General features: G+C 41.5%; 1 protein-coding gene across 1 annotated transcript; it reads right to left on the bottom strand.

The window, feature by feature from the left end:
- Nucleotides 1-12,917: 12,917 nt before the first annotated feature.
- Nucleotides 12,918-63,706, bottom strand: SLC9A6 (solute carrier family 9 member A6; the record flags this gene model as incomplete). The annotated part of the gene is made up of 16 exons (XM_082864457.1): nucleotides 12,918-13,941; nucleotides 17,572-17,677; nucleotides 23,327-23,406; nucleotides 25,685-25,715; nucleotides 31,629-31,782; nucleotides 32,704-32,815; nucleotides 38,677-38,790; nucleotides 41,027-41,115; nucleotides 41,412-41,517; nucleotides 43,362-43,503; nucleotides 49,633-49,738; nucleotides 51,972-52,084; nucleotides 52,388-52,464; nucleotides 52,753-52,830; nucleotides 54,442-54,641; nucleotides 63,379-63,706. The coding sequence occupies 16 exons, from the start codon at nucleotides 63,704-63,706 to the stop codon at nucleotides 13,669-13,671; spliced, it is 2,109 nt and encodes a 702-aa protein (XP_082720583.1). The 3' UTR covers nucleotides 12,918-13,668.
- Nucleotides 63,707-72,089: the final 8,383 nt, after the last annotated feature.

Raw genomic sequence — 72,089 nt, 5'->3', positions numbered from 1 at the left:
ATGGTGATTCTGCTGCTATTTCTTGTCCATTCCTGAGCCTGCTGATTGGGCTCTTGCCTCCAACCCTCAAGAAAGAGTTAATCCTTAAGAAAATGCTCACAATATTGTTTTAATTGAAGTATAGTTGATGTACGATGTTTTAGGTATACAGCAAAGTGATTCAGTTATACATATATATTCTTTTTCGGATTCCTTTCCATTATAGGTTATTACAGGATATTGAATATAGTTCCCTGTGCTATACAGTAGGACCCTGTTTATCTATTTTATATATAGTGGTGTGTATCTGTTAATCCCCAATTCTTAGTTTATCCCTCCCCCACCCCCTTTCCCCTTTGGTAACCATAAGTTTGTTTTCTATGTCTGTGAGTCTATTTCTGTTTTGTAAATAAGTTCATTTGTATCACTTTAAAAAATTCTACATATAACTGGTATCATATGATATTTGTCCTTCTCTGATTTACTTCACTTAGGATGATAATCTCTAGGTCCATCCATGTTGCTGCAAATGGCATTATTTCATTCTTTTTTATGGCTGAGTAATATTCCAGTGTGTGTGTGTGTGTGTGTGTGTGTGTGTGTGTGTGTGTGTGTATGTGTGTATATATATATACACATACATACATACCACATCTTTTTTTTTTTTTAACATCTTTATTGGGGTATAATTGCTTTACAATGGTGTGTAGTTGCTGCTTTATAACAAAGTGAATCAGCTATACATATACATATATCCCCATATCTCCTCCCTCTTGAGTCTCCCTCCTACCCTCCCTATCCCACCCCTCTAGGTGGTCACAAAGCACCCAGCTGATCTCCCTGTGCTATGCGGCTGCTTCCCACTAGCTGTCTATTTTACGTTTGGTAGTGTATATAAGTCCATGCCACTCTCTCACTTTGTCCCAGCTTACCCTTCCCCCTCCCCGTGTCCTCAAGTCCATTCTCTAAGTCTGCGTCTTTATTCCTGTCCTGCCCCTAGGTTCTTCAGAACCTTTTTTTTTTTTTTTAGATTACATATATATGTGTAGCATACGGTATTTGTATTTCCCTTTCTGACTTACTTCACTCTGTATGACAGACTCTAGGTCCATCCACCTCACTACCAATAACTCAATTTCATTTCTTTTTATGGCTGAGTCATAGTCCATTGTATGTATGTGCCACATCTTCTTTATCCATTCATCTGTGGATGGACACTTAGGTCGCTTCCATGTCCTGGCTATTGTAAATAGTGCTGCAATGAACATTGTATACCACATCTTCTTTATCCATTTATCTGTTGATGGACATTTAGGTTGCTTCCATGTCTTGGCTACTTTGAATAGTGCTGCTATGAACATTGGGGTGTGTATACCTTTTCGAATTACAGTTTTCATTTTTTCTGGATATATGCCTAGGATATATTTATTTTAAACATATTTATTTTAAACATCCAAAATAAAAATCCCAAATCCTGTATACAGTAGGATTCCAATCTTGTACTTGTTTGTTTCTGTATGTGGGAGTTCATAATGCACATACAGAAAAAAGACTGGAAGGAAACACATACAAACATTTACAATAGTTCTCTTTGGGAAGCATTTTTATATCTCCTTGTTTCTTAAATATTTTCATTTTTCTACGATGAACATGTATTAATCTTTGTTACCTGAAAAACAATGTTAATTTTAAAAGCGAAGAGTCTGTCTGCAAAAGGCTGCGTTGCTATGTGATTCTGTTTATATGACATTCTGGAAAAGGCAAAACTATATAAACAGAAAACAGGTTTGTGGTTGCCAGGAGCCTGAGGTGGGGAAGGGACTACCTACAAAGGGACACATAGGGCTTCCCTGGTGGCGCAGTGGTTGAGAGTCCACCTGCTGATGAAGGGGACACGGATTCGAGCCCCGGTCCAGGAAGATCCCACATGCCGCGGAGTGGCTAGGCCCGTGAGCCATGGCCGCTGAGCCTGCGCGTCCGGATCCTGTGCTCTGCAATGGGAGAGGCCACAACGGTGAGAGGCTCGCGTACTGCAAAAAAAAAAAAAAAAAAAGGGACACAGGAGGATTTTTTGGAGTGATTAAAATGTTCTGTATCTTGATTGTGGTGATAGTTACATGATCGTATGTGTTTTTCAAAACTCACAGAACTGCACACTTAAAAGGATAAATTTTATCGTATATAAATTGTTCCTCAATAAATCAGATTTTTTTTTTTGTTAGAGTCTGGATCATTTCTCCAGTTCTATTATTTTTTGAAGAATCTAATGGACCTAGGAAGATAATGACAAATCTGGAGGATATGATCTCAAAAGGAAGATTAAAGAAAGAGATAAAAAAATTTTCATATTCCTCTCAGTCTCTTCAAGTTCAGCCAGAAATGGCTGGGGCTTGAGTTTGGTGTTTTGGTTTTACTCCTTTTTTAAAGTGACTTGAGACCAGGATATATGAAAGACATAGTTTTTCTTGGTATTTAATGAGGTGACTTGAGTATGAATTCAAGTATATGATTTACAACTGGAGTGATAACTTTATGAAACATTTACATCTGTGACAACATCTAATAAAACTTTTTATTATTATTAGAAACATTGCTTGTATGGTTAGAACAGACTGTCAAAATAATCCCCCTTGGACCAGACACATCACAAATTGATCATTTACCTTGTTGCTCTTGCCAGTATCATATCTAAATTCAGGGGACTTCCCTGGCCGTCCAGTGGTTAAGACTTCGCCTTCCAACGCAGGGGGTGCGGGTTCGATCCCTGGTCGGGGAGCTAAGACCCCACATACCTCGTGGCCAAAAAACCAAAACATAAAACAGAAGCAGTATTGTAACAAATTCAATAAAGACTTTAAAGATGGTCCACATCAAAAAAAATCTTAAAATTAAATACATAAATAAATAAATTCAGTCTGATGGAGAATCGAGAAAAGGGCCAGCCACTGACACAATTTTCTTTACGAAGATTGGGGTTTTCATTTACTACAAGGGACACAACGTAAAGACTACCTTTGAGTAGGAAACTACATGACCAGAAACTGGCAAGAACATAAGATTATCTGTAGAAGGAGAGAGAGATGCCTAGACACAGACCCTCCTTCACACAAAAGGACTTGAGGACCCCCTGTGTGTATGGCATAGGGTTGGGTGCTACAATTCCTGTCCTGAGTGACCAGGGTAGACACTGCTGTTCAAATTCAGTTATATCATTTAAATATTTGAGGCTGCTTTGCCCTTTATTTCATATCGAATCAGATCATTGTCTATAAACACTGACATTAGATGCTGTTATAATTGAGGTAGCATCGAAGCTACTTCCACTTCTTCCTTAGGTAAACAATAACAAGAGGAGATTCTAGAATAAATTAGTGTTATGGAAAGGAGATGGGCAACAGGCTCAATACAGACAGAAGAGCTGTTCCAGTTACTTTTTATTAACCTGTAAATTCTTCTGTTTCTCCTCAGAAGTGGCTTCAGATGTGTGGTACAGAAACTGCATGTACACATGCTCCTGGTTCAGATAAAATCAGTTGAGAAATCACAGAGAAATACCGAAAATTAGAAAATATCTAAGCGATGGGTCCTGGTTAAGGGCAAAATGAAAAGATGGCATGGAGTTTTCTACAGAAAAACAATTGGCCATGTTAGTCTATTTTATTTACAAACTAGGAAATTCGAGCTCTAGACCCATAAAGCCAGAGGCCCACTGGACATCTCCACTTGGGTATCCCATAGGTACATCATGCTCAGTGTGTCCAAACCTGAATTCCTTCCCTTTCCCTGTCTCCCTGCTCTGCTCCTCCTGGGTTCCACATCTTGGTGAATGGAACCACCACTCACCAGTCACTCAGTCCAGAAACTTGACAGTCATCCCTAACCTCCCACTCTTCCTCACCTCCCATATGCAAGCAGTCAAAAGGTCTCCCCTAAACCTGCTTTGTCATTCCCTTACTGTTACCACTGGTCTCCATATTCCTGGATCCAACGGATGCTCTCCTGTCTTTGTATGACTTGATCTCTTTACAGAATTTGACACTATTGGCCATCCTTTCCTAATGAAAACTCTTTCTCCTTTAATATCTGTAACACTGCTTTCGTTTTCTACCAACCTCTCTAGTCTCTTTAAACATCACTGGTTTTGCTTGCTTGTTTGTTGTTGTTTTGTATTTTTTTTCTAGGACTCTTCCTATTATATACTTTCTCTTGGGGATCTCATCTGCTCCCAAAGTCCAGATTTTTCTCCTGTGCTCCAGGCTTATATACCTAACTTATCCTTTAAGGCTCAATTCAACATGAACTTCCTCAGGAATCACAGAATAGTAATTCATCTAATTACAAGTCTGTCTCTACTACTAGACTGTGAGCTCCCTGAGGGCAGGAACCATGTCTTATTCACCTCTGAATTCCCAATACCTTGCGTAGGCACTCAGATAAAGTTTGTTGAATGAATGAATGGTTAGTAGAATCAAGTCATTGGTCTCCTATGAAAGGTAGAGGTTTGAATCCCCCTACTGACATCCCTACCATTGGGTCAAAAAGAGTAGAGTTCAGCTGGATAGAGTATACTGTAATGAGAGCAAAGTTGCTGGCTACATTATTACCCAGACCAGCCAAATTTGTCCTGGACGGTAACTCTAGGCCAACTGTGAACTCTGACCAGCTGTCTTGAAAACGTAATGTTAGTCATCAAGAGAAGTGGGTAAGAATGCAGCATCACTAACCCAGATGGTGGTAGGGTCTCACCCCAGTAAGTAATCTTCTCCTCTCATTGGTGTCTCCATCTGAGCCCCCTTTTGGGGTGGGATTGGTGTCGGCTGAAGAAAACCTTGGGGAGAGGGAGAGGACACTTTTTCTTCCTAGTGTCTCCAGGGGCTACACATCTAACCCCGCCGTCTACAGGGAAAGACTGAGGTAAGCCAATGAAGTTTTCTGTCTAGGTTAAGGGCATACTTTGTGAGGTTCTGAGTTTAATATACATTTTTAGATCAGCACATCAGTCCTACAATCTCTGGATGGGGGAATAAAATCCTGCTGAGGAAGGAATGTAATCATGAGTTAACATAAAAGCAATTTTAGTAACTACCTATCGGGATCAACGTTACTTTTTTTTTTTTTTTTTTAATGACAGCTCTCTGTGGATCATCTTTCTCTCAAGGTAGTTCTGAACTGACTTTTCCCAACAACTCCGGAGGCAACGAAGACTTCGTTTTGGAAACATTGGCTGGGTGAGCTGATGACTCACACCTCGATGAATTAATAAAAGTTAAGAAAACAAAAACCAGATGTTTCCTTCATCTTAATATAGGCCTCTATGCTCTCTTTTGTCAGTTATACTGTCAATTGCTGGTTTCCTTCTCTTGGGGCAAAAATCAATTTTTAAAAAGTTTGAATCTCTCTGCATTTTTTGATGAACTCTGTCCCCACAGTTGCTATTTGGCTCAAATGTCCACAAAGACTGCAGCTCCGGCACCGACGGTTTCAGCAAGCGAATGGCACACAGTGCTTGAGGACAGCATACCAGAGGGCTTTGCACGCTACACTGGATTTGCTAGAGAACTCCTGCAACAGTCTCTGGGGAAAAGCACAAAGTGAAGCAGTCTCCTTGCTCACACGTAAACCTCCCCAGAACCAGAAATGGTCTGGCCAACTAGCCGAGGCTTCCTTTCCAGATCCAGGATTCATTCTTTGGCCCTTGATCCTCCCAGAAAATGCTAAGAACTGTATTTTAGAGTGCCCACAACATATATTTTCATTCTCCTGGCCAGACCAGTGGAGGATACACCGAAATCCAGAGTGACGCACTCTTTAAAGTTTCCTAGTAATACCACCCATCATTCCCGGAGAACGTCGGAAGCATTCTGTTTTTTGTGAGGGAAAATCATTTATTTTTTCCTCCATCTATTGTACTTTGCTTAAGGCAATTATTTTCCCCAGACGCCACCCCAAGCAGAAAGCTCCAGATGTTGTTCGGTCATAATGGGAGAAGGGACTGCAAGTCCTAGTGTTTTCCAAGCTTGCATCCTCTCATGCCCTCCCAACTTTCTCATTCGGAGCCCTGAGCTGCTTTCTCTCACTCCTCTTTTCCTGCTTGGGTTCCATCTCCCCTCACCTTCCAGAGGCAAATTTAGATTTGCACCTTTCCTGCCTACATTTCTGAACGTCTTTGTCAAAAAAGGGATTCTCTAAAACTGCAGTACTATCAGTCCACACACCCATTTGCCCAAGCCAGATCGCTGGGAATCATCGTAACCCACTTCACCCCTCACTCATTCACCGCATTTAGTTTCCAAGTCCTGTTGATTCTATTGACGACATGTCTCCTGTGTTTGCTCCCTCCGCTCCATTCCTCCTGACGTTTCTATAGTCCAGACCACACCCTCTTTCACGTGAACCACCATCCCTGTGTTCGCTCCTCCTCTGTCCAGAAAAGCCATCCTTCCCACTGCAGCCACAATGAGAGTGATCCTTCTAGAACCCAAATATGGTCATGTCTTCCACACACTGCCACTCCCTGGTCAGATAGTGGGCGTGGAGGCCTGGGAAAATCCCTTACACCAGTGAGTAACATGGAAGTGTCCGTTAAAGCTAGGCTAAAGCCACAGAAATGGCAGGGCATTCCCCAGCCTCCTGACCCCTCTCCCAGCTGGGCATTTATCATCCGGACTTTCCTCCATCCCAGTGCCATGTTGCCTGCGTACTTGCTAGTCTCCCTCACTGGACGGTGGACTCTGGATCTTGTTCAGTTCTGAACCCGCAGCACCATACACAGTGCCTGACACAGAGCAGACCCTCAAAACTAAATAAGAGACAAAATCCCCTCTCCCTCCAAGGCAATGTGTTAGTTACCTACTGCTGCTATAGCAAATTACCACAAACATAGTGCCTTAAAACGACCTGCACTTGTCCTCTTCCGGTTCTGTAGGTCAGAAGTCCGACACAACTTCACTGGGCTAAAATCAAGGTGTCGGCCGGGCTGCTTTCCTTCCAGGGGTTCTGGGGGAAGACTTTGCTTCCTTGCCTTTTCCAGCTTCTAGAGACCGCCTTCCTCTCTCTTCAAAGCCAGGAATGCAGCATCTGTCTGCCCCTGCTTCTGTTAGCCATCTCTTTTTCTGAACACAGCCAGGAAATGTTCTCCAATGTTGCGGGCCCGTGTGATTGGACGGGCCCGCCTGGATAATCCAGGACACTCTCCCCATCTCCAGGTCAGCTGACCAGCAACCGTAATTCCATCTACACCTGCCTCTTTGCCATGTCACTATTCACAGGTTCCAGGCATTAGGGTGTGGACATCTTTAGGGTTCATTATTCTGCCCACCATAAGCAGTAATGGGTAAGGGCCCTGAATCCCATATATAGCGGTCCCTTTCTAATGCTTTTTACATGATTGCAATGCTTTTACCTAATTGGCTGCGGCTGCCTTTATATCAAAACCATGATTTAAGTCACCTCTGTGTTCCTAGTGCCTGGTCCAGGGCTCAGACCCTGTGAGGTGCTCAGTGTTTGCTGACTGGAAGTTAGGAAGTAAAATATTGGTTGGCTGGAATGTTTAAATAGCAGCTTCTTGGTTCCCCTTAGAAAAGGGAGCTTTGATTGTTGGTCCCAAGAAAGTGTTAAAAAAACAATTTCATAGCACAATCAGGGGGTCCTATCGCCATTATCTTGCTTTCTCACACTAAACCAGCTCTCAGATTGGAAAAACAGTCAGCTTCCATTATCTGACAAAAGTCTTCCAGATTTTTCAGATGAAAAAACAGCTCACATGCTTTCTGCCTAGTCCACATGGGAACACAGCTGTATAGGAAATTCAAGCGAACAAAAGAAAAAAAATCATGCAATAAAGCCTTGTGACTCCCCAGGCAACCAAGAACTGAATACTTCTCAAGCAATTTTGGTAGGATTAGTATTTAAACACACAGTGAACAACCTCAGTTCCAACAAATCTGGAGAAATTAAGCCTTGTTTCCAAGAAGCGCTCACAGAACTTTCAATGCGTTTTTCCATCACGGCGAAAAGAAAGAACTTGCACAGCTAAGCTGCATCTCTCGAGTGGGATCCCACGCCCACTGGACAGCAGCAAGTTTAAAACGAGCAGGACACCGGGGGCAGGGCTCCCAGGCTGCAATGGTGGTACGGGTGCCTGGTAAAGGAGAGGGGCTCTTTCACTCAGCAGACAGAATTGTCCAGAAACTATCAGGTCTCATGGAGTTCAGGCTCCAGCAATGACAGCCCCGGCTAAGCCGGTTCTCAGAGTTCAGCCTTCACCATGGCAACCGCTTGGGAAACCTCCAACTTGCTGAACTGGAGATTCTGAAGGAAAGTCACCCACAGCAGAAGCACGGTCTTCAGAGAGTTTTCCGTAGTTTATTCATATAGCACCTCATCAGCAAAACCTGACAGAATACTCAAGCTCAATGTCAAGAGCCTTCTGAATCCCGGTCAAAACGCTTCAAGGTACATCACTTCACCTGGTCCCCCAAACAGGCCTGGCAGCTACTTGCGGCTGGAATCATACTCCAGTACCTACCACAGGGCTGGCACATGACAGCAGCTCAATAAATGTTTGCAGGATCCGTGACCTGTCATCATTTTATAAAGGAAGAAACAGCCTCAGAGAGGCTTAAGCAGCCTCCTCAGCATGCCGAGCAGCAGGCAGGGCTGGCCTCTGGCCTCTGTCTTTCCCACTCCACCATGCTGGCCTTCTAAATCCAACTCAGTAAAGGGCAGGAGGACGTTTCGCTCCTTTTCGACAAACGTTCATTGAGCGTCTACCCTAAAGCAGACCTTCCCACCACTCCTCGCTGTCCTCTGCCTGGGCAGTTCCTTCAAGCCTTGGTTTTAGTGTCACCTCCTGAGCAAGGCCTCCTCGATGAGCCCTTCCACAGCCACCGGGCCACCACCGCCTCGCACCCAGTACCCTCTATGCCGTTTCCTGTTTGGTACTCATCCCTGTCTCTAATTACTTGATGTGCGTATTTGTCTATTTATGGTTGGCCTTCCCCGACTGGAAGCTCCATGATGGCAGGGTGCCGGCTCAGGCTTTCTGGTGACGCCATAAGATGGGGGAGACGAGGCCACTGAAACAAACAGCCAATGTGCTCTCAGGTGCATTCATAAAGATGTCCAGAACAGTGGACTTCTGGCGCGTGTCTGAAAGACAGGGAGGCGATGGGGTTGTCAGCACGGGGCGGAAAGACTCAAGGAAGACACACCGGCTCTTCTTCTCCAACGTCTGAAGGCTGCGACCCAGAAGAGGGCCGTGGACTTGCCTCAGAGGAGCGGTGGGAGAGGGCTGGAGGGACAAAGTTGCAGGGGCAGGCTTGGGTTCAAGGTGCTCCTTGTTAGGATTGTTGGGTACTTCCTATCTTGCACACTAATGTGTGAGTACTAAGAGGGTGGCCGGCATCCATTTTATTCCTCCCGCTATGTAAATAGCGCAGTACCTGGTATGTTTGTCACTCCATAACTATTTGATTGAATGACTGTTGTGTCGAAGATCAGTTACAGGCGGAGGCTGTCACTGCTCACTCTGCCTGGAATGTTCCTCATCCCCCCCGCCCCCGCCGCCTGTCATCTGCTTGACCCTCTGGTTACTCTGTGGTCTAACCTTAAATATCCCGTCGTCAGGAAAAGCTTCCCTATCCCCCTATCACCGAATTACAGGGCCCTCTCACAGCCTCCTGTATTTTTCCATCGTGTGATGATTGTATTTGACGTTATTTGCTGGTTATTCGAGGTAGATATTCCCCTACCCGAAGGCACTCAGTCTCTCTTGCCTGAATGATCCCCAGCAATGCCGTGAGACAGCTGTTGGCATCCCCTGTAGAGTATGCTCTGTGAGAGCAGGAACTGCTGTTATTTGCTGCTATAGCCATCGCGTGGGGCACAAAGCAAGTACGCAAATATTTCTTGAATGAATTAACTTTACAACTAAGAAATTGCTGAAGGCTCAGCAACATGTAAGTGGTCGACGTTACACAATAAGCCAGCAGTAGAGTCGAGATTTGAACCCAGGTCTGTGTAACTCCAAACCCTGGTTTTTTTCTACTACACCAAACTCTGCGGGTGCAGAGCCATTGTTCAGGACCTCACGGTCTGCCATAAAAGGTGGGCCCCTTGGTGGAAATGTTGGAAGGCAGAGTGTGAAGGCATGGCACCAGCCAGGTTGCCTCACCCATGGGCTCAAAGAGATACAGGAGGGCACTTCACTAAGAATTCGAGAAACTTCCCAACCAGGGGAACTTGTGTCTGGCAGCCAACAGTGCAGCAGACGGAAGGACAGAGCTGAGACTTCATGCCCTACCCTGGCCTGATGGCAAGCAGGTGGTGGATGGGCAGCAGGATGGACGTCTGCAACTCCTTTCATCATCCTTCTAGTTATACTCAAGATGGACTAGCCCATCGCGTGCTATTGGAGCTGGGAGAGTAGCAGGTAACAAATCTAGACTTTGGATTTGAATCCTGGATCTGTCACTTACTAGCACTGTGACAACTTCCCTCCACCTGAGTTCCCTCATCTGTGAAAGGAGAGTAACACAAAGCATGATTAAGATTAGATTAAAATGTGGATGAAAAGAACACCTCCTATATACACTGCCTGGATCTAAGGGGGCTCATACCCCAATGCTGCATCATCTGTGTGCAGTGCTTCCTGGCAAGGACTTTCTGATTAAGTCAAGACATCTACATTTTCATCTCCTTACACCTGTGCACTGAGTCAGGTAGACAAATAGACTTGCTCAAATCTAATGCAGGGTTTTATTTGTGAATTAGGAAACATGCGTTTGTTCAAGAAACGAGCATCAAAGCTGCTGTCACCAAACCCCAAACTACAAAACTTCTTACGTACAAAGAGAAAGACCTGTCTTTAACTTGGAAAAAGGACTATTTGTGTGATCGTGCTCTCAACCCAACTTGCAACTGCCTTTCTACCTAACTGGATACAGAATTTACTCCCCCCATATAATGGAACTAACATTTTCATGACAGTATCCACCACTGAGCTAACAGGCTACAAATCAATGTAACAGATTCGACTGCTCTGAGTCGTATTTCTTAAATGGTCCCATAAGCAAATACATCCAGCCTCACACATAAGCACCAGAAATTTGCCACCCCGTAAGTTACGTTCCGTTAGGTTTCTGTTTGTTGCTTTTCAAAACATCAATCTTCCCCCCTTCCCAGTAGGTATATAGGTAGAAAAATAAATGAAGTCAGCACTCTTCACTTCTCACTAGAATAAACTGTGACTCAAACACTGTGAGTGGTTATTTGCAAGGCTATAATTTTTTTAATGACAGATTTTCCTAAAAGAAACCACTATAACATCTGTCCAAGAACTCCAAGGGAAAACAAAAAATACATAAAAGATTAAAAGTCTATTACTTTAACAGCACATTGCCAAACACGGACAACTAGGATAAAATGCCAAGGAACCTTAAAAAATAACTTGAAAAGATGCAACGTTCAAGTCATTCAAACGTGTAGGGTCCACAAAGAACAGAAAAACAAGTCCGAGAACAGTTCTACTTGTGCATGATGGGAACTCAGACTGTACCTCATCCAAGTTCATTCAGGTGTCTCAAACCAATAGATGTATGAGCAGAGTTTGTTTTTTCTTCTTTGCTTGGAGATGCGCACGCAGATTAGAGAGGAGAATCTTCCAGATGCTGATGTAAGTGCAGCAGACTTGGTTCCCCTCTGATAAAGTACGAAGGCAGATTTAGTTGACTCAAACTTTATCAGTTTCCCTAAGAAAAGGTCTTATGCATGCTGAAACAGACGAGTTACTGAATTTGTCATGCTAAGTATTTACAGCAATTTTCATAAAGTGAGCTCAGTAACTTGACAGGATAAAAAAGGTAGTTGTGAATTTCTTATATAACCTTTTACAACGTGAATGACCTCGTGGGTAAATGACGCTGAAGTTCAAAGCCCCTCAAACACACATTAACAAGAAATTATTGACTGCATGAAGAGGCACACATTGTAGAAAATGCACACTTCACGGGGTTCCTGCATAGCAGGAAAGTCACTACCACTACATAACAAATGGCTATGCCAACAGTTAGAGCTGCCACTCAAGGGTCCAACAGTAGAATTCCCTCAAAATCGCAAGGAGTGTTTGCATCACAGCAAGGAAACCTTTGGGAAGACAAGTACATATTTTGTTTGCAAAGATATTTTGTGTTGGACAATTTGAACATCGCATAAACAAATCCGTTTTTGAATTGGGTACGATTTAAGGCAATGCTACTCAGACCTGAGGGGGAAAAAACCCACAGAAGTTTCTAGTTTTCTTCTGAAACTTTGACGGGTCAGAATCAGTGTCGGAAAGGATCCCCCCGCTAAGATTCAATGCACCATTAGGTATCTGCAGCTTACAAAATAGGATCCACTTGCATACTCTGAATACGAAATGGGCAATGTTATGTACCCTTCCTTGAAAACTGTAAAAAAACAAAACAAACATGGCAGCTTAGGTATTTCATATTAAAATGTCACATGAGCATGAAGACAACTACACCTGGTGCACACAAAGGAGCAACCGCCCTCACAGCAAGCTCTCCGCAGCGCTGTACTTCTCTCATGACTGGCTGTGGTGTAGTGTGGAACGGTCATGGATTCATAAATTAACTTTTAACATCAACTACAGACTAATGAATGACAATTAGACACAAGTAAGTTCAAAAGTTTTACATTTTGCTCCTGTTTGGCTGCTAAAGAGCAGCGATTTAAATTCATATAAAAACTTCTGACCACAAAGCTTGCTATACACATAAAGTACATAATCAAAAAGTAAGCAGCAATTGAATTTCTTATTTAAACTTATCTGGTATATATTATTTACATATTTGGGGGGAGAGCTCTCCGAAACCACCATGCTCCTTACTCCCCTTCCTGGCCTCTGCCCCCTCTCCGCCTGCCCCAGCCCCTCCAAATCGAAATCAAGTGCTCTGAACTATATACAACTGTACTTTGGCTAAGTGGGCTGGATGGCGTGACTCCTTCCCAGGTCTTGGAGTGGAAGAAAAGAAACAAAGTCTTGGAAGTCATGTGCAGCCTTCTTTTCCGAGTAGCAGTGTACTGTAGCCAACAAATCTGTTCTTTTCATGGCAAGGGGGGCAAAGGGCCCCCGCACTTCACTCCCCAATCTGAATGGGGCAAGATCCAGAGCCACTGGCCTCTTGCACCACAACAGGCCACCGGACAAAAAGGAAAGGAAAAGGTCACGACAGAGGCAGCAGCAATCAACACAAGTTTCCCGACAAAGGAACTTCTCCTGCTAGCACTCCCCCCTCTTCCTCTCCCTCCCCTCCCACAAATTCATTGCCTTAAAATTAATTCATATCACGAGAACTCGGTACTCTGGTTAAGTGTCAAGTAAATATAAGAAAGAGTAAATCTGTCACCTTGTATACTTGAACTGGGACATAAAGCTGGGACACACGACATCACTGAAATTAACTTTCTAAAACAGATCCGGTCTACATAGTGCAGCCAATAAAACGTAAGAGTTTGTTCACAATCTGCCTTGTACAGGGTATTTATAGTCTTTCGATGCCATATAAATAGCATTTATACAGCTTAAACATTCAGAGACATGCACTGGGACTTTTTAGGTAGTACGAATTTCTTCACAATCACATGTGCAAATTTTACAGATCACTAAGTGAGTAATGAGTAAGCTTAGGCTGGACCGTGTCTTGTATTATCTAACAAATTTAACGGGGGTTCAGAGTCATCCATAGGAAGAACCAGGCGTGTTCCCCGAATGACCAGTTCATGGTCCCCGAATGCAAGTTCCCGATCCAGGGCATCTTCAGAACTGTTTCCCATAAATCTCCTAGGGGCACCGGACGATGCTGATTCAGTGTTCACGGTAGAATCTCCATACGTCAAACTAATATCACCATCATTGAGAATAAGATCGGAGTCATCATCTTTCAACTGTTCCTGGTTCTAAATTCAAATAAAATAAGTTTTGCGAATTGTTATGAAATTCAAGAAACATTTCCAATAGCAGAATTTTCAAGGATGCCCTATTTAAAAAGCTTCAGGATAAAGTCAAAAGTCCTCACCTTGGCTTAAAAGACACTGTGCGACTTGGGCCCCTCAGCTTCATCTCCCACCACCTTCTGTTTCTCTGACCTCACCCGCCTCACTGTGTGCCCGAAGACTGAAGTGCTGACAGCTGCCCCAAATCTCTCGTGCTTTCTCTTACGTTCTGTCCCCTCTCCCCTCCTTCATGTAACTAGCGCCTACTTATCACTGAGGTCTTGGCTGAAAAGTCACTTTCTCCCAGAAGTCTTCCTTGATCATCCAAGGCTAGCTTAGGGGTCCTCCTGTGTTCTCCCCTAGCGTCCTGTACTTAGTCTTCTCCTTAGAGTGGCACTTACCCCTTTGCGTAACTGCTCAGGCAGTGGTCTGCGCCACACACACCCCCCCCCGCACTAGACCCTAAGTCCCTTGTACGCTGTACTTCAATCACCTAACAGTTTGGGGGCACAGAGAAAGTATTCGCTAAATATAAGTTCGATTGTTGAACAGATTTATATAAATGAAGCTTTTACTGCCGTATCAACAATACCTAGAAATACTGAACCCTCACTACACACTTGTCACCCAGCTCAACGGGCGTTGGTTCTAATGGAAACTTTGGGGCCAAAAAGAACATAAATAAAGTTCCAGAAAAGGGAAAAACGTCTAGCATATATAGTGCCACTGTGGCAAATTAAAAAGTGTACATGTGCACAGGAAAGTCTAGAAGGTATTCAACAAAATGATGATAGTTAGCTCTGCATGACAGAATTGCTAGTGGTTTTTATTTTCTTATGTTTTTGTACTATCTGAAATTTTATTATAATGAGTACATATTACTTTTAAAAATCAGAAAGTCATTTTTAAAAATGTAGAGTAAGAATTATTCTAAATAGTCATATTGATCTAGCAAAAAAAAAGTCTGTGACTAACACTCCTTGAGGGAAGTAGAGCTGACAGAAACATCCTACACTCAGCTCTCCTATCCTGTGCATGTTTAAAATCTTTAAATTTGTCTAAGATGGTCAAATAGACTGAGGGCACGATTGGACAAAAATTTTTAAACTTAAAAAAAATTTGCTGTTGCTAGAAATTTGCCTAAATACTCAAAGACAAAGACATGTGAATTAAAAACCAAACAAACCCATTCCACCAACCAGCCATAATCCCTTCCTGCCCAATCCATTTATAACAGTTAAGTCTAACAAGCGTGTCTAACGCTTAATTCAGCAATACTCAAAGCTCTGTGGCACCTTCACTCGTCAGCAGGGGCTCTTCAGCACCTTCTAATGACTTTATTAAGTTTCAGGTTTGGGGCAATATCTACCAAATTTTAAAATGCATATGACTTTTGACCTAGCAACTTAACCTTTAAAATCTATTCTTTATAACTTTATATTCTTGGGTAAATTTATATACACAAGGATATTCACTGTAAACATTGTTTGTAATAACAAAAACACAAAAGGAGGAACAATGTAAAGGTCTAGCCACAGGAGACTAATTAAATCAATCTTGGCAAAACCACACTGTGCAGCCACCAATAGAGAGAAGGTAAGGGATCTCATGGACTCTTAGAAACATATCCATGCTGTATCATTAAGTGAAAAAAGCAAGTAGCAGGACAATACTCTTATTATGATCCCATTTGTGTAAAACAATAAAGAGAGCTATATATACACATATAAGTTTGTGTAGATAAACTATAGCAGGGAGTATCCAAAATAAACCCTTAATAAAGACTGCCTCTGGGGGATGGAGGTGGGAGAAAGAGAGTGACTTTTATTTTTCACTTTGTACGTTCCATACTGTTTGAATATCTGGCTGTAAGCATGCTACTTTTATAATTTAATAAGTAGTTAACATAGCAAAAATTAAATTAAAAAATTAAGTTTTATGGTTGTTATGGGTTACATGGTATCTCCCCCCCGCACCCCCCCCCCCCCCAAGAGATGTGAAATCCTAACTCCCAGTACCTGTGAATGTGACCTTATCTGGAAATAGAGTCTTTGCAGGTGATCACATTAAGATTAGGTCCTTGGTGTGGGCCCTGAGCAAGTATGACTGGTGGGTGTCCTTATAAAAAGGGGAAATTTGGAGACACAGACGCATACGTGCACACAGGGAGAATGCCAGGTACAGATGAAGACAGAGATCTGTGTGATGCATCTTCAAGCCAAAGAATGCCAAAGATGGCCAGCAAACCACGAGAAGCTGGAGAGAGCCCTCGGAAGGCCCCAACCCTACTGGCACCTTGACCTCAGACTTCTAGCCTCCAGAACTTGAAACAGTAAATTTCTGTTGTTAAGCCATTCAGTTCGGGGTACTCTGTTATGGCAGCCCAAGGAAACGAATAGAACAATGCCGTATTTTGCTATCCACAGGACACACAGGCATTGTGGAACTCTTCTGGCTTTTGGTGATGGCGAGTGGGTCTTTGGAATCCCAGAGCCAGACCTCAATGACTTAACTGACAAAGCTGGCTGACCCCTCAGCACAGAGCCACATGGGCTAACAGGGTAAAGAGGGAATGGGGGCCGTGCTTGATATGGGAGCCTGGGCAAAGTGGCAGGGAGGGACAAGACAACACGGGGTGTTGCCCCCAGCCCACCAGTAGTCTGTCGGAACTGTGCACTGACTCAACATAATACAACGCTGCAGGGTGCTCCTCCCTGACCCAGGTGCCACCCCTGCTAAGACTCCTCTTCCCCATCCGTTCTCTGTGGGATCTGCTCGAAAACACCACAGAGGCGGTCACAGGGAACTGGAGGGTGCACATCTACACTGCTTTACCACAGCCTCATCTCTCAACTCAAGGTGTTGCATCAGAGTAGTCAAAATTGGTGGGTTTTGTTAACATGGGTACTTTATTTGATGCACCAGATTATTTTTGAAGGGTTGGGTTAGAAGTAAAGGTTTTTAAAAAAGAACTTGAAAAATTAAATGTTCATATTTTAAAATAAAAACTGGTTAGCATTTGTCATTTCTTTCTTTGTGGCAATACCTGCTGAATCACTAATCTTATGTCGGCAGCTAAGGAAAAAATATGGAATCTAGATTATATCTAGATATATCCATGCCTCCCAGCAATACGGTACACAGGTAGATAAACTTTCCCTAATACCCGAAATAAAAGAGCATCTGTTGCACTTTAGGGGCATCAAAAAATGTTTTAGTAATCCTCTCCACATGACTGTGACGACCCTGATTTATAGATTACAATATACGCAGTTAGTACTAAGCTCAGGCCACATGCTGCAAATAAATGAAAACCAGCATGGAAATAGAATTATTTACTAAAATCACTGACAGTAAGATGAGATGCTATTCTGTATCTTTTTTCAAATGACGGCTCAAAGGCGGTGAATTATATTTATAGATTTCAGTGCATTTTCTGGCTGAGCAAAATATGTTTATATTCCTGCTTGTGGATTTTATACCTTAAACGCAAGCAAAGCAAAACAAAACAAAAAACCAGTAACCCATCCACAGAACAGGTAGTTTTAAATTTAACTTAATGAAGAACTTAGGTTCTGGATAAAACCAACTTACCTCATAAGCCTGGGGGCTGGTTAGGCATCTCGCAACGGGTCCACAGCAGGCAGGGAGGGTTGTCGTGAGAGGAGGCCCACTGTGCGTCAGCAGAGGCTTCAGATAGCTGTGCCAGTTAAGGAAGAGCTGCGTTCCTTTCTTTACCAATTTAAAAGAACAATCTGTTTGATAACAATCACTGTCACAGTGTACCTACCAATTCAGATAGCAAATGTTGTCCCATTTCATGACCCTATTATGCAACGGGAGGGAGATTTTATTATTATCTCTGTTTTACAAATATGGAAACTCAGGCTCATAAAAGTCAATGATCTGCCTAAAGTCACACAATTAAGTAAACGGAGGACCAATACTCGAACCCAGATTGGCTTGATTCCAAATCCTATGCCCTTTCCACTACATCATATTGCCTTTCTGATTTTACTAAAGCCAAAAGGAAGACAAAATCGCTCTCAATTTAGCGCTGAAGGAGACACGGAAGAAACTAAAGAATGGTAAGAGCCTAAAAAGAGATTAAATATTCCAGTAGTAGAATATAGCAATAAAAATGGTTTTAATTATTTATTGTAGACTCAGCTGGCCTCTTCAATGAGTTGAAACTTTAGTATCAAAGGAAACTCAATTCTAAAAACATTAAAAAAATTATGCATCATGAGGTCCTCTGTCATAGACTCTTATTTCAGTATTCATCTATTCTCCAAAAATAAAAATAAAAACAGATGCAACAACATATTTGATACTCAGAAGAAAAAAAGAGGGAATCATGAGAAAAAGCAGAAAAAGGGAGAAAGACACATACATATTCGCTACTTTCTAAAATTACAACTTAAGGTTGTTCTCAATTAAAAATGAGGAGGCCAAAGAAATTTACATAAATTCACATATTTATAAACTCTAAGATTAAAGTACTTCATATAAACACACTTACATAGCTCATAAAACATCTTGCCACACAAAACCACTGAAAATCTGGAATGATGAATTCTACTAGTGCATTAAGTACAGAAAGTACCAGATCGTAGTTTACTGGTACTTAACAGGCTAGTACAGAGGCTAATAAGTCTTGGTATTTAACTCTATAAGAACAAATTCCCTAAAAACTAAAACTTACCAAGTATTGACAAAAGGAAATCTGAATAGTCCTGTATTTATTAAAGAAACTAAAAACCTCTTCATACAAAAAGTTCCAGGCCCAGAAGGCTTCACTGGTTAAAATCTTCCCAGACTTAAGAAATACACAAACTCCTCCAGAAAAATAGAAAAAGAGAAAAATTCTTCCCTACCTGTTTTATAAAACTAGCACAATCTTCCTATAGAAACTTGACAAGGACATTACAAGAAAAAAAAATCACGAGCCAATACCTCTCATGAAAAGACACAAAAATCAGACACAAAATACTAGCAAATTAAATCTAGTGACATACACAGTGAATAATATCATAATCAAGTGGGATTTGTTCCAGTAATGTAAAATTGGCTTAACATTCAAACAATTGATGAAAATCAGCAAGATAACACACTAAAGGAGAAAAAATAAATACACGATCATCTCAGTTGATGTAGAAAAAGCGTCTAATAATATTCAGTACCTATTTATGGTAAGAACTCTTAGCAGACTAGAAATAGAAAGGAATTTTCTTACATTGATCAAGGATATCTCAAAAACTGACAGCTAACATCATACTCAATGGTGAAATATTGAAAAATTTCCCCCTTAGGTCAGGAATAAGACAAGAATGCCCGCTATCATCACTTACATTTAACATTGTACTGGGAATGTCCAGCCAATATAATAAGACATAAAAATAAAACATTATTATTCACTTGGTTATGTGCATAGAAAATAGAATCTAAAAACTATTAGAAATGTAAGTAAACTTAACAAGATTGCTGGATACAAGGCCAATATATAAAAATCCAATTATATACCTATATATTAAGGGCAAAAATGTAGAAAATAAAATAAAATGAAATACATACCATTTACAATAGCACCCAAAATACCAAATATATAGAGATAAATATAATGAAAGATGTGCAAGACCTGTCACTAAAAACTATAAAACATTAATGAGAGAAGTTAAAGAAGATCTAAATGAATGGAGGATATACAGTGTTCATGGATTGGAAGACTCAATATTGTTAAAATGTCAGTTCTCTCCAAATTCATCCACAGATTTAATACAAATTCAATAATTTGCCAGCAGCTTTTTTTCTGTGTGTGTGTGAGCATGAGTGTGCATGTATGTATGGAAAATGACAAGTTGTTTCTAAAATTTAGATGAAAATGCCATGGACCTAAAATAGCTAAGGCAATACTAAAGAATGACAAACCTGTAGAATTTCTCCTATTGGATAGCAAGACTTATTAAAAAGTACAATAATTAAGAGAGTGTGGTATTGATGTAAAAATAGACAAAGAGAAAAGACGGTCCGGAAACAAGAGCCCCCCGACTTATATGGCCAAGTGATTTACAACAAAATTTCCACTGCAATACAGTGGGTTAAGGATGGCATTTCCAATAAACGGTGCTGGGTCAACTGAATACTCGTATGGGAAAAAATAGGTCTTGACCCACACCTCACGCTATACACAAAAATCAATTTGTAATGGATCGAAGACTTAAATGTGATAGTTAAGACAATCATATGTTTAGAAGAAAACATAGGAAAATATCTTCATGACCTTGGGATATAAAAGATCTCTTAAGACACAAAAAGCACTAACCATAAAAGAAAAGATTAATGAAATAAACTTCATTAAAATGAAGAATTTCTGTTCCTCAAAAGACAGGATTACAAAAATGAAAAGGTGAGCTATAGATTGGGAGAAGATAGTCACAATACATATAACTAACAAAGAACTCAATTCAGGAATGTAGAAAGAATTACAAGTAAATAAAAAAAAGATAAGACAGTTCAATTAAATAGTGAGCAAAAGAACCGAACAGACACACTTCATAAAAGAGGATATCCAAATGGCCAATAAACATATGAAAGGAAACCTCATCAGAGGAATGCAAATTAAACCACATGAGGTATCACCACGCACCCACTGAAATGGCTAAAATTTCAAATGCTGGCCAATACCAAGTTTTGGAGAAGATGTGGAACAACTTAACTTGCTGGTGGGAGTGTAAATTGGTTACAACCACTCTGGAAAACAGGTTGGCAATATCTATTAAAGCTAAACATACACTTGCTCCAAATTCCATTCCTAGATATATACCCAAGAGAAATGAGTGCCTATGTTCATCAAAAGATGTACAAACAGGGAATTCCCTGGTGGCACAGTGGTTAAGAATCCACCTGCCAGTGCAGGGGACACGGGTTCAAGCCCTGGTCGGGGAAGATCCCACACGCTGCGGAGCAACTAAGCCTATGCGCCACAACTACTGAGCCTATGCTCTAGAGCCCACAAGCCACAACTACTGAGCCCACGTGCTGCAACTACTGAGCCCGTGTGCCTAGAGCCCATGTTCCGCAACAAGAGAAGCCACCGCAGTGAGAAGTCCGCGCACCACAATGAAGAGCAGCCCCCGCTCAGCGCAACTAGAGAAAGCCCTCCCGCAGCAACGAAGACCCAACGCAGCCATAAATAAATAAATTAATTAAAAGATTATTTTTTTAAAAAAAGATGTACAAATGTTTAGCTTTATTTATAATCGTCAAAAGCAGGAAACAACCTAAACGTTTATCAACAATAGTTTCTGAGATATCCTTAACCAAAAAAAAAAAAAAAAGAAAACCCCCCAAAACCAAAACCCCGTAGTATATTCATACTATTTATGGAACACTACACAGCAATGATAAAGAATGAATTACTGGTACAGGCAACAATATAGATAAGTTACACAATGTTGACTGAAAGAAGCAAAACATAAAGTAATACATAGTATATAATTCCATTTATATGAAGATCAAAAATAGGTAAAACTAATCCATGTTGCAAGGAATCAGAACAGTGGCCGCCCTTTTGGCTGTAAGGCCTTCAGGGAAGTCATTACTGACTGCAGGGAAAACAGGGAGCCTTCTGGGGTGCTTGAAATGTTCTTCGTATCTTTATATGGGTGGCAGGCACACAGGTGTATACATAAGTCAAAATTCATTAAGCCGTATCCTTAAGATTTGTATACATTACTGTATTTAAGTTATATCTCAATTATAACAAATGAACAAATGGACTGCACAAAGGAACTGAAATCTAGAATGATGAATGATTAATTATACTAGGGCACTAGGTATTAAAATTACCAAGTCTTAGTCTAGTAGTACTGAGTCAAACAATTCTTGGTGGTCACTTCTATAAGAATATAAAAAAATATTATTCTACTCTTTCTCTACATTAGGATCATTTAATTATTTTGTATATTATGCAGAAAATATACAAAACATTTATGAAGGAAAAACTAAACAATTTTTGTTAAATCAGAGGGATGAAAAAAATCCCAAGAGATATGGGAGTGGCTTATACCCAAAATGCTGATAATGGAGCCAAAAGTAATGACATAATCATTGACATATCAATGACATAATCATTAAACAATTTTTTTTTTTTTTGCGGTACACAGGCCTCTCACTGTTGTGGCCCCATTGCGGAGCACAGGCTCCGGACGCGCAGGCTCAGCGGCCATGGCTCACAGGCCCAGCTGCTCCGCGGCATGTGGGATCTTCCCAGACCAGGGCATGAACCCGTGTCCCCCGCATCGGCAGGTGGACTCTCAACCACTGTGCCACCAGGGAAGCCCTCATTAAACAATTTTAAGGAGCCAGGATCTCTCTCCCTCTAATAGGAGTCTTAATACCATAGATAAGCGAGTATTCATGTTCCCGTATATTGAGACCTCGTAAAAAGTGAATGTAAAAATCTAGCAAACAGAATATAGTAAATAGTAGCTTCTAATGATAATTGTCAAGCGCATTTTTTGTAAACATAGAAGGTTTTGATCAGAAAGTCAAAAGCAAGGGAAAAACATTTTACATGGTTGTCCCAAATTTGCTTCAATGGAACATAAACCAGGTTTTGATTCCCTTACTGATAAGTCTCAGCCAGAAAGAACTCCATGGTCCCTTTTTCTAGTTCAACTTTCAAATAAGAAATTAATTTTAATAAATAGTGAGTGATAAAATGTTTTTTAAAAGGCATGATTTAAACAGGTTATTATATATAGCCCGACCCAAAGTATAGCTATGAAGAAGACTGTTACGATAGGACAAGAAGGAAATTGGTAAACAATGAAGCACTGGCATTCTGAATGGAGAGGAGAATCTCCCAGTCTGTGGAAAGGTCAGAGAAAAAACGACATCGCTGACTACTGCGGTACCTAGCATCACTGAATTTCTCATTCTCATGTTTTTTCCTAAGGCAGTCTTTCCTCTTTTACTCTAACAAGCACACGGACAAACACCAACAAATCCCTTTTGCGGCATTCACTCGATTAGCTAAAGGACAATAAATATTAAAGTTTGCTCAATAAATAAACCTATATATCAAAACAAGTCTATCATAAGGGCTCCTGAGTCCCTGCATACAGCAAGCTTCTGCAATAACCAGTCCTTACTGGTTCCATGGGTTTTCAGAGGATTCATCTGTGTGGGTTTCCTCTGGTAACCTTCTCTACTACACTGAAGGGGAAAGGGAAGACCAAAGGCAGGTTTTATATTCCAGTTCAGGAAGAGAGTGGTCAAAACCGTTGTTCCATTAAACTCTAGCGTCCACGTCCATACTGCCATTTTTTTTCTCAGTTAAGGATACTTATGATCAAAGTTATACCATATCCGGAAAAGCCAGGCACTCTCTGCTTTGGTAGTTCTTCTTTCACTTTCAGGAATACCCTGCAAACAGATCATAAATCAATACATACACAAAGATAAAAACACATTTAGTTAAGAGTCATTTCTTTGTAGAATCAGGAACATAGCCTACTGCATACGAGATACTCTCCAACATGGGTAACATGAGAAATTTAATAGCTTGTACACTGCAGCTTGGGAATAAAAAATTGAAGTGTTTTTCTGAACACTTCTATTACTCAGGCTGCTTACTGATTTATGAGTCTACTGGCATTTAAAAAAATCAGTGTGGGATAATCCATCCCCTAAATCTGAAAGGCTTACACCCATGTGAACTGCACCTTAAGTAGAAAACATCCCATCAACATCCCGATCTCTGGGAGTTGTCATGGGTCCCAAAGTTAACTGGCATTTTCAAAGTTGCTACTATGTTCTTAGAACACTAGCAAAATGTAAGTAAGTAGGGAAATTCCATGTTAAGCCTGACTGGGTAGGAGGGAAAAGTAACAGCAAGCAGGCCTCTTCAAAAACAACTCCCCCCAAACATCAACTGGGTCCTTATGTGTAATATGATGCGGTCGGCCAGCAGTGGCGCTGTTAGGCCACCTGGTTCCTCTCGGCTCTGACATGAACTAGTTGGGCAACTCCCTTTCCCTCTCTCCAGCGGAGCTTTTTCATGTATACAATGTTACTCGAAGGCTCTATCCAGCATGAATGTTCTATGTTTCCGGGATTTTCGAAGAGTACGGAGTTTAGATTCTGGCTTTTGGTTCCTGTTCTTCCTGGTCTTCGAAATAAATGAATCTTCCTCTCAACATGTATCAAAACATAGACAATATAAAAATGTTTGAGAACGCTGTATGGGCTTACAAGAGCGGAGAATCACCCATATTTCCTTTCACATCAGGAGGCATTGGTTTGTATGTCTCCGCTTTTTGAAGAGCGACGAATCTGTAAATCTCACATGATCCTCTCACCACATGAGCACCTGTACACCCAACTCCCACACGCTCCATAGTTACTAAAATCTTCCTCTGGGCTTCCCAGTGGACACTCGAAATACTGAGTAAACAATATACTGAGCCAAGGCATCCATACGGTTTTGAGGGCAAGGTAAAAATGAGATTTTTTTTCCTGGATGTCACAGCTGCTACTCACCTACCTGGCTCTCTCCCTGTCACTCCATTTCCATTTGTCCTCTGTGGCGACAGAGGGGACATAGCAAGTGGAGACTTTCGCAGATGGTGATCAAGCACTTGTCCGAGGGCCTGTTTGGTAACTCTTCTTGTTTGGCCGTGGGGGTGGAGGCACTGAGGAGCTATTGCCCCTTGGAAAGCACCCCAGCAGCTCACCGTCATGGGAATTTATCCAGCCTTGTTGTACAAATAGTGCAAGCCCATGAAATTATACTTTAAGGTTCTGACCACAAAAGGGGCAAGTACTTACTATGTCACGTACACACTCAGCACTCAATAGCTAGCAAAATTAGCATTCAGGAAATGAATCTGATAAAAAACATTTTTAAACTACACTCTGAAGTCAAATAAACCAGGGCTTGTTTCAGACAAGAAAAAGAACTGTGTTTTTAAAGAGATGCTTTCCATCTTCAAAAACCTCATTTCTGTGATTCCCCATCTCATGTCTAGGGCAGAGGCACATAGTCAGTGGTGCTCAGAAAGCATTAACAAGTGGCGGGAAAATACCAGAAAAGGGTGGTCAGTCTAGGGAAGGCACTGAGTCACACTGCATTCAGTCTACCAGGTTCAGGTTCAGAGGAACAACTGAGAAAGTGACACATGGAAGTAAGCAAGGAAACATGGGCAAGGCTGAGGCACGGGGTAAGACAGCACATTCTCCTGAACAGGCAGGAAAGACTGGCTGAAGAGTCCAACGCTTCTGGGCAGTTCTCAAGGGCAGCTGCTGGTCATCCAATTTGAAAGTTACACAGGAAGAGCAGCTGGAGTGGGGCTTACATCAGAGACAAGCCTTCCTGCGCAAACCAAAGTGGAAAAAGGCTCTCCGTGCCAGAGCAGTCACTTGAAAACCCAGGAGCACTTAAGGGACTGCTCTCGTCTGTGGCCAAAGCCCAGGTTGGCCCAAAGATAGGAGAGCTGTCACCCTTGATAACCACACGCTGCCTAAAATTCAGTTTTGTCTCTATCGAGCAGTGAGAAAAGCCAGGAATGATGTCAGTTAAAAGCTGATGCAAATAGGACAGGATCTAAATAATAGTGACATGAAGTCTACAGTAGATTTGTTTTCTTTCCAAGCGACTACACATTTGACAGAAATGCCAGAGACAACACAAATGCATATTTACCAAATGTTCTTGGTCTGAATCAACACCAACCCTAAAGGAGAAACACAAAAGGAAAATGAGATCTTGCAGTCAAAAGAAAAATTGTCTATTCACATATGGGCACTGTCAGGCAACTACTTTTCTCAACGCAGAAGCTATGGAATGCTTAATATTTTCGTGCTTCTCGATGGCTGGTGACGTAGACTTTTGGCTCCTACCACTCTCCTTAGCACGGCTTGGACCCTAAGGCAAGCAGGGTCTACTAATATTCTCTTCCTGCAATCCAATCCCACTTACCAGTTTCAGAAAAAGAACTTTTTCTTCTGTAAGTCCACTACAAGCAGGAGTCAGGGAAAGCAGCATTGCCCCAGTGGCTGAATAAGAACTACAACGTAGTTCCAAAAACAAGGCTGGCCCAATGCAGTTCCAGGAGGGAGCTGCATGTTTTCGGACCTCTTGGCTCTCACGGCAACATCCTCTTATGACTGCAGAGAGGGTCCAATTACAGGGGTTTTCCCATAGGCTAATGGACAGACATTAGCCTTGGTTCTTCAGAATTCTTTCTTATCTGCTTTCCGTATCCCAGGGAACAGCTTCATTATGAAGAAGCTCTCTTTGACTCCTCTACCCCCTCAGCATGAGCACTCACCAACCCCGCTCATTCTTCCCCTAAACTGTTTCTCAGGTCTTCTCTCCTTTCCAACTGCTCAAGCTCGGGCCTCATTCTGACTCGTGGGGTCTGGAGCAACTGGCTGTAAGGTTGCCCAGCTGCCAGGCTCTCCTCTAGAGTTAGCCACCTAAAGCAGAGAACTAACTCACTGGCTTGTTCCCTGGACAAAAGACTCTGAGAGCAGCTTGCAACCCAGAGGGTCAAGTCTAAAGTCCTTTGTGTGGCATGCAAGACTCTACAAACTAGCCTCCCCCGCTGCTCCAGCCTAGCTTTCCCCTCATCCTCGCCCACATACCCGCTGTTAGCCAGACCGACTGCTCCTCTCCCCAAATCCTGTCCTCCCCTGAGCTTCCACGCCTCCGCTCATGGTGTTCCCTCTATCGGAAATGTACTGCCCCTTATTTTTTTTTTTGTCCTCCTTTTTCAAGTTCCAAAGGAACCATTCTATGGCCCCTTCAGGCAGGGCTTTTCCTTTGTGCTTTTACAGCACTTTCTAGATTCCTTTATTATAATACTTAGCACAGTATAGTTATTTACCGGTCAGTCTCCCCCAAAAGACTGTGAGCTCCTTGAGGGTAAAGGCCATGTCCCAATTCATCTCCGTATCCCCAGAGTCTAGCACAGTACCTGACACACAATAGGTGCTCAAATGTTTATCGATTAAGGTCACTACTACAGACAACACAGTAAAAATAGCAGCGTGAGACGCTGTAGCAGGAGCAGCCCAGTAACACCGAAGGGAGGAAAATGATGCACGACCTTATCTGGAAGGCAAGTGAATCAGGGCCAAAGACTTGAAAACAGATGGCCACGACCAGCTTCAGAATTGAAAGAAACGCTCATTTCTTCCTTGTTAAGATGGCCAGAAGCTGTTTAATATCTTCTTAGCCAGATTAAACTCTAATCACATTTGTGTATCTCAAGTGACATCTAGTGGTCTTGAAGACAGCACATTTGGGTTTTTTTGTTTTTCTGGTTTTTTTAATAAATTTTATTTATTTATTTATTTATTGGCTGCATTGGGTCTTCGTTGCTGTGTGCGGGCTTTCTCTAGCTGGGGTGAGCGGGGGCTACTCTGTTGCGGTGCGCGGGCTTCTCATTGTTGTGGCTTCTCTTGCTGTGGAGCACGGGCTCTAGGCGTGTAGGCTTCAGTAGTTGTGGCACGTGGGCTCAGTAGTTGTGGCTTGCGGGCTCTAGAGCTCAGGCTCAGTAGTTGTGGCGCACAGGCTTAGTTGCTCCGCGGCATGTGGGATCTTCCCGGGCCAGGGCTCGAACCTGTGTCCCTTGCATTGGCAGGCAGATTCTTTTTTTTTTTTTTTTTTTTTTGCAGTATGCGGGCCTCTCACTGCTGTGGCCTCTCCCATTGCGGAGCACAGGCTCCAGACGCCATGGCTCATGGGCCTAGGTGCTCCGCGGCATGTGGGATCTTCCCAGACCGGGGCACGAACCCGTGTCCCCTGCATCGGCAGGCGGACTCTCAACCACTGCGCCACCAGGGAAGCTCGGCAGGCAGATTCTTAATCACTGCACCACCAGGAAAGCCCCCTGAAGATAGCACATTTGTAATTCTCAGATGGAACAGTACTGGAGGCCAATTCAAGGTAATAAAATTTCTCAGAGCAGTTATTATCTGCCAGGCACTGTGCTAAGCACAGGGCATAGACATGAATTAGACACGGCTCTGCCCTCAAGGAGCTCACAGACTAGTGGGGGAGACAGATACAACTAGAGCATAATCCCTAAGGGCTTTGCAATCCAGGAGGGCTGGGTTCCAATCTGACCTCATCTCCTTTCTAGCTGTTTGAATTCAGTCAAGTTATGCAGCCCTATGAACCGCAGTTCGATCACCTGGAAAATGGGGATGACAGACCCCACACAGAGTCGCTGCAAGGATCAAACAAGAAAATGTGTCTAAAGATTTTAAAACAGTGTCCCATACATCACTAACATTCTCTAAATGGTAGCTCTTATAACAATATCATTATTACAAGGCTGACCAAAACACGTGCTGTAACAGAGGTACTCCATGCAGACGGAAGAGTGGTGCTGAGAGAAAAGAAGAGGGCAAAAGGAGGAGGCGTTTGAGCTGTGCCATCTCCTGGGAGTGAAAGAGAATTTCAGGCAGAGGCAACAGTGTGAGCAAAGGTTTGGAGATGGAGAAATGCAAAGTATGTGTGGTAAATGACAAGGAGCCAAAGGTGACTGTCACAGACTATGCGAAAGGACCTACGAAGAGCTGGCTAGCTCTCACTCACTGAGGAGCCGTTGTCCACGCAACAGGACAGATCATGTCACTTTCTTGCTTTCAAATCCTACAAGATTGCCAATTTCGATTTTAAAATCCAAACTCCTTACCGTGTCCTACAGGACCCGATAGCAGGGGTCCACAAACTACAGCCCACAGGCCAATTCGGTGCACCTCCCGCTTTTGTGAATAAAGTCTTGTGGGAACACAGCCACGGCAACTGATTCACATATTGTCTATGGGACTTTCACGCTGGAGTTGAGTAGCTGAGACAGAGGCCATACAGCCTTCAAAGCCTAAAATATTACTCTCTGGCCCTTTAGAGGACACGTTTGCCAACCCCTGCCCCTAAAGGATCTTGCCCACCTCGTTTCCTACCTACCCTTCAGTCACTGTAGTCCAGCTAGGTGGGCTTTGTTCCTTTCCATTCAATAGGCTACATTTGTGCCTACCTCAGGGCCTTTGCACATGCTCTCCCCTCTGCCTGGACTGCTCTTCCTCCTGCTCACCATTTAACTGGCATCATCTTGTCATTCAGGTAGACTGAGCTCAAATCTAACCTCAGAGAGACCTTTCTTGATCTCCACCTATAAAATACATCTATCCCCAGCTACTATCATAGTACCTTGTTTGCCATCATAGCATTTAACATCATCTAAAATTGTCATCTTCATTTATTTACTTGCTAGCTTACTATCTGTCTTCTTCCACCACAGTACAGACATTATGAGACCAGGGACCTCTTCTATCTTATTACTACCACTGCACCTCTCCAGACCAGGGTCTCTTAACCTTCGCATTACCAACATCTTGGTCCAGATCATTCTTTGTTGTGAGGGCTGCTCTGGGCACTGGAGGACGTTCAGCAGCATCCTTGGCCTCCCCTCTTAGATTGTGACAATCAAAAATGTCTCCAGGCACTGCCAAATGTCCCTGGCGGGGGGGATCACCCCCAGTTGAGAACCACTAAGTTAGAGAACCATGGCACATAGTTGGTTCTCAATCAGTATTTATCGAATGAATGAATAAAAGGCTTTACAGACATTAATTAGCTCACTGAATCCTTACAACAACCCTGGGAGGGAGGTACTGTTACACACGTCGCAAACGGGGAACCTGAGGCTGAGAAAGGTTAAAGAACTTGCTCAAGATCACAGAATTACTAAACGAAGGGGCAAGAACTCAAAGTCAGGTCTGATCCTGCATGAATTTTAAACCTGGAGGACTTTTTAGTATCCTCACAGTTGTACTAGACAAATTTGGGGGGAGGTAAGAAAAACTTAAATTCCAGTCTCTGTTTGAAAAGAGGCCAAAAAAAACCCCCCCAAACAGCAACAACAGTAACAAGAGTTAACCTAAGACTGTAAAGTAATGGATACAACTGAATGCCAAACTATGCTACAAGACAGGCAAGATGGAGCCAAAAAGCTTGCAAAGCTGGTGAGGTAGATTCGACTTTATGTGAATAGGTAGGTTTTTGTGGGGGTTTTTTTGGCGGGGGGTAAGCGTGGGTATTTGGTTTGGTTTACGTGGAAGGCAGTTAGGGAAGAGAACTGATTCTACTTAAACACTGAGACTCCACTTAAGACTGTTATTTTTCCTAAATTATCTCACATTTAATTTTGTTGTTCTTAGTAGAATAAGGAAGAGCCTTCATTTACAAGCTCTTGAGGAAAAAAAGGAGTTTAATCCTTCAAAAATGGACCACCCTCATTTCTTGATGCAGCATTCTAGGAGAAATTAAGTGAGACTGGAGGCTCCTCTGTCCACCACTTAATGATATGTATGACCTTGAATAACTTAGAAACTTTCTAAGCCTCTATTTCCTCACTTGTAAATGGAGCGATTGTCATTAGACAAATACGTAAAATGTACCTAGCACAATGCCTAGCACATAGTAGGTGCTCAACAAATGCCAGGTCCTCCCTGAAGTAATAATCAGGGTTACAAGAACATTATTTTGGTGTATTTTCAATTATCTACAATAACAGCACAGGAATTGTAAGAAAGGGATTTGAACAGTAAAGGGAGAGAAAGGCAGTAACAACATTCAAAGTCTGAGCGCCGGCTGCAATTTAGAGTGTTAAGAGAAAGGCATAAGAGAATGAAAAAAAATGGAGAACAGATTCTATAAGATGTGAAATACTGTTTTTTCTAATGAACCTTACACATGCTGGAAGCTCAGTAGCTCTTAAGGTCTATGAAGTTACAGCCAAACACAGAAGTAAAATCTACGAAGGCTTTAGCAACATACACTGCTATACCCATGGAAACAAAGGCAGAACTCTTCAGATACAAGGGAGCTTTCCAATTGAATACATTAACTAGTGTGCATTCAAGACTAAGACGTCACAACCTTGGCCTTGGATTGTCAGGTCAGGAACCATGCTGATCATGAAGATGAGAAAGAATGACAATATCCAGTTGTGATTGGGGTTGGGATAAACCGGACTGCCTCATATACTGCAAATATAAGAAGATTTTTGATCCGGTCTGGTAATACGGATCATAAACCTTAAATAGAGGTATATCCCTTGACCAAGCAATTCCACTTTTTAGGAATGCATCCTAAGGAAATTGATAAGTGCACAATGGTGTATGCATTTACAAACGTTCACACTCAGTAAGAGCAAAATCCTCAATTGTTAGCCATAACAGCAAAATCCTAGAAACAATACAAAAGTCCAATGGTAGGGATTTGGTTAATAAATTATAATATATGCAGCCACTAAAATAATGATATTTACTAACATAAATGTCTATGCTATATTACATTTAAAAATCAGTTTACAAGAGTACCTGAAGTGTTGCCCCTTTTTGTTAAAAAAATATGTAAAGCACAGCAAGAGGTCTAGCAAGACATCCCTCAAAAGTGTTAACAACAGTTTTTATTCTTCTTTTGCATGTTTTCCATTTTTTTCTGTACTACATGTTATATACTTTTTAAAAGAAACGAAATATTAGAGACCTGTCAAAGCTCAAAATTGTCTCATGATTAAAACAACCCATATTATATTTTAATATTAAAATGAGGGCCCCTCACTACTTACCTTATATGCAAGCATGACAGCATGGCGGTGGTACCACCACCAAACACCCACACAGTAAAAAACACAATCAGAAGTGTGGTGCTGAACATCATTTGGCGGGCGTAAGTGGCAGTATCTCGAATGGCCAAGGCAAATGCCATTGCACCACGAAGACCTACAAGGGAATGGAAGGACAATGCGAGCTTCATAAATTCAGAGAAATAGGGCACATTCTGAGACCTTAGAAGAGCATGAACAAATACGTAATATATTTTAACATACAGAAGTATATACAAACAAATACAAAAAGAATTAGCAGATGATACAGGCATTGATCGTTTAACAATTTTTTGAAATCTGTTTTAAAATTTACTTACACTAAAGTTCACTCTTTTGGGTGTACAGTTCCATGAATTTTGACAAATGTATAGAGGTGTGTGACCACTACTACAAGTGAGACACAGAGTGGTTTCATCGCCCCTCTCCCAAATTCATTTGTGCTACCCTCATTTTAGTCTAACCTCTCGTCACCCTACCAAACCCTAGCAACCACTGATCTGCTCTGCATCGCTGGGCTTTTGTCTTTTTGAGAATGTTGCGTAAATGGAACATATGTTATGTAACCATTTGAGCCTGGCTTCTTTCACTCAGCATAATGCCTCTGACGTCCATGCATGTTGTTGTGTGTATCACTAGTTTGTTCTTTTTAGTGCTGAGGAGGATTCCATGGCATGGATGTACCACAGTTTGCTTATTCCCTCACTCACTGGAAGACAGACAGTTGGGCTGTTTCCAGGTTTTGGCAATTACAAATTGCCGTAAACATTCACATACAGGTTTTTGTGTGAAAATGCATCATCTTTACCTCCTCCACTACACGTGACATAGTTCCGAACTGGGAATTTGGAACCAGAACATGAAAAAATCCCCATAGAAGGGAATGGCACACTTTTAAAAAGAATTTTCTACTGGAGGTTGCAACTTTAATATTTAAGGGAGTCTCACATTATCAGCATATCATTTCGGTCTGAAATCAAGTTGGTGTATGACTGTGAGTTGTTTCTTGGAGTAAGCAAGAGAGGGAATTATAACTTACCAGCAAACATCATCATGTGTTGAAAATTTGATCCAATCTTACTTCTTCTACCCAAATTAAGTAGGAGGGACAAGGGATAAATATTGGCAGCTCTTCCCAAGAAAATAGCAATCTAAAATTATTAATAGGTTAAGGATAATTCTTTTCATTATTAACATTCTTTACACTATACCTTCAAGATGGTGAAACACTATCTTAGGGAGCTCAGTTTCTAACACACAGTCTTTACTTATTTTTTTAATTTAAAAAATTTTTTAACATCTTTACAAGAGTATAATTGCTTTACAATGGTGTGTTAGTTTCTGCTGTATAACAAAGTGAATCAGTTATATGTATACATATATCCCCATATCCCCTCCCTCTTGCATCTCCCTCCCACCCTCCCTATCTCACCTCTCTAGGTGGTCACAAAGCACCGAGCTTTTATCCCCCTGTGCTATGCAGCTGCTTCCCACTAGCTATGTATTTGACGTTAGGTAGTGTATATATGTCAATGCCACTCTCTCACTTCATCTCAGCTTACCCTTCCCCCTCCCTGTAACAGTCTTTAGATTCCACTGTCTGACTCAGCACCGTCCAATGGAACTTTCTGCCACGATAGTACTATAGCTGCACTGTCCAACATGAGTGCCTGAAGTGTGGCTAGTGTGACTGAAATTTTCATTTAATTTCATTAACTTAAATTTAAATAATTACATGTGGTTAGTTGCTACCAAAATTGGACAGTGCAGGTCTAAGATATAGGACATTCATTAGATGAATAGGAACATGTTTAAAAACAGAGCTTCTTTGGCATAACCTTAAGATTACTAATATAACAGTCTAGTTCATCTTAACTGACAGTGTTGGTAGGGGGAAGAGTAATACTGGCTAAACTTGCCCTTGCTTCCTCAGAACAAAGGGCAGCTCAAACACCTCATACCACTGAAATTCCTGCTAACCTTGATGTACTTCTCTGAGTTTACACTTTCACCCTGCTTCAAAGGGAAGGCTTAATTGGAATTAAGAATGGTTTTAACTAGAAACCAATTTTAGTGTCTTTTTCTCCAGTTTGCTCTCTATAGAGACTCTTGCTTTAAAATACAATTTTGGTTTCAGGGGTTACAATACAGTCTCCTCCTCATTTTCTGAAAGGAATATAAAGGAAAATCTAAGATTAAAAACAAAAGAAGGTGGGGGAAAAAAAGAAGGTGGGGGACCTAAGTAACTTTGGAAATGCGTGGAGTTTGTAGGACTAAAGGCAAAAGGAACTGCAGATAAGCATTACATGCTCATTGATAAAGTTGCTTCCCATGGGAGCACTGGGTAACAATCCTGATATTACTATGCATGCTGGAATGGAACAGTTAAGTAATGGATGGTAGAAGGTGGGAGCCAGGTTTCCCACTATTGGAATGGGGATTCACAGATCAGCAGGGGAGGAGGCTAGAATGACCCATATGGTAACGGATTAGAGTTGGAGACATTGGTATCTGGCTTAATAGAAATACAGATGGCTACCTATGTAAATATTTATAGATACACATATATTCAGGAGCTAATATATACATATATATTCCTCCTCTGTCAGCTGGAAGGGCTTAGAAACCAGGACACCCAGTAGCACTGAGCATACCTAGAGCCCAGATCTTGGTTTCTAACACCATTCCCCAATAAAAGGAACCAGGGCTCCTTGGAGAAATGGCTGATTCTAGGGCTGGGGCAGAAAATATATAAGATGAGCCTGAAGCACCTTATAGTTCCAGAAAGTGAGGAAGCACTCACAGAAATTTAAACAAAAACAAAACAAAACAAAACAAACACAAGGGACACCAGAGCCCACTGAAAGAGCTTCTAGTGGCCAAAGCTGGAACAGGTCAAGCAACACAATTTTAAAAGAAGTACTGTATTATAACCTGAAGTATAAAATAAATATCAATGAGCTCGTACTGATATAAATAAGTGATAGCTTAAAACAATAAATGGGGGAGAATAGAAAAATCTCCCGTGGAAAAAATTTCAAATAATTTTCTAGATACTCTGTCTTCGAGGCGGTGGAACTGAACTCCCCAGTCCCTAAGTGTGGCTCCCTGTAGTGACTCCCTTCTAAGCAGTACAACATAGAAAGGGGGGAAATTGAGGAACTTTACAATGGAGCAACCTGACAAACACTATCTAGGCTAAGTGATTAAGACCCAACACAGCCAAAAATAAATAAATTAATTAATTAATTAAAAAAAAAACGAACAAGAAGTAGTGAGGCATAAACTTAGGGGGAGTTTTCCTGGCACATTCCAGGCTAACTTACAACCTAGGAACACGACTTCCGGGAAGGCTCTGCTGCCCTAGTAACCAGACTTGGGAATGGAGAAACGCTGCAGCCTTTTGGCCGTTTCCTGCAACAGCAGATTTAAACACAGTGCTAATGGTAACTTAATATTCACAATAATTGCAGACCCATGAATGACACCTCCCCTCAAAAAAATTGGGGGGTGAAAAATCGACCAAAAATTTCCAAAGAAGGCAACCTTTCAAGAAGACAATTTCAAGAGGCATATTTTACTCACATGTTTTCTTTTCCTTTTTTTTTTTTAACAATAAAGGGCATGGAAAATGCTCAATATCATGAATTAAGAAAGACAGGCAAATCCCACATTATTAACATGCTGATAAGTATGTGCCCTTACCATGATGTGATGAGAATGGCACATTACTTCTGTGGTCTTCCTCCCAAAGAACACACAAGCCTGGTCTAAACACGGGAAAAACATCAGGCAAATTCCAGTTGTGGGACACCCTGAAAAATACCTGACCAGTACCCCATCAAAATTGTCAAAGGTCATCAAAAACAGGGAATGTCTGAGAAACTGTCACAGTCAACTGGAACCTCCAGAGGCATGATGATTCGACAAAAAGTGGCAGCCTGGATGGGACTTTGGATGAGAACAAGGACATTAGGGAAAAACTCTGGGGATCTGAATAAAGTATGAACTTCAGTTAATAATAATGTATCAAGGGCTTCCCTGGTGGCGCAGTGGTTGAGAGTCCGCCTGCCGATGCAGGGGATACTGGTTCGTGCCCCGGTCCGGGAAGATCCCACATGCTGTGGAGTGGCTGGGCCCGTGAGCCATGGCCGCTAAGCCTGCGCATCCGGAGCCTGTGCTCCACAACGGGAGAGTCCACAACAGTGAGAGGCCCGCGTACCGCAAAAATAAATAAATAAATAAATAAATAAATAAATAAATAAATAAATAAATAAATAAAAATAATAATGTATCAATATTGGTTTATTAATTGTGACAAGCATGCCATGCTAATGTAAGATGTTAACAATAGGGGAAACTGGGTGTGGGGTATATGAGAACTTTCTGTATTCACAATTTTTCTGTAAATCTAAAACTAGTTTAGAATCCAAAGGTTATTAAAAGTAGTGATTCCCTGAAAAAAAAACAAGAAACAAGAAAATAAAATAGTAACAACAAAACATGTGGGTCAATGTGGCAGTTACCGCTAGTTATATCCCCAATATCTATTTTTTCTTCCCTCAATAGTAATAGATACTCCTCCCCATCACCTCCAATTTTCATCTGAGTATATAGACACCCAGCCTCCTCTGCTGGGAGGTGTAGCCCATGGGTGTTAGGTGGAAGTGATGTGTGCATGTTCTGGTGGGGGTGAGACACCTGGGACCCTAAGAACAAGGGCAACTCCCTAAGGATGCTCGTAAGGCTGCTTGGGTCCCTGCTGACTTTGTGGAGCAGAGCTTGCCACATCAGTCCAGACTTTCCCATGAGAAGGAAACACATTTCTATCCTCTTTAAACCTTGGTTAACTTGGGTCATTGACACATGAAACCAAACCTATATCCTAACAGACATAGCCAGCAAGAGAGCAACTCTCTCCTGGTAAGAGTCAATTTCCATGGTAGGATTCTGTATTGAGGAACTTCAATTCCTAACAGACTCAGAAACCTATAGAGAATATTTAGCCTTGTTTCTGGATAAGTATAGTGGATCAAACCACTTGACTGCTCAAAAAATTTCTCATAGACTAGCAGGATATGAAGTTACTGACCTCATGGGAGTCTTCCAGCTAAGGTTCTTCTCTTATGAATAAGGCTTTATCATTTTTTGCCTGAAGTTAATTCTCAGAAGACTAAGACTGCAGAATGGCATTTCAGTAATACTTCACTTTCTAACACAGATCCTACTTAGAGCTTTAATTAAAGAAATATTTCTGCCAATCTCTTTTGGCAGAATCTTCATTCTGAGGTGTTTTTTTAAAAACAGTACTTCTTTTGAAAATCACTAATTCAAACATCCCTCTCTCTGACCACAATGTTTCATGTTCACCTATCCCGGATAATTCTTCCACCTCACTGGGACCTCCAGTCCAAAGATCCTGCTACTTTTCCATCAGTCAGTCCTCTCCCTTCTTCATTTCCTTTTTTAGCCACATCTTAATAAAACTCATTCCAATACCTTGCATTCACTTACCCCTCTGTTTTCATTGCACCAACTTGACAAAACACCAAACTCAGATGGACTCAGCTATCTATTTTCTCCACGCTTACAGCTAAATTCTCCTGGACAAAGTCATACAACGGGGCAGATTGATTCTACTGTTAATACTTATTCCTCAAACTCAAATGGGTCCCTAACACTGCTCAGCGATTCTACTGCATTCCTTTGGTCAACTCACTTTCCCACTCTTGCAACCACTATTTCCAAACCTTCTCCTCAAAACTCCTATCACCTATGGGAGCCAGCCTCCTAGAGGGTTCCCTAGTATTCACACCCTTGTGTAGCCTCTGCTAACACTGTACCAGGTTTTGTCTGTGTGACCAATAGAAAATGGCAGAAGGGGTGATGGTACATCACCTCCAAGATTAGGTCATAAAAGGCACTTTGGCCTCCATCTTGGTGCTCTCTCAGCTCACCCACTCTGGGGAAAGCTATGTTGTGCGCTGCCCCATGGAGAGGTCCACGCGGAGAAGAACTGAAGCCTCCAGCTAACAGCCATGTCAGTGAGGTTGGGGTGGCTCCTCCATCCCCAGTCAAGTCTCGAGAGAGTGAAGCCCCAGCCCAGAGCATGACTACAACCTCAGGAGGGATCCTGGAGCCAGAACCAGCCAGTGAAGCTGCTCCTAGATTTCTGACTCTCAGAAACCATGTGAAATAATGCATGTTTGTTGTTTTAAGCTGCTAAGTTTTAGGGTAATTTGTTATATAATAGATAACTGATAGGCCACCTGCTCCTATCTCACTTTCAGCAGATGATCTCACCTCCTACTTTACAGATAAAAATAGAAGTAATCAGACAGGAACGCCATCTTGCAAATGTACCCTCATCTCTACATACCCTACCCTTTCCTGGAACAATGGCAGAGCTGTGCTCCCTCCCACTGAAGGCCTGTCCCTCCCCACGTGCTTTGGGTTCCATCTCCTCCTGCCTTCTCATGAGGCTGGCACTATTGATTGCTGTCTTTCATGTAATCAGCTTCTCCTTTTCAGCTGGGTTTAAAAAACTCAACGAGAGAGAGAGAGAGAGAGAGAGAGAGAGAGAGAGAGAGAGAGAGAGTGAGAGAGAGATGGGGGGAGGGAGGGAGGGAAGGAAGGAGGGGGGGTGGGTGATCCTCCTTCCATCTTTCATCATCTTTCAACTACTGCCCTGTGGCAGACTGCAAACTGCTCCACACCATCCAATCTCTCTTTCTTCCCTTCAGTAATCAAGGACAAACAGTTTTATCTTTTGGGGTTGGCAGAATGGCAGGAGACTTTTTTTCTGTCATTTCAATCTGTTAGTATTATTTGTGTGATAAACAAAAAATGGAAATAGAATAGAATAGATAAAAAAGTTGAAATCCTGATTTGCTTTACTCAGAGGAAAATTTTATATATTTAACTGTATTCTTATCAATCACCCCTCCAGAAAACCCATGCAAATCTCAATTTAAAAAGAAGTTTCCAAAATGGAACACATAATAAAGGATACAAATGCTCCTACCACAAATGTTGGGTTAAAGACATGATTCTGGAATGTGAACAGTGTCAGTCCCATGTAGGAGAAGATGAAATTCTCTGCCAAGAAATTGAGAAGCTCAAACAACTGAAACGAAATTTTAAAAGGTTAGTCCAGTAAATAAAGTTACATAATTTGAAAACATGACTATTACTAAGATATTGAAATAGATACTTCAAATATGTAACGTTCATGTATATCCCCCCAAACTCATGATTCAGAGGGGAGCAAATGTAGAGATGACATTTTTCTGGGCCCACAGAAAAGGCCAGAAATGTTACCCCTTCACTTACCCAATCAGCTTCCCTTCTTCAATCCCCATATTCAGTCATTCTTGTCCTCATCCTGCAAACCCTGCCAATTTTTCTTTTGCAATGTTCTTTGCTATCCCTGCCACTGCCTTAGTCTAACTTTCATCAGTTCCCACCCATAATGCTGTGAAAGAGCCCTAACTGGTAACCCTGCAATCCCTAAAAATATGGCAGTTCCAAGACACGTCCCTCTTTACGGGCTGTAAGATCCAGTTCAAATCCTTTTATCCTGGCACAGAATGCTTCGTGACGACTCTCACAACAGCACCTTGCCATGTGATTTCACTTTTTACATGGGTCTCAGCCCTCACTGAGGGAGTAGGGCTTACACATTATAGCCTGGTGCTCTGTACCCTCCCCTGCTGCCTGCCCATCTCCACCTGTTCACATCACTGTGATGAAAAGGCCACAACTAGAAGCATGAAAATTACAAAAGAAGAAATCTCATTGGTAAAGGCAAATATACAATAAAGGTAATAAATCAACCATATATAAAGCTAGTAGGGGGCTTCCCTGGTGGCGCAGTGGTTGAGAGTCCGCCTGCCGATGCATGGGACGCGGGTTCGTGCCCCGGTCTGGGAAGATCCCACATGCCGCGGAGCGTCTGGGCCCGTGAGCCATGGCTGCTGAGCCTGCGCGTCCGGAGCCTGTGCTCCGCAACGGGAGAGGTCACAACAGTGAGAGGCCCGCATACCGCAAAAAAAAATAAAATAAAATAAACATGGTGGGGGTAAAATGCATTTGAACTTAAGAGCTCAGCAAATATATGCACCCCACTGTTCACTGCAGCATTATTTACGATAGCCAAGATAGAGAAGCAACCTAACTGCCTATCAATAGATGAATGAATAAAGAAGATGTGGGGGGTGTGTGTGTGTGTGTGTATACCCAACGGAATATCATTCAACCATGAAAAGGAATGAATTCTTCCCATTTGCAACGACACGGATGGACCTAGAGGGTATTATGCTAAGTATAATAAGTCAGAGAAAGACAAATACTATATGATTTCACTTACATGTGGAATCTAAAAACCAAAAAAAAGAAGAAATATAACAAAACAGAAAAAGAGTTACAGATACAGAGAACAAACAGGTGGTGGCCAGAGGAGTTGGGGGTGGGGGAAGGAAAGAAATAGGTGATGGAGACTAAGAGGTACAAATTTCAAATTGCAAAATAAATGAGTCATGGGGATGAAATGTACAGTGTGAGGAATATAGTCAATAACTATGTAATATCTTTGTACAGTAACAGATGGTAATTAGACTTATGGTCATCATTTTGAAATGTATAGGAAAACCAAATTGCTATGTTGTATAACAGGAACTAACATAGTGTTGTAGGTCAATTATACTTCAAAACAAACAAGCAAACTCATAGAAAAGAAATCAGATTTGTGGTTACCAAAGGCAAGTTGTGGGGAGAGGGGGAATTGGATGAAGGTGGTCAAAAGGTACAAGCTTGCAGTTATAAGATAAATAAGTACTAGGGATGTAATGTACAACACGATAAATAGAATCAACACTGCTGTATGTTACATATGAAAATAGGACAGTAAATCCTAAGAGTTCTCATCACAAGAAAAAAATTTTTTTTCTATTTCTTTAATTTTGTATCTATATGAGATGATGTGGTCGTCATTTCATGACGTATGTAAGTCAAATCCTTATGCTGTACACCTTAAACTTAGACAGTGCTGTATGCCAATTATATCTCAATAAAACTGGAAGGATAAAAAGCCATAAGACAAGGGAAACAAGGAAAGGAAGCTAACTGACTGACCACTGGAGCCACAATAATAACAGCCCCTGGCTATTCTGCTGACCTATCTATACCCTAAAAGCTGTCACCCTTCAATCTGACAATCCCATCTATTTCTGGAGTCAACAGAAGAGGAGTTGAAATGAGCAGACATCACTTTGAACAGAACAAAGATTATTTTTCAGTAAAGAACAAATTTGTTTTGCTGCAAGGAGGAAAAGTTTATTCACAAACTATAAAGTTTCTCTTACCTGTTTAGTTCTATGCTGAGACTCCGTGGACAAATTATTGTATGTATAATGGGCCTGTGTGATGCCACAAAACAATACTGCAACCACACCTATAAATACAACAAGTTCCAAGTTCACATAAAAGGAGAGTTCCCAACTTCTATACGGAGGCTCTTATTTTATAGAAGTAAATTAGATGCTTAGTGTTAAAATTTTCGGTTGTGACTTACTTTGTTGAGAGGAACCGCTTCCATTGAAAATCTTTTACATTCTAAAGTGACAGCATAAATCCCAACCCTAACAAGTGTGTTCAAACACTAGAGGGGTTGGTCCACACACAGAAAAAAAATCACTGGCTAAGTCCCTCCTTGTAAGGGTTTACAATTAAAAGGAAAAAGTAACCTACCTGTGAAACCCCATGCTTCAGCCAAGAGGAAGGTACTCCAGGACATCAAGAAGAACAGGCCTGTCTCCAACAACTGGAACTCTCGTAATTTGGTGAACTTTGTCACGTAAGACTGTCAAGGTTGATAACAAGATCTCATAATACAGAAGTGTGACTAGAAAAAATAGTAGTCGAAGCAAGGCAAGCATAAAAGCAAAAGAAGGGTTCTCCAGTCTCTAACACAAAAGTCACAGAATAAGGAGGTACCAAAGCAAAGAAACTCTGAATACAAGCATTGTACTAAGGAGTCAGCAGCCTTCCCTTCCATGAGAAAGTCCTATAGCTTAGTCCATCCAATTGTTTTACGGGTATCACATGCCTTGCTAGAAACCACACAGTAAAGAATAGACATGACAGTAAAGGTCAGGAGTGACAGATCAGATACGCAACATGCCAACTCTATTAATTTGTGACCCAAAGCGAGACAGCTTCCATAATGATAGCAATTTATATCTATTAAGAAATATGTCATTTCCATGAGATTTCATGTTCATTTAATCCTCTAACACCTCTGTGATGTGGAGTATTCCATGATGAAGAAACTGAGGCACGTCCCTCACTCATACTAGTCTAACAAGCATATGTTACTTGCCAGTGGAAGGGCCCGTGTCAAGCTGTGGCGAATCTCAGGCTGGAGTCTACATTCTCTTCAAGAACTGTGTACTACAACACAAAGATTAAGTTCCTCAAGGAACTTATGCTAGGGAAGAAATCCTGGTCCTTCTTCAGAACTCTTTTCACTGTCCTTTTATGCCTCAGTTCGTCTGTAAAAAGCCCGAAGACAAGTTTCTTCCACCACAAAACTGAAGTATAGAAAATGAATATATTCTCAGAAAAAGTACTTGTTTTATATGAAAGTACCTTAGAAGTTTTAGAGCTGGAAGCTCTTTAGAGATCAAGCCCCACTCATCTTCCCTGCTGTCCCAGCCCTCTACCTTCCTACACTGAGGTTCCATGAGGTGAAGTGTCAATGCTTCTGTATCAGAAGCTCCAAAAGGCAGAGGCCACGTCTGTCTTGTTTATCTTTGATACACAGGGCATAGCATGTGGCATGTAGCAGGCAATCAAGAAATTTTTTTGAAGAATGAAACACTGATATAAAAAGGAAAACTGAAGTTCCAGAATTTTAGGGATATTTGCACTTAAAGAATCCAATAACAGAAAATTTAGATCCATTTATTAAACTATCATTTTCTATTATATTTTAACTTATTATATTTTAACTTAAAACTACAATGAGTAAAAAAAAAAGAGGGTTGTTTTTGAATGAATACAAGATTGACTTACTCAATATTTCTAACAGCAAATTAGTGGCAGTGCATAGGACTCGAGAGCGGAAGGTTAAAATCGGTGACAGCTGAGATGAACTCCCAGCTATCCTAACCTGGGAACCTTATTTTGTTCAACTGGCATCGAGGTCATACATTCCTATTTGTCCTATTAAACGAAGAGCAAAATACTGCCAGGATGAACAGCCGTACAGAACAAGCAGAGGCTCTTTGGAATATATCTACCTTTATATCAATTTAGTCTACAACCTTAAAGTTCACCCCCATATAAAGCAGAAACTAACACACCATTGTAAAGCAATTATACTCCAATAAAGATGTTAAAAAATAAATAAATAAATAAAGTGGATGGATCTTAAAAAAAAAGTTCACCCCCAAAGGGTCACTGTGTCCAATTAGAATTCTGTAGTGAGTGTTTGAGGGCATGAAGTCCTACACAAAACAATGAAATTCTTTTATTTATTGGTAAAGATGATTGCCTAATGTTTTCAAACCAAGTACTTGTTTATAAGGTTCATAATTATAACACTATGTCAATTATGGAACTAGTGGAGACCATGGAACACAGTATTCAATGACTCTGTGAGGTTAACAAGAAAAGATAAATAGAATGAAAGGATATTAAAGCTGTCACCACTCCAGTAGCAGCACCCATCGCGAAAGAGCCACTGAAGATTCCAAGGAAAATCCCGATAGACTTGAACATGGCTGTGACATCAAAGGTGTGGCTGTTGTCTCCGGCTGGCTGGTATGCTACTATTGAGCTACAAAAGAGAGGTGGTTCTTACTTCTAGAGGCAACTTTTACTTTTAAAACATTATCTAAAAAAAGAGTAAAATAAATTTTAAAAAATTACCTAGTGTAGAGCTTGAAGATGAAATCAGAGGGCGTAAAAACCAAAAACTTTGGATTTGAATTGTCAAAATAAGGTTGGACGAAGCCTTTTCCTCCAGCCTCAAGATACTGTGCAGTACTATTCTTTTGTGACTCTGTTTATGACTTACTGGTACTGAGTGCCTGAAAGCCCTAATGTACTAATGTGAACAAACTAATGAAAAATTCCCCGTATTTCCAACAGAGGCATAAGAATATAAAGAATATTGTTCAATACTCAACCCGGTCACATTTTGTTTTTCCTGTGGGAAAAAAAAAGATGACTAAAGTACCCTTTCAACTTTTAGAATAACAGAATGGGCCCAATGCCTCCTATCTATTCATTCACTGAAATGGACTTTTATAGATAAAAGGGCTTGAAAGGCCTGCCAAGGAATTAGAATCCACTTGACAGTACTTTTAGCATACCCAGCTGGATCCTCCACCTCGAACTTCTGAAAGAAAGCCACTCTGTAAGAGGCCAAGACAAGCAATTAGAAGGGACACTCTCCATCTTGAACTCACAGTTCAAACCTAGTCTAAAAATACTTCTTTTAAAACAGTCGCCCCAGGAAGTAAATACAGCGGAGAAAATCACTGTTGCTAGTGGATCTCTGGCAAGAGCACCTACCATTACTAAATCAGTTCTCATCTCAGTTAATTGAGGTGCCAGTGTTTTTATAATAAATCCAGACTCAAAGACATCATGCAAGTCATGTCGAAGAAAAGAAGCAGAAAAAACACATTCCGAAGAATATAATGAATTCTCCCTGTGGTTACTGCAATGTTTTTTATGGTTCAAGGCTAAAAAATGGCCTTGCTATACCATGTTTACCAAGTTCTCTTCATACCTCGCTGGTTAAACTAAAAAACAGAACAAAACAACATAAAATCTAAGACCAAGCTAAAATTTCCTAATTTTACCTATTTTATTGAAGTATGACTCTAACATGAATTTCTGGTAATGGCATCTAGAAATTTCTGAGACTCAATCTGAATTGAAAAATTTAAACATTTGCATTTAAATCTTCAAAGTGACCAGATCATTTTGGGACTGGTAGATTTGATATTATTTCAGTGAATAGGAAATGGCCTTTAATGTCACGCTATCTTAACTACACATAAAGGGCTCCACCACTGTAAATGAGATTTGACTACATTATAGCATGAAAATATAGTGGCTGGCTGGAGAAAAGAAAGGATATTGCTACAATAACCTTCCTCCCTGGCGATAGTTTTCAAAATGCTGGCAAGAACAAAATATCGATGCCATGCCTCCTGAGACTGCTTTCCCTGGATTGGTTCATGGAAATTCAAGATTCACACTAATCATTATTTTATTCTTTAATCACTAAAATGTATAAGAACACAGGAAAAGCATGGTGGGCTGAGAAGAGATGACAGGTTTGTTTTCTTCCTTTTCAGTCAAATGTTGGCCTCTGGATTGAAATCTTAGTTCATCTTTTCTACATCAGTCAACATTTTATCTTGAGGCAGTAGCATTTTTATGAATACTTAAAAAAAAATCCTGAGAGTAATACAATGTACAATTTAGGGGGAAAAAAATCACCCCATCATTCCACTACCCTGACAGATCTATTATTTTCCTTCTGTATTTCTTTCCCCTCTTTTTGTTACATGCATGCTATTTCATGTTTAGTTGTAATCATAATGAACATATGGTTTTGAATTCTGCTTCTTCAACTGACAATGACATAAGAATTATTACAGTCTAACCATGGTTTTTTAAGACTTCAAAAATGATCCAAATGGATATAACATAATTTATTTAACCATTTCCTCTCTGCCAGACATTTAAAAGTTTTGCTTCTATTATTTTTGCTACTATAAATAACAGTGTGAAAGAACTTATTTGTGCTTTCTACAAATTTTGGACGATTTTCCTGTGCTACATTCCTAGAAATAGGGTATTACTATACCTATGGCTCCTTTTACATGTTGAACAATGGCTTTCAAATAGATCTGTATTACATTTCAGGAGGGAAATATGACTACATCTCTCAATGTTTTAGTGATCATATCCATTGGCCTAGAAATTCTACTTCTAAAAAATATCCTACAGAAATACTCTCAAGGATTCACACAGATTTACACATAAATATGTTCACTGCAGTGCTATTCGCAATAGTACGATATTAGAAAACACCAAATATTAATCAACAGGGGGTTGGAGAGGTAAAGTTGTAGTGCATTCATACAATGGGATAATGGAGGTATTAATACAGTACAATGTCTATGTGAAAAAAGCAAGTTACAGAAAAGCATGTATAGTGCTATGCCTCTTTTTGTTTAAAAGTTAATATATTTATATGTATGCTAATATCCTAATGGAAAAAATCTGGATTAAAACCTTAATAGTGGTTATTTCTGAAAGCTGAAATTTCAGGAATTTTCTACTTTCTAAGTCAACTACTTTGAATATTAATTTTATTATCATAATGATAAAATATAAAAGAGTAGGTAATACCAATTTCAATGTCAACAACAATGTACAAGTGATATAGGTGTCTCACCCTGGAGACAAAAAATGAGACACCCCTGGCATTATTGATATTTGGGGCCAGATAATCATTTGTTGGGTGGTGGGTGCTGTCCTGTGTATTGAAGGATATTTAGCAGCACCCCTGGCTTCTACCCACTAGATGCCAGTAGCAACCTCCTCCCATTCATGATAACCAAAATGTCCCCAGACATTGCCAAATATCCCCTGGTTGGGGGGCGGGGGGCTGCAAAACTGTCCCCGGTTAAGAATGACTGTACTAGACCATTACCAGCAGTAACTATTTTCACTAACAATTTTTTTTCTTGTTAACTGAATAGGTAAAAATGGCCACTAATTTAATATGTATATCTCTGATAACCAGTAAAGTTAAAGAGTTTGTCAGCCATGTTTGTTTACTCACACTTATATTCTATAAAATGTAAATGACCCTAAAAACATATTTTAAAGTAGTATGAATTTAGGTCTCCAGAGTAATCATGGTATATCCATTCAGAGGTATGCTATGCAACTTAGACTTCATCTCTAACTAGATATGTATGACACTATATCAGTACACACAGCTCTACCTCATACAGCAATATATGAGGGAACCAGTTTCACTCCACCCTCACCAGATTAAAATCATTAACGTTAACAAAAAAAAAAAGTCACTGCTAACCTAACAGGTCAAAAAGCAAACAAAAACAACTTCCAACATAAATTTCAAGAACAGATGTCTTAACCTGTTAATTGTCAAACAGAAGTCCTTCAGAAAGGGGCCCCCCTCTTTGTAAAAGGCTGTTTCTATAGAATATACACATTAGAAAATCATCAAACAGAAATCAACACAAGGTAGACTATTTCTACCTAACGTACTTTTAGAGGCAAATGAAAGATGATGAAAAACATAACGCCGAGCACTCCAGCTAGTGACCTCCCATAGCCAGCAACGTCACTGGTTTCCCTTCATCTTTTGGGCAGGAACTCATTTGCTCACTTCTATTAAGATACTTACACAGCTAATGATTCCCCGGGTATGATACTCTTTAGATACAGTCCTTCTCCACCACACTTCCAGCAGACTATGGAATGAGTTAACTCATCGCCTGTGAATCTAGAATAGTACTAGCTATGTACCATCCTTAGGAAAATTGAGGAAAGAATCACTTGAATCGTTCTCTACAAGGCTTAAATTCTCTCACACGACCCTGTTTGAGAAAGGTTGCAACAGAAGGACAAGAAGTCCTTTCCTCTTTGTGAGAAGTGTAACGGAAAGGGCATTCTCTTTCTAACACATTTATTCTTCACCAACACTGATACGTACACCCCCAAGCTCAAAATTTTCCGATGAGTTTTCTTCTTTTAATACTATTCAACTGTTCTTAAAGTTGCAGGAAATAAGTTACTTTATTAATGGAAAAACTAAGGCACAGGGCACATCAGCTTAACATAGGACCAGAAAGGAGATTTTTCTGACTCTTAATCCATTAGGGCAATGAGGAAGGAACACGTATTAGTAAATGATTAAGTAGCAGAATAATTATCTAGGATGGCGAATTGATGCTAAAAGTAACTGCCTGTACCCTATTCTCTTCGTCTGGTAGCACTGGTGATCTTACATGTTCTTATGTGCTGAAAACTTCAACAATCTTTGTAGCTTCATTTTTTTTTATAACACGTAAGTTATAACCACACTATCCATTTCTTCCTCCCTTCAAACAATAGAAAACTTTTACTTTGCACCTATAATCCTTGAAGGTACATACATTTAGTATCAATATTAGTTCTAGCCTTTGGGCTTTATTTCTTAAATTAAATTTACATTAGTTGTAGACAGCTGCAAAAAAATCTGGCAATAAATATGGTGGAGGGGGTAGAATTTATATACATTACATTCACAAAAGAAGATTTGATCTTTTGCACATCTTCATAAACAACATTTAAGGGATTAGTGTTACATCTCAGAAAGGATAATTTTCACTTTGCTGTTAGACAATGGGGGCAATCAAGCTGTGTAAACCAGAGTCAGTGACTGATTACTCTTTTATAGTTAATGAAGTGGAAATTAAGGAAAGAAATAAAAGTAAGGAGGAAAGGTGAAGGGGTTTTACTTCTCTCTTGTAGAAAGTTCTGGTGTGGAGTAAAGGCAACTGTCTATAGGGTTAGATATTTGCTTAGCAGGAGTGAGTTGGCAGGACTGAGTTCCTCAGAGGTTCAGACCCATTCTTTCACCTGCAAACACCTTCTGGTAGCATGTATAGTAATTTCTACATTACTACATAATGTAGTAATACATAATTTCTACATTACATTACTACATTTCTACAGTAATTTCTAAATTCTAAATTAAAATATTGCTCATTTTCATTACCTTTAAAAAGTGTATTATTTAATACTTCTAAAAATTAAAAAGTTTCTGAAATGATTATGTTAAATAGAGAAATATGAATTAAACTATGAGGTATTTCTCAATCATCAAATTGGCAAAGATACCAAAGTCTGACAAATACTCTGTTGGTGAAGCTATGAGGAAACAGGCACTCCCACAATTTGGTGGTTAAAATGCAAAATAGCATAATACCTTTGACAGGCAATTTAGCAATGTAACAAAATTACAAATGTATTTACCCTTTAAGCCACTCATCTCACTTCTGGGAATTTATCCTACCAATATACCAGTGCATGTATAAAACAGGTTAAGTTCAAGGTTAATCACTGCAGCATTATTTGGGATAGCAAAGAATTGAAAACCCTTTATGATTCCACCAATAGGAGACTGATTAAATAAACTATAGTACAGTTCATAGAATACTATGCGCCTGCAAACAAAGAATGAGAAAATTCCTTGTTTTGATACAGAAAGATCTCCAGAATATAGTTATGTGAGAGAAAGTCAGGTAGGTATAGAACATATACAGCATGCTACTTTTAAAATAAGAAATAAGAGGCAAATAAGAATATTTATTCATATGTGTGCTTACATTTGAATAAAGAAATACTAGGATACACAAGAAACTAATAAAATGGTTACCTATGTAAGGGGCTACGGGGACAGGTGGATGAGGACAGGAGTAAGAACGTGACTTTTCAATGTATACCTTTCTATATCGTTGTGATTTTTGAACCAGGCGAATATATATGTATGCCAAAAATTTAATTTGATGAAAAACTAAAACGTCCATGTTATAATATTAAAACAGAATACAAAATTATACATATACTACAATCACAACTATGTAAAAATACTATGCATAGAAAAAAAAGAATTTTAAAAAATGTCCTAGAATGTTTACAGTAATTGTCTTTAGGTGTCAGGAGTACATATCATTTTTTTCCCTTCCTTTTCTTCCGTGCATTTTCCACGTTATCTATAAGTATTTATTTCTTCAAGAGGAAAAAAATGCTTCAGTTTTTCAAATGTTTCCATTCATAATGCACTTCACTCAATAAGTGACTTTTGGTTCTTAGAACCCTAACATTCAATATACAGAATATAATAAGAAAAACAAACACTTACGAAGATAGCACTATGGCAACAGCATCATTGAGGACACTTTCACCAAAAAGAAGTGCATAGAGTTCAACATCAACTTGAAGCTCGTGGAATATGGCAAGAACAGTCACTGGCAAGTAGAAAGAGTCAGAGGAATATTAAGACATTACAAATATAACATTTTTCCCTTCACAGATGATCGTAATAGCTATTTAGAAATTCATTCTTCATCTCAGAATTCAATCCTAATAAACATTCTCTTACCATATCAAAGATTCAGTAATTTTATGTCAATATTTTTCTTTTCCATAACTGTGTACCTGTAATATCTCCCTTCTCTCTCTTACAAACACCTGAAAATAACGTTGGAGGACTGAGTTGGCCTACATTCTTCATGCAAATGCTAATAATCTTGTCTTGTACATTTCTTTTCCATAAAAAATACATGCAGAATTTCTTACAGACCAGGTGATCATTAATCTTTGATGAAGAAAACTATTATGAAAAGCATTTCCTGCTGCAAACTTCATTTTTTCCTCGGAGTCTTACAACTCACTTCTATTTGACTTACAAATTTCAAGCACACCAGTTTAGCAAAGACAGTAGGAAATGAAAAAACAAGTTTGGTTTTCGGTTGGGATAAAATTTATGACCAGAATTACAGCTGCTATATTTAACTTAATAAGAATCCAATCATCAGGCTATTACAGCTTGAGAAGAAAAAAAAACCTTCTCTTAGGAAACAATTACATGAGAATTCTTAGAAAATCAGAAGAGACTGAAGTTGCATTATAACTTTAATTGCTGAGTCACGTACAGCTCGCTTGCTAAATAAACCCAAGCAGACATGAAAGATTATTATAACCAGAGTTGGGAGAGCCTCTTCAAATGCCAACCAAAAAACAGGAAGCTTGTATTTTAAAAGATATAGTTTCTACTGCAAAGCATTTCATCTGGAATATCCTGATATCAAAGCTAACCAAGAGAAGGAGAAAAGGAGGGCAGGAGCAATGCTGTAGAATTTTAAAAAGAGAACCTATGGCTCATCCTTCTATCAAGTGAATAATAGAATTATTATATGGGCAAATACCTATATAATTCAGAAGAAATATAACTATCCAGCTTTATATAAGCAGAACAGTTTTGCTTGAGCCATCCAGGCAATACTCCCACCAAAACAAAACCAGTTTTAAGTAATGTAGCCAGTCCAACTGACTCAGGTTTCTCATAGATTTTGAAAAGTCGAGGACCTTGCTTCTAGTAAGAGAACACGGAAAACAGAGACCACTGGCTTCCTGCAAAAACCATCCCAACTTCATACTGATAATGGGAACAGCTACAAACAGTAAGGGGGCAGCCCTGACTATCTTTAAGGAGACGATTTGCTTTTCAGTTCTAAAAATGCCAAACTATACAAATACCTCTCTAAAATGTCCTCTGAGCTTCTAAAATCATCTCTTATAGAGTACAGAGCATATTTTCCTACTTTCTATAACACCCTGTGTTATCAGAGTTAACATAGGAATTCAGAGATAACCTTTGACTATGCTGGATGATAAGTAAAGATTATTAACTTACAAGGTCAAAGGGTAAAAGAGAACAAACCTCTACCAAGGATCTAAAATCTAGCATCACTAAAAGAAAACTTGCATCTTTAGTTCAAAAAATGCAGTCTCTGCTCTTCAGCCTATATATTCTCTAAGTTCTTAATCTGAATGTAGCTGTGAAGCTCACCAATACTATATTAGAAAAACTACAATCTAACTCATCTAACTCAATACAATTAAATTCATTCTCTAGTCATGCTAATATCAAAACTATTTTATAATCCAAAAGCCAATTTTATAAAAATGATTCTTTAATGTATATTACTGCCCACCAATGACCCCAAATCACACTTGTTCTAGCACAACAGCCTTCTAACAATCATTTTAAAACTTTTTTTCTTACTCTTAAATGCAGACGGCTGAATGTAAACAGATTTTTAGGGATCTGTTTTCTAGAGGCTTGAAAGGAAATGTATAGTTATTACCCATCTTAACTAATATAGTTCATCTTCTATACCCAGTCACTAGGGATAGAGACCAACCTGAATTTCTGAAGAAAATACCTTACGGCCCTCATTTAAACATCATCAAATTGTGGACTAGTAATAGGAAATACAGTAAAAAGAAACAAATGTGTGCTTAAGCCAAAAGGAGCCATTAATTTTGTTTTTTCCCTCCACAGTTGGAAAGTATAGTAAGATGGGGAGTACCTAATCCTGAATTCTACACCTCAAAGGAAGAAATACGTACATGTGTGTTGATGGAAAACCACTGTACAACTTAAGTACTTAAGCTCCACACTCATGTAAAACATACCTGGATCAGTTGCTGATACGATAGCACCAAACAGCAGGCAATCTGTAAAGTAAAAATCTCCCGCAAGTTGTCCAGTTACTTTCATCAGTGTTACACAGCCATACATTATTGATCTGTTCAATAAACATATGTCTACTTTAGAAAAAAAATCAACTGTTAAAGAAGTTACAATACAGTAAGAACAGAAAGATGGGTCTACTGTAGTACTTTGTGACTAATCCCAAATTTACTGCATGTCATTTAAATATGGTAAAGCCTTAGCCTTAAGGAAAATTCAAACAACTTATCTGTGTGAATACATTTTATTGCAAAAGTTCTTGGACACATTCGAGAATACAATACTGCAGAAGTCAAATATGTATTATTGTAAAATGATAATTTGAAGGCTAAAAGTGTTTTAAGCTTCAAGTACTTACCCAATTACGAAACAAGAAATTGCGGTTCCAAGAAAAGCATACGCTAAGATAGACCCAAGGTTTCGAAAGAAATGTCTCTGACGGAAAAAAAAAGTTACACCGTGTTAGAATACTCACCAATTATTTAAAAAAGAAAAGGTTTTCTATTCTAGTGTGCTATGCTAATATTAAATGCATTATTCATTCAAGGAAATAAGTAAGAGAAAGAATTTTTGTATGGGCATAAACTTCAGCATGTCAAAAGGATAGGAGAGGGAGGAGGGAGAGGAACCTGGAAGGAACTGCCTGTTTCTGAAGGTGTCAAAGATGATAAAGTCCATGGAGTTTAAGGCTGTTCAAAGTATATGAAATACAAAAGCACTTACTCTTTTCAGACTATATCCCGCATAAAATATGATAGGAGGAAGTAATATGTTGAAAAATACTTCTGGATCAAAAGTAACCTGTTAAAATAAAGAGTTCTTTTAGATGAATTCCCTCAGAAGATTTCTTATTACATTATCAAATGAGCAAAAAGAAAAAAAGATTAAATGTTAAACTGGCAAAAGGCAAGAATATTACCACTGTGGTAAGTGAAAAATATTTCATATAGGATAGCTGTTATTCCACTTCTCAACCAAATGACAAGGAGATGATGGCGTTGGAACAATCAGTTAAGTCCTATCTGTGCAAAGTATCTTAAAATACCATGATAGCAAAAATTTTTTAAATAAGAGAAAGTATGAACATGTCTGCTTTAAATAAGAGACCCAAAACTGGCAACATAAAATTTGGGGGTACAGCATTGTTGTTGGCAAGAGGAAATAGACTTCTTGCATAGGTAACATCTCTAAAGGTATATACCATAATATTGTGGTAAAAAGTTTCTGCACAAGTCAGATTTCTAGTCCTGACAGCCCATTCCTTTTTTTTTTTTTTTGTGGTACGCGGGCCTCTCACTGTTGTGGCCTCTCCCGTTGTGGAGCACAGGCTCCGGACGCGCAGGCTCAGCGGCCATGGCTCACGGGCCCAGCCGCTCCGCGGCATGTGGGATCTTCCCAGACCGGGGCACAAACCCGTGTCCCCTGCATCGGCAGGCGGACTCTCAACCACTGCGCCACCAGGGAAGCCCCAGCCCATTCCTTTTAATACCTATTTCCTATAATAATACAGACGCCCCCTTCTGTTCATAAGGCTGTAGTATTTGACATGAACACAGAGCAGCTACACATACTCATGCTAAAATTTCATTTCCTAGAACTCTTAAGGAACTGGAATTTTCCACAGGTGGAAAAAAACCTCTTGCTGCAAAGTAAACTGTAAGTTCGTATGAAATTTTTAAAAGCATTAAAGATGGTCAGGAACACAACCAAGTAGCTATAAAAGCCAAGTCCTGCCAATGTAGAAGGCAGAAGTGGAGGCAAATGGCCAAGGGTGGGCGAAAACAGAGACATGAGCAAAGAGGCCCTGAGAAGCTTCAGGATGGCAACTATGGGGAGGACAGGAGAAAGCAGCTCCAGGAATGTCTGGAAGCCAGTAAGACTGCAACCCAACCTACATCAAGCTTCACGCACACCATGGTACAGTACCTGATACTCAGGCTGAGGCCCCTGAAGTTGTGCCAGATTATGAATCAAAGAAAGATTAACTTGTGCTCAGCACAGAACACAATCAAGGCAAGAAAGAATTCAAAAAAATATTAATGGAATATTTTAGGTATTATCAAATAAACTCAATGTGCTGAAGTACTATAAAACTCTAAGGGCCATAAGCAAATTGAAAGAAACACTTATAAATTCTGCTTCACTCAATACTGGTCACCATTTATTACAACTGTAAACACTACAGAGTGAAACAAAAAGGGTTGTAGTACTTAGCCTCAATCAGAAAAGCAAACTATAGACATGTCAATTTCCTTAGCCTTGCATTACATTCGTTAATTGAGGTTTTACTCCATTTGAAAAGACTGATTATTCTAAATATCATTAAAAATGCATTATTTTTCTCCTGAATCACTTTGCTGCTATTATATACCTTAAAAAAAATCCAAAGATTCCCTTTAACGAAGAACTTACCTTTCTAAGCATTTCATTATCTTGAACGTTATTGAGCTCATGTGAACTGATCTCTCCTTTCAGCGTATACTCATAAAATTTTCCACTAACATTTACCAATAAGGTAGTTGGGCTTGACTGCACTTCACAGCTCAGGGTCACATTATTCACATCACTTGGAACATGAATGCCATATCGAAGCACAAGGCCCACCAAAAGACCTGGAAATAATAAAAGAATAATATAAGCTCTTCTTTCAGACAGAGACTACTTCTTTTGTACCCCACACATACCTTTGAATTGATAACAGAAAACCTCTTATGATAGTCCCTTGTGATTCTAAACTCATTTTTAGACCAAATGAAGTTACATTTTAAAGTATTACTAAATTCACAAATCTAAGAGTTCGATATTCATATAAGCCAGTGGGACAGGAAGGGAAAACATTCCCTAGGGTAACAACGTGTATCATTGCGTCCCTAGATCAAGATATAAATAAGTGATTAGGAAGGTAACAAAATGAGGAAATACCTTCAAGTCATCTGTACACAGAATATGCTCCAAGGTGTCCCAACCTAACTGTGTAATCATGTTAGAAATGTGTTTACCACCTCCATCCATCAATTCACAAGACTTAAACACATGCATTTCTCAAGTTATTCCTAAATCACATGGCTGGCCAAATAACACAAATTTTACAAATTGGAAAGTCAATAATTTTTCTAGATTGAGTTCTTCTAATACTAAAAGGTGAGATTTTAATTTTAAAATGTTTCAAAATCAAAACATGGAACAGAAGTCCTGACTTTGACACTATGATGTCAATGTATTGCTGGAATTTTACTTAGATCATCATATTGACATTCAAATATGCACAATGATCTAGGTACTATAAACCTATACTGATCAAAATGTTTAATAATGATTTTATTGAGATATAATTCTATACAAAGTTTACCCTTTTAAACTGTACAATTCAGTGGTTTTTAGTATATTCGCAAAGTTGGATATTGATCACTACTATCCAATTCCAAAACATTTTCATTGCTCCACAAAGAAACCCTAGACCTATTAGCAGTCACTCTCCATTTCCCCTACCCTGACTCCCATCCCCTGGCAACCACGAATCTACTTTTTCTCTATGCCTATTCTGGACATTTCATATAAGTAGAATCCTACAATATGTGACCTTTTATGTCTGGCTTCTTTTACTTAGCATAATGTTTTCAGGGTTTATCCATATTGCAGCATGTATCAGCGCTTCATTCCTTTTTACGGTCAAATAATGTTCCAGTGTATAGATATACCTCAACTGCAAATTGAACTCAAACGTCTGGAACTTTCCTTAACTCCACTATTAGTGGCATTTTACCTTCCTGTCTCCTTTCTCCTTTCTCTTTCACCCTAACCAGTCAGCCTTTCTTTTAATATATATGATTGGACTACTATGCTAAGTAGGCCCCCGGGGTTCACAGATGAAAACAAGGTCCCGCCTTCAAGCAGCTCTCAGTCCAGTTAGTGAAAACAGACTGAATAAACAATTATAACACGATATGTGTGTGTGTGTGTATGTGTGTGTGTATATATATATATATACACACATACACACACACACACATATATACAAAGTATTATAAAAACAGAAAAGATGTACCTAAGGAAGCCTGAGGGAGTGGGACATTAGGAAAGTCTTTCCAGAGGTGTCACCTAAGCAAGTAACAAAGTAAGAGAAAATGGTTGTCCAGGTAGGAGGAATAGTAGTACATACCCAGTCAAGGAAGAGTGAGAAAACACAGCCCGTTTAGGGGATCATAAATAGTTCAGTATGGCTGGGATATAAAGTGGCAAGAGTTGAGGTGTGAAACAAGAGACCTCGCATGTTGGGGAAGGGAGTGTAGACTTTGTCCTGAAAGCAAAAGGAAGCCACAGAACCATAGATGTCAAAGGGCTTGACATCAGATTTTTATTTTAGCAAGACTGGTCTAGACTACAGAGGTTCAGAAAGGTCAGATAGAAGGCCACTGAGGTCATTCATGCACTAAGAGTGCAGGGCCTAATCTAAGAGAGCAGAGATAGGGAGAGAGGGGGATTTTTTTTAGAAAGTATTATCTTGTAGAAGGATGTGGTGACTGACTGGACTGGGAGGAAGGGAGATGAAAAACTAAGAGGAACCTAAATTGACTTGGCAACTAGGTGGGTAAGCTGGCCTAGGCAATCGGGGGGTAGGAGGGCCAGTCAGTGGGACAGGGAACAGACTTACAGGGGGAAATGCGCAGCTCCGTTTTGGACATGTTGAGTTTGATGTACCTGTGACACATGCACAGTTGAGTATGTGGGATCCGGACCTCAAGGAAGGGGGTGGATCTGGACTGGAGATATACACTTAGCAGTCATAAGATGGTTGAAGTGAAGCACAGATGGGATTACTTAGGGAGCAAACAAAGCGGGAAGAGGACTATGGATATATGCTCGGAGTTTTATGCCAAAATTAAGGAGTTGGTAGAGGAGAAGGAGATGATGAAGGAGTCTAAGAAAGAAAAGCCACAGGAGTAGGAAGAACAGAGGAGGAAGCGGTGAAAACTAGTAAATGCTGCAGCAAAGTCGAGGAAGACAGGCATTAAGAAGTGTCCATTGGGTTTGGCAACAAGGAGGTCATAGGTGACCTTGCTAAGAGCAGTTTGAGTGAAGAGGTGGGAGCAGAAGCCAGAGTGGGAAGCGATAAAGCAGAAACGGGGAGTGTAAGAGCAGTAGTTGGCTGAGAAGGGAGGAGGAAGCAGAGATGAAGGATCCTTCTGGTCAACTTACAGTCACATGTATTTTTTTTAAGTGAGCAGCAACGAGTAACTGGTAAACAGTACAATGACATCGACTCTAAAAAACGTTTTAACAAAGGTTCAGATTTAAAATAAATGAAAGATAAAATATTTGCAAATCATATCCTGATAAGGGGCTAATATCCAAAATATATAAAGAACTCATACAACTCAAAACCAAAATAACAATCTGATTAAAAAATGGGCAGAGGATCTAAATAGACATTTTTCCAAAAAAGACACACAGATGGCCAATGGTACATAAAAAGATGCTCAATATCACTAATCATCAGGGAAATGCAAATCAAAAGCACAATGAGATATCACTTCACACCTGTTAGAATGGCAATTATAAAAAAGACAAAAAATGGCAAGTGTTGGCAAGGATGTGGAGAAAAGAGAACCCTTATGTGCTGTTGGTGGGAATGTAAACTGGTGCAGCCAGTATGGAAAACAGTATGGAGGTTCCACAACAAATTAAAAAAAGAGCTACTATATGATCCAGCAATTGCACTTTTGGGTATTTACCCAAGGAAAATGAAAACATTAACTCAAAAAGCTATACGCACCCCTATGTTCATTGCAGCATTATTTACGATAGCCAGGATATGGAAACAACCTACGTGTCCATTGATGGATGAATGGATAAGATATGGTACATATACACCATGGAATATTATTTAGCCATGAAAAAGAATGGAATCTTGCCATTTGAAACAACATGGATGGAGCTCAAGGGCATTATGCTAAGTGAAATTAGTTAGACAAAGAAACACAAATACCGTATTCTCTCTCTTATATGTGGAATCTAAAAAAAAAATAAAAAACAAAGCTCAATAGATACAGAGAACAGATTGGCGGTTGCCAGAGACATGGGGATGGGGATGGGAGGTGGTAGAAATGGGTGAAGGGGGTATAAATTTATTTAAAATTTAAAAATAATAAATGAAAGATACACTTTGAAAATATCTCACCTCCAAAAAAAGAAACAAAATTAAAAAGTGATGGCTGGATATCAACCGTGTTTGATAAACATAACCTGGGAGAGAAAAGGCTATCAATCCATAGTCATCCTGCCTATATGATATAGGGACAGCTCTTTTCTCTACTATCTCACAAGACCTTCTAATTAAGATGTTCAGTAGTAGTAAGTTGTCCCATTACATTTATGTGTAAAAATCACAGTTAAGCTACTACAAACAGTAAAAATATCAGCATAAATTCTTTCCATATCCCCAAGCTTGACTGTGTAAGGAAGAGTACCCACTGGTTCTACCACGCCCTGACCCAATGCTGAAATGTCACTGGGTGCCCTGAGGAGGGCTCAGCACTTGGACAAATCTGAAACACACACCTTGGCAGTTAGAACACCAGCAAGGAGAATAATTACTTAGGTTGGAAAAAATCAAGATCCTTTTATAAAAGCATCAGACAGCTGAAAAATTGGAATTTCTTTGAATACAGTTGACAGATCAAGTTAACTTGGGTTCTGTGAAAGGTCAAATCCTAATCACAGAGTTAAAGCAATTCTCACTAAACAGAAAGTACACAAAAGGAGTGCTTTGTTAAGGGGATAAGGCAGAAAATTCTAGCCTCCTACATAGATAGAGGCACAAAAACTACTGATATCATGAAATTTAAAATTATCACTAACAGGCAACAAAGAGTACAACCACAAAGAGATATCTTTCACAAAACAGAGAAGTCCCATTCCTCCTACACATTCCTGACCCTCTTGTGCTGGAGACCCTCCCAGGGATACAGAACTCAGTATCACCCAAGGCCACGACACTGTATGAGCAACACTGTATGAGTCTCACAGTGGAAATTGGTTTTCTAATGGATTTCAGCACATTCTTCCAGATTATCAAACTAGAAGCCTCTAATAGTCAAAAATATGGAAGGAACATCACTGGGGTATTGAGTGTGGCCAAAATTGATAAGATTTCTACAGATTAAAAAGTATATGTATGTGTGTGTGTATTTATTTATGTGTGTGTGTATATTGTGTGTATGTACATATATAACACTTATCTACTTCTTGAGGAATGCTGTTAGATTCTGTCTGAAAAGCTAATTGAACTACTACAAATCTCTCAGTCATTATTTTCTCATCTATAAAATGGGGATAAATGACTTGCCCAACATTACTTGGCATTAAGTGGCAAAACCAGAACTGAAATCTGGGTTTTCTATTTCCAAAGTCTCTATAATTTTCTAATCACCTCCTTGCTCTCTCATCACTACTAACTTGCTCTCTGGTGGTTATGTCTCCATTCTCTCATAAGCTTCCCTCACAACTCACCTCCAAAACCCTTGTAACTTTAAGTGTTAACTCCCTTCATATCCAACCTTATTAAATTTAGTACAGTAGAGTGTAGGAGAAAAAGCACAAGTTTGGAAGGCAGAAGTATGAATTCTGGCTCCATCAAGTTCTAGTCTGTGATCCTAGGGTACATAACTTCTCACTGAACCTCAGTTTCCTCATATGTAGTGATGATAATACTAACCTGTTTTGTCTTTATAGATAAGTTTTATCTCTTCAACATGAGGCAATATGGTTTAAGGGGCTAAGAGAATGGGGCTCCTGAGGCCGATTGACTGTATTTGAATCCTGCCTTAATACTTACAAGTTATGTGACTTCGGGCAGGTCATTTAACCTCCCTGTGCCCCAATTTCCTCATCTGTAAAATGGGAAAGATAATAGTACCCGTCTCACAGGGTCGTTATGAGGTTTAAATGAGATGATATTTGTTGAGCACCTAAGCAGTGTCTAACACATTATAATGCTCAGTAAACACTACCTATTCAGTCACTAGATTGTAAGTGCTTTGAGGACACGGATGATGACTCATATCTGTATTTCTCATCATATCGCATACATCAAAGACACTTAATAAATATTTATTGATAAATCGCATTAGTTAAACCTAGGACTCTGGATGCTGTAGTTTAAGGCATAATAAATATTGCTTCCCTGTCTTCTGATTTTTATACCATCTGTAAGCATACTGCAGTGAGTGATCACTTTTCAGACTTACTAACGGTGACTCACTTTTAAGCTTCTTAAGCAAGCTAGCCCAATGAACAGAACACTTGGGTGCTTCGACATTGTAACTGGGGCAATTAGGCTATATTACAATCTAGAAACTGACCACATTGGCAACTTAATCTCTCTCTCTCTTTTTACCCCGGCTTCTCAAAAAAATAAAGGAGAAGCTTATTTTAAGTAGCATTTTTCTGGGATTTAGATAGCTAAATCATCAGTGGGCTGAATCCTGGAGGTCTGGACATTCCCAGAGTAAGAAGCCCTTTCATCTGGAAGTCAAGCTGAAAAATAAAGGTCTTAAAATAATACATTAACGTAACAGCTATAATGGTACAGAGTCGTAAAAATAGGTAAATGGCAGATGGTAATTAGGATTAGAAAATGTCCATTTCCATGGCAGTGAAAATACTTTGACCCAGCCCCATCTTTTCTCAAACTGGACTTGGGAGTTGGTCAGGAGGCTGTTCATCCACAGCCCCCATCACCCATATTGAGAAAATGAGACAGGCTAAAGAATGCCAAGTCGTGGCAAATCAACCCAATTCGACTCACAGATAACACTCTTTCACTTTATATTCCACAAGAGATACCCTTGCTTTTCCTTCACAAAATACCAACACTAAGGTACTCCATCGCTTTTCATTAACTTAGAAACATCAGGGAAAGCAATCAGTAATCCCACTTTTCTCCTTTAGCCCAAGAGTTAGAGGAGGTTAATGATTATCAACTACCAAAGAGCAAATATTTTCAGGGAAATTCTAAGTCCCTATTTGATTTTTATAAAAAATACTATATCTGCCTCTTAACTTACAAGACTGAATAATTAAAAGAACTATTCTGAGCCTAACCTGAGAAAATGCAGTTATAACAGCAATAATAATAATAGTATTGCAGCTCTCATTTAATGAGCATTTACTTAGGGGTCAGGTACTAAGCTAAAAACATTTCTTCCTCACAATAATGCTACTATCATTGTTCCTAACTTATAGATGACAGTGTAAGAAGGTAAGGGACTTGCCTAAGATCACACAGAGTTATTGGCATAGTAAGACAGGAACCCAGGTCTGACTCTAAAGCAGGGGTTGGAAATCAGAGTGATGGTCTGTTTTTGTATGGTCCAAGAGCTAAGAATGGCTTTTAAATTTTTAAAGGTTTACAGAAAGGAAAAAAACAAAACAAAGAAAAAAATGCAACACATTTTCACAACACAGAGATTGATGTGATCCACAAAGCCGACAATATTTACTCTCTGGCCCTTTACAGAAAAAATCTGCAGACCTCTGGTCTAAAGCCTTACATCTTTAACCACTTCATCACACTGTATCTCTCTACAAGAAAGAGGTTTCTGTGATCAGTTCCTTCTTTTAACACCGTAATACTTACTTGGCATTTAATGGAATTTAAGATGCCTTTATTTTCTTTATATGACCTGTCTACCCAAGAAGGATAAGTTCCTTGAAGGTGGGGATCATATACTTCTTTGTATTTTCTGTGCATAACATAGTAGGCTGAGTAGCAAAGGTTTGTTGAGGATAGTAAATAAATCACACACAGGTATACAGAGAAATTATATAGAGATATATAGCTTATCTGGCTAATTTAGCTTAAGGAGCGCTGCAAATAGAATGCAAAAAAAACCCCATGAAACATGAAAACCACCCAATATGTCTAAAAACTAAGAATCTTAGGGAGCAAAGATATTTTGCACACAGGCTTAGAATTTTACTACCTTACAAATGAAAAATAAGCCTGAGTTCCTGCATTTTCCTGATGGACACAACTACCTTTCCTTGCTATGCTACCCTTGAGCTGCAGGTTCCAGAAGCCTGTATTTACTGGAAAGGGGCGGGGGGGGGGTGTGTGTGGAGAAAGGTCCTTTTGTGCCAAGGCTTCTCCCACCTATCTGCAAGCCTGAGACACAAAGCTCAACAAGCTCATCAGTTTAAGCCTGTTCCAAATGAAGATAATCTTCGCTCGTGTACTGCACAGAAAGGATTGTTTGTCTGCCCTCATCTCTCCAGCCATATATGCCTCCGCGGTCATCTTAGATTAAGACAGTCAGCAATATGCATCTTTTCCTCTCATGAGGCCAAAATGCCTCCGAGTCCATGGTTTGATTTGCCCTTCTCTCCTCATGACCAAAAAATAATGATAAATAAGAAACCTCGCAAAGAAAGCACACTAAGACACAAGAACTGAAGCCATTTACTCAACGATCTGTCAATAATCTTATGCTACCAGCAAGTCACCCATAATACCGCATATGCGTGGTGTCCCTAATTACTGTTTGGCCGAACTGTCCTGATCATCCTACAGTACAACATGCTGCTGGAAGATCTTTACCTCTTGTCCTCACCGCGGCACGGCCTGAATTAGAAGAGGCAACCATACGTATCCATATCAGATATTACAGGCATAGTACAATACATCAGGACGTCATCAAAAATGCCCTAAGCCTTCTTCGGCTTCTTTCCTGTTCAGGTTTTTACTTGGGTACACGGGAGTCAGCTTTTCATTCTCAGCCTCCAAAGGACAGGGCGTAGCAAGATCTGGGTGATGGGGACTGGTGGACTCTGGCTCCAAAAGAACGTCAGATGCTGAGCAGCAGAGATACTACTGCAGCTTCAATGGACCTTAAACGAACTGACACCCAGAGAAATGGATCGCTATGCTGGCTTCCCCTCCCCCAGTCCTCAGCCTAATCTGAGACACCGCACCCACTCCCTTCCCATCCTCAGTCCCAGGTCCCGAGCTCGGTAGGCAGAGGCGGAGGGGGTGGCGGGTGCGGAAGAAAAAGGGGGTGGGGTCGGAGGAAAAAAAGGTGCGGACCGGCAGAGGAAAGGGGGGCGCGAGGCGGAGAAAACGGGGGGCGACGCTGAGGAGGAAACGGGGTAAGGCAGAGAACGAGGGGCGTAGCAGAAAAAAGGGGCGCGAGGGAGAGAAACGGGGGTGGGGGAGAAAGGCGAGACGGAAAATGGAAGGAATTGGAAGGGGAGCCGAACGTAGGCCGTGCAGGGCCAGGAGAGGAGGCGAGGCAGCCGGGTAGCAGAGAAGGGGGGGAGCGCCAGGGGCGGACACGGGCTTGAGGCACTTGCCATAAATCATAGCCAGGCCGGTTTCGTGCAGGAAGCGGGCCCGGCGGTGCTTGAAGAGCCAGATCGTGAGAATGGTGAGCGTGAGCAGCAGGATGAAGATGAGCAGATTGGCGCTGTCCTGCCGGTGGCTCTCCTCCGCCTGCTTCTCTGACACGATCTCCTCGTCCATGGCTCTCGCTTCTCCGCCAGCGCCGTCCGAAGCCCCGGCCCAGCGAAAGACTCCCACTGCGAGGAGCAACCAGAGCGGCAGCGTGAGCCGGCGGGCCCGGGGGCCACCGCCGCCGACGCCGCGGCGGAGGGGCGCCCGCAGCCAGCCGCGCCGAGACATAACTCCCCCCGCCCCCGGCCCCGCTCCTCACCCGCAGTCGCCGGCTGTCGGACCACTCCCCGAGGCCTCACGGGAAAGGGGCGGGGCCCCAGGGAAGCCGTCGGAGCGCGCGCCGCCGCCGCCGCCGCCGCCGCCGCCGCCGCCGCCGCCGCCGCTCTTAAAGGGGACGCGACACTCCCAGCGCGCTGGGCCCCAAGCCTTTGGCCTTCTGTCCCCCACTGCACCAGCTACCCGCTCAGGCTCCGCTGCCAGGCAATGAAAGACCGTCGAATCTAGGCCACTGCCTTCTGGAAAAGAAACCTGGGCTCAGCGTAATCAAAGCGTGGCAGATTGCGCTCTGTCTAGTTGGATCCTATTCTTAGAGCTCTCAGGGGAATCGATCTTTCATAACCCATCTCAATATTGTCCCCCAGTGTCTCTTAACAGGATAAGAAGTTGTCCTCTTGGGAAGGGCCTAAATCTCCATCTGTAATTTAAATCGGATTCTGCTTGTTCTGTCCTCGTAGGGAAAAAAAACAACAGCACTGTAGTAGTTCACAAATAATTGACTCAAAGGCAAGGATTATGTGTGTGTCTGTATGCTCGGTTTTCTCTACACGTAAATTACCTGGTGTGAGTCATCTCTTGCAGATAAACTCTTCAATCTCACAAAGATTCAATCGGTTTGTGCTCGAATTCACCCATGCTCCAAACACTCCCCTCCCTCCCCAGGAAGAAATCTTTTGTGCTGTGATCAGTTTCTCCTTCCCCTCTTGCTCCTTTTCCCTTCTATCTTAAAGCAGATTTCCCCAGCTCAGAAGCCACCTTTGACACCATATCTCATCTCTCTTCTTCAAAGGGTATTTTCCCTGTTCTCAGCCTCTCAACCTTGCACACCAGAATTTTCACAGTCCTCACCTCTTTGAGAACAGCAGATTTCTATTTTCTCCATTCTCCTCAGATCACTCATTAGTCTTTGTGGGCTTTTTGTTCCCTCTAGACTTTCTCTAGAATGTTTCATTTCTACCTCTGCAGGAATGAACTCCAGATCCCAAGTCCTGACCTGCCACCCTCCCTTCAGGCCTCTACCTGTTGGATGCTGAGCATATCCTGCTGAGGCTCCTACAAATCTCCAAAACTAAAAATGTTTTTAAATGAGCTCATTTTACCCCTACTGATATATAGTCTTTCTCAATTCTTTCATACCATTGATGATACTAGCTATCAATCCAATTCCTATCATTCTGCCTAGAAGTCATGACTCTCAAACGTTTTGGCCACATTACGGCCATATAACCTCTTTGCTAAGGCAAACAACATCCAGGCAACTCCCAGCTGTCCCAGTGTGGATTCACTCCCATTAACCAGCTCATTAAGTTCTGTGAGGATGGTGAGCTAAAAAAAAAAAAAAAAAAAAAGTGCTGGAATGGTGCTTAAGTCCGAATTCTATCCCTGTTGGGTCAGGAGCTGTGCCAGTGACTGAGCCCAGTCTCTCCTCTTAGTACCTGGGTCTGCCTGTCCCTTCCCAACCTCATGGCTGCCCGTCCCCTATACCCTGCCTCCAGGCTAACCTCACTGCCCTGTGTGAACAGGGCTGGGCTGTGTAGAGACAAGAAACCCAAGTGAGGATCCTTCCCAGTCTCCCCACTGCCCCCCCGCCCCAGACCTATCTCTGTCACCCCAGAAGACCTAGCAAAGGAGTATCCCCGCTTCTTCAGGCCTAACCACCCAACCCAAGGCTGTTTTGCCCCGGCACAAAACCATTTTTCATTCTCCTAGTGTTTGGAGCTCAAGAAAAAACCAAAACAAAACGAAAGTCACAGATTGCTTGCCTGGCGGGAGTTAACAAACGTCTCCAAGCTCCAGACTCTACCTCTGTTTACTGGCCCCAGCGACTTAGTATCCCCACTCTCACCCTTTCCCCAGCAACCTCGTTAGAGCAGAGTTCCAGGAGGAATCTTGAGAGGCCGATAATTTTATCAGGCAGGCCAATTCCATGAGCCCTTGGCTCCCCTCAGAATGTACTTCTTTCTCAACCCAACAGTGCCCTGTGTGCCTCTCGCCCTCCAGTTTCTCCTCTCACTACTGCTGCCCCCTGCCAAGCCTTGTCATGTGCTTTCTGGAGTACCCTCCACTAGGAACAAACTGCCCAGCCCTCTCAGTTGCTGCACCGATGCCCTCTCCATCTCCTCCTTTTCCCGGTACCTGAATCTTGCTCAGGACATCACAAGCTCTGCCCCTGTTTCAAGTGGAGGCTGCTTATTTCCTCACCACTCCACTGTCCTACACACCCACACACACACACTCACGCTCACGCCCTGTATCAGGTGGCCTGAAGGAGGAGCGGGAACTCCGCTCACTCCCCATTGATTGTTGTTCCAGGCTCCTCACTGCTCCACCCTGCCTCGAAGCGCTAACACCCTCTCCTTTCCCGGTCTTCTAACGACTTCCTGGTCTCTCTTGCACTTTCACCAAGCACCTGGGTATCTGCTTCACAGCTTCCTCTCCCCTCCCCCCCACCGCCCCGCACCTACACACCTCAGCCCCGCCTTCGATGCTCGTACAGGTAAGTCACACGGAGTTCGAGACTTGCCTCCTTTTTTACTGGGAAAATCAAGATCCTCAGGAAAACAGTCCTCACCGTCCTCACCGTCCTCAGCCTGCGGTCTCCCTTCAATATACCAACAGTGCCCACGCGTTCCTCCTGCCCTCCAGCCTCAGTGCTAGAGCTGTTCCCTCCTCCCTTATGAAACGTAAGCCCCAGTCTACGCTCCGTATCCCGCCACCTCCTTCCTGCCTCTTCTAGGACCTACTCCAACTGTCATCTCCCTCCACCATCTTCAGCGGCTCCTTCTCCACCCCCTTCCTGTTCTCTAAAACCGCCTTCAGGTCTCTTTTAAGAAACAGCACCCCGCCCGCGCCCCTCCAGTCCACACGCCCTTCTTCTACCGCACCATTTCTCTCCTCCCATTTCTCTCCTCCCGTTCAGACCGAGCTTCTCAAAAGAGTCGTCTGCACTGCCGCCTGGTTTGGTATGGCATGCTTTTGACATTTTTTAGTGGTTGAAAAGTAAAATCGAAAGAAGACTGTTTTCTGACACGTGAAAATCCCGTGCGATTCATATCGCAGTGTCCACCAGTAAAAGTTGACTGGACACAGCTATGCCCATTTGTTCACTGATTGTCTGTGGTAGCTTTGGGACTACAAGGCAGAGTGAGTGGTTGCAAAAGAGACTGTGTATTAATCTCCAAAATTTACAAGCAGCTCATGCAGCTCAATATCAAGAAAACATACAACCCAATCCAAAAATGGGCAGAAGACCTAAATAGACATTTCTCCAAAGAAGATATACAGATTGCCAACAAACACATGAAAGGATGCTCAACATCACTAATCATTAGAGAAATGCAAATCAAAACTACAATGAGGTATCATCTCACACCAGTCAGAATGGCCATCATCAAAAAATCTACAAACAATAAATGCTGGAGAGGGTGTGGAGAAAAGGGAACCCTCTTGCACTGTTGGTGGGAATGTAAATTGATACAGCCACTATGGAGAGCAGTATGGAGGTTCCTTAAAAAAAACTAAAAATAGAGCTACCATTTGACCCAGCAATCCCACTACTGGGCATATACCCTGAGAAAACCATAATTCAAAAAGAGTCATGGACCACAATGTTCATTGCAGCTCTATTTACAATAGCCAGGACATGGAAGTAACCTAAGTGTCCATCCACAGATGAATGGATAAAGAAGATGTGGCACATATATACAATGGAATATTACTCAGCCATAAAAAGACAGGAAATTGAGTTATTTGTAGTGAGGTGGGTGGACCTAGAGTCTGTCATACAGAGTGAAGTAAGTCAGAAAGAGAAAAACAAATACCATATGCTAACACATATATATGGAATCTAAAACAAAATGGTTCTGAAGAACCCAGGGGCAGGACAGGAATAAAGACGCAGACATAGAGAATGGACTTGAGGACACGGGGAGGGGGAAGGGTAAGCTGGGATGAAGTGAGTGAGTGGCATGGACATATCTACACTACCAAATGTAAAATAGATAGCTAGTGGGAAGCAGCCACATAGCACAGGGAGATCAGCTCGGTTCTTTGTGATCACCTAGAGGGGCGGGATAGGGAGGGTGGGAGGGAGACGCAAGAGAGAGGAGATATGGGGATATATGTATATGTATAGCTGATTCACTATAAAGCAAAAACTAACACACCATTGTAAAGCAATTATACTCCAATAAAGATGTTAAAAAAAAAGAAAATATGAGGGAAAAAAAGAGAGAGAGAGACTGTATAGCCTGCAAAGCCTCCAGTATTTCCTGCCTGGTCCTTTACAGGAAAGGTTTGCTGACCTTTGCCTCGGCCTCTGCCAGTCATTACTCTACACTTTTACCAGAGGGATCTTTCTGAAGCACAAGTCTGATTATATATATCACAGCCCTGCTCCAAACCCTCTACTGACCCCATGGCCTTCAGTTCTGGCTCCTTAGCTTGGCACATGGAGCTCCACACATCCTGACTCCAGACTGTTTCTTCACCATATATCCTGTCTTTCTCCCCCAAATATATTGTGCTTCAGCCTTTCTGAACTCCTTGTAGTTTCCTGAAAGCTTCATGTGCTCTCATGTGTCTATGTGCCTTGCCATGTTCTTCCTCTGCTTGAAGAGTCCTTCAACGCATTCCTCACCTAACTAGCTTCTCATCTGACAAAACTCAGTTTAAAGGTCACCAAGATTTCCAGGATACCCTCAGGCTGAGTTAGGGGCTCCTTTTCTGGGTTTCCAGAGCCCCGCCCCCTCCCCAGGCAAATCTCTCTCTTAGCCCTCCTGAAATATTATGTTTGATTGAAATGTTTCTGATGCCACAGGTCATGAGTATCTTGAGGGCAGGAACCAGGCATTACTTATTTCTTTACTGACAGCCTCTAGCCGAAGGCCTAACCAAAACAGGTACTCAATACAACATATCTGAGCATCAGTGAATGTCTCTTCAATTTCACTGAGTACCAAGGAAATCTCCATGTTTGTAGATGACATTAAATTCCCCTAGGTACCTAGGTTCAGTTCAAGGATAAAAGAAAGAGGACTTTACTGTACTGGGTACATAGTAAGTGCTCAGGAAGGACTTAATAATTGAAAAGTGTACATAAGTTTAGGCCAGCGTTTGCTGCAGTCCTTGGTTCTTTGGAGGTGCGTGATAAACATTGAATTAATTAATTCATATGTTGGGGGAAAGGCTGAAAAAGCTAAGTTGAGGCCGTATTGTGGAAGGTCTTAATGCCGCAAATAATTTTAACTCATTCATTTCCCTGCTCAAAACCTCTCCAGTATTAATTTGGCAACAGAAAGGGGGATAAATGAAATGCAGAGTGATGGGCGATGGGGGAGGCCAGTTAAGAGGTTGGAAAGGTAGTCTTGCTGAAAAGCAGTGAGGCCTTAATTTTTGGGATGCAGTAGGAATGGAAACGGGAGGCTGGGTGAGAAAGCCAACGTGGAGGGTGGTAGGATAACCTGTTTTAGCAGCTGATTTGGTGGGTGGATGGGGAGCGCTTGAGGAAGAAGGATTGAAAGATGACTCCAAGGTTTTGAACCTGGACAACTGGAAAGCATAAGACTACTAATAGCATTAAAATGGGAGTCAGAAGGTAGAGCTCAGCTCTGGACAGGTTGGATTTAAGGGACTGGTGGGATATCCAAGTGAAGGTATCGAAATGGGTGATTAGAAGCTGGGGTCTGGAGTTCAGGAGTGAAGTCAGGACCAGTGACAGAAATTGGAGCTATGTGCACAATATTGAAGCGTGGGAGTCATGTGTTCTCCAAAGAAGAGGGAGTAGAAAGAGAGCCAGTACTAGGACAGTAGTATAGGGAAAGCCTATATTCAAAGAGTAGAAGGAAGAATAGAAGGTCACACATATCAGTTAGAACTCAACATAATTATGCTGGAGTTTTCAGTTTATTTCCTGAACATACCAGCCCAATGTGCTAAAAAAGCAAATAAGATTTTTGGTGTCATTTTCAGTGTCAAGGCTATTTGAAATGAATACTCGTATTAACCTCAGACAAGTAACCTAGGATACTTTATGCAGATGTACTAATGAAACCCCATGAGAAATATTAGTGGATCTGGAAACAGTCCAGAGAATAGCAATTAAAATAATCAGGGCTTCCCTGGTGGCGCAGTGGTTGAGAGTCCGCCTGCCGATGCAGGGGACACGGCTTCGTGCCCCGGTCCGGGAAGATCCCACATGCCGCGGAGCGGCTGGGCCCGTGAGCCATGGCCACTGAGCCTGCGCGTCCGGAGCCTGTGCTCCCCAAGGGGAGAGGCCACGACAGGGAGAGGCCCGCGTACTGCAAAAAAAAAAAAAAACAGAGGGGTGGAGCAACTGATGTTTTAGGAAAGACTAAAGGGATACAGAGCCTGTTCAGTCTGGAAAAATAGCTAGAAGAGTCAACAGGAGCATCAACAACAATAATAACAATGGCTAAAATTTATTGAGTGCTCCCTGTGTGTGAGATTATTGTAAACAACTTGTAGGCATCATCTCACTCGATTCTGACAACAATCTTAACAGGTAAGTACTATTATTATTCCCACTTTACAGATGAGGAAACTGAGGCACAGTGAAGTTAAGTAACTTGTCCAATCTGCCACAGGTAGTAAAGGAGAAGCCAGGATTTCAACCCAATCTGATTCTAGGGGGAGTGGCCAAGATGGCAGAGTAGGAAGACCCTGAGCTCACTCCTCCCATGGGCACACCAAAATTACAGTTATTTGTGGAGCAACTATTGATGAGAAAGACCAGAAGACTAGCAGAAAAGATTTTCTACAACTAAAGATATAAAGAAGGAACCCCCATGAGACAGGTAGGAGGAACAGAGACCCAGTATACTCAAGACCTGTACTCCTGGGTGGGCAACCCACAAACAGAAGGATAATTACAATTGCAGAGGTTCTCCCCAAGGAGCAATGGGTCTGAGCCCCACATCAGGCTCCCCAGCCCGGGGGTCCTGCACCAGGAAGAGAAGCTCTCAGAATGTTTGGCTTTGAAGGCCAGCAGGCTTACTTTTGGCAGAGCCAGAGGGCTATGCGAAACGGAGACTCCACTCTTAAACGGCACACACAAAATCTCACACACTCCGGCACCCAGGGCAGAAGCAGTAATGTGAAATGAGCCTGGGTCAGACCCGCCTGCTGATTTTGGAGAGTCTCCCGGAGAGGCGGGAGGCAACTGCAGCTCACCCTGGGGACACAGACACTGGCAAGACACAGACACTGGCGACAGCCATTTTTGGGAGCTCGTTCTACCACGTGGACACTGGTGCTATCAAGTGCCATTTCGGAATTATCCCTCTAGCTTATTAGTGCAGGGACCTGGCCCTGCCCCTGCTCACCAGCTTGTTGGCACCAGTACTGGGACACCTCAGGCCAAGCAACTGGCTGAGAGGAGATATAGACCCACTCACCAGCAGGCCTGCTGCCTTAAGAACCCCTGAGCCCACAGCTGCCCTGGGACCCAGCCCTGTTCACCAGAGGGCTCAGGAGCTGGCCTTGCACACCAGTGCACTGGCACCATCCCTGGGACGCCCAGGGCCCTGCAGCCAGAGACCCTGGGACCTGGCTGCACCTACCAGTGGACTGGCAGTAGCCCTGGGATCACCTTCACCCACCAGTGGGTGGGCACCAATCCTGGGATTCCCCAGGGCCCTGGCCCCACCCACCAGGCTGACACAGTCCTCAGGACCTGGCCCTGTACACCAGCAGGCCAACACCAGCTCCGGGACACTCTGGGCCCCTTAGCCAGTGGCCTGGGATCTGGTCCCACCCACCCGTGGGCTGACACCAGCTTTGGGACTTCCAAGGCCCTGCAGCCAGATATCCGAGGAATTGGCTCTGCCCAACCAGCAAGCTGGCACTAGCCCTGGGATCCTCTGGGTCCTAGCCCTTCCCAGCAGCAGGCCAACACAAGCTGTGAGACGCCTTGGACTGCTCAGCTAGCCACCCCGGGTTTTGGCCCAACTCATCAGCGGGCCAGTGCCAGCTTTGGGACACCTCAGACACCACAGCCAACCTTGTCAGGAGCCAGCCCCACCCACCAGCAGGCAAACAGCAGATCTGGGAACCTCGGCCCTCCAACCACCCACCCCAGAACCTGGTTCTGTCCACCAGTGGGCCAGCACTAGCCCTGGGACCCACTGGGGCTCTCAAGCCAGCAACCTTGTGACCTGACCACACCCACCAGTAGCCTGCAGCCTCTGCACAAGTCAGGACCTGGCAACCAGTCAGACTGGGGGCCAGTCGTGCCTACCAGACTACCAACCACAATAGAAGGACCCACACATCTCACATAGGGGGCACCCCTAGAGCATATAGCTCTGGTGACCAG

The sequence above is a fragment of the Leucopleurus acutus genome (genome assembly GCF_964270905.1).
Source record: "Leucopleurus acutus genome assembly, chromosome: X".
NCBI lineage: Eukaryota > Metazoa > Chordata > Mammalia > Artiodactyla > Delphinidae > Leucopleurus > Leucopleurus acutus.
Note: the sequence above shows the minus strand (reverse complement) of the source record. Positions and strands in the feature narration are given on the sequence as shown.